This window comes from Dysidea avara, chromosome 3, assembly GCF_963678975.1.
Source record: "Dysidea avara chromosome 3, odDysAvar1.4, whole genome shotgun sequence".
Lineage (NCBI taxonomy): Eukaryota > Metazoa > Porifera > Demospongiae > Dictyoceratida > Dysideidae > Dysidea > Dysidea avara.
The window spans coordinates 4,004,694-4,065,641 of NC_089274.1; the positions used below are offsets into that span (position 1 = coordinate 4,004,694).

A 60,948-nucleotide genomic window follows, 5' to 3' on the forward strand; every position below is an offset into this window, starting at 1 on the left:
TATCTACGGGCAGAAAATATTATGAATTTTATGTGGAAATGTCTCCAAATTGCAGTATTTTAGCATCTATTTTTCAAAATTTTCCTGGGGGGCATGCCCCCAGACCCCCCTAGTTCCAGCATGCTTTGCATGCTGGGAAGTGTACTTCACACACCTCTATCCAAGAGATTAGTACCTTGAGTTAGCCCCCCCCTTTTATAATTCCTAGATCCGCCCCTGGAAGGAGCACACATTTCTATCATTGAAACATTAGGATTGATGCATACCATACTTACAGTAAACCTTTTCTGAAATATGCAGCAGTTGTATGGTATCCTCATACCAACAACAATACAAGCCCTAAGTAGAATCAGTTCAAAGAAGAGCAGCTTGGTATACTATAGCATATTCAGTAGTGTAAGTGCCTTATTAACAGATTTACAGTGGGACACCCTCTACATTTACAAAATCATTTAAACTATTACTTTTATGTCCACTATCTGATTATTACTTGTAACTAATTGTATTATGTTCATACTTATGAATCTTACAATAACTATACAACCAAGTAGATATATTAAAATGTGTTTAAGGTTACGGGATACTGTAAACCCCACATGTACACTATCAATCATTTTTCATGATTTGGGGTTTGATTTTTCTTAATGCATTGTTATCAAATATTTATGCATTCTTAACTTCTCATTAATCGACATGGAATTCAAATGTTGTTATGGAAACATGAGTTGTCCCCATGCCAATTAGTGAAAACTATGAACCAAAAATCAGACCAATGAAGAACCATGAGAACTTACTAACAATTCTAAGATTTGAAGAACATCACCTGTGAGGGACTGACAAGAGGATTTGTGAATAATGTGTTTAGTTGCTGAAATATGACTGTAATATGGCCTAAAGCAGGACACTGTGGTCACAAAATTAATTTTTAAATTGATATCACAAGCACCAGAAACATTATTTCTAACAAATGGCTCCGTCAGGACCTAGACAAGAAACCAAACTAGTAGTCTGTTTATACAAAATGTTAACAACTAGTTTGACAATCCTGATTTTTGGTTCAGGAAAATATCACCATTAAACAGAAAAACTACGCATGCGCTTACAGGTGCGCCAGTTGCTAAGTGTGTTGTTTCTATGTTATCTTGTACTGTTACGTGTGTTTTCTTGTACCTTGTAACTGTCCAGTCAGCACGCTATTATTCTCCCAACAATTTAAGCCTGTTACCAGCTGATACACAACACAACAACACCAAGCCCGCCTTAATTACGTAATAAAATTTATGTTTGACAGTTGCTCGCTATCCCGTAACCTTAAAGCATTAAAATACTGAAGTGTATGTTTTATTAGAAATTGATTTAACTGTTAAATACTCTGCTTCTTTTATCCCACATATCACAGTGGTTTGCGCTTTGCAGCTCCAGCCATGTCTTAATCCAGCACTCTGATCCAGTACCATTTCATTTAAACACCCAGTATCATGTGAGAAGGATCATGTAAATCAAACTGTGTGCAGATACATAAAATATCCCAATTTTGTCCAGATTGGCACCAATCCAATACTAGATCGGTATATTAGTACACCTCTAGTCAATGCCTTGGGTGTAATATTACATCTCAACTGTTCTTTTGATTACCCTGCCATTAAAGATATCAAAAGCCACATTATCCATGCCCTCTCAACTGTTATGTCTCCGGTGTAACCCTCATGATCAGAAATCTAATATAAGAAATCTCTCAGAATTCGTAGTGTTGTAATATAATTATCACTATATTCAATTATGCATCACCTATAATTGTGTTACTGTGTATGTGTATCTTTTCCACCCACACATACTGTGGTGGTGCGCTGCCCTATTGGTAGGTTGTCCCATAGGTGATTGTACTTGGTTGTATGTGCCCCAGACCTACAATAATAATATAGTGTGGTAGTACTGTAATAAGGGTCCCCTACATTGGTGTCCTTTTCAGTTCCTTGTAGATTTCCCACATTGCGACTCCCACATTGCTATGTTGTCATACGAATGTAGGGATTTTTCCACATAGCTGTGTTTTCACTACATTAAATCTCTGTTTCATTGTAAATACACTAGTGGTATAGGAATATATTATACAGAACTCTGTGTATAATTATGTGTTTTCTTAGAAAGCTGATCCTTTATCACGTTTTGATCTGAGTGATCCTAATGGCACCATCAGACTTGTGGCTGATCAGAATTATTGTCTCAAGTTTGATAGTACAGATCATCATGTTCTTGTAACTAAGACTGATGGCATTGACACCAACACTGCTGAGTTTTACTTTGCAATAGACCTTTATTAATATTAGTAACTGTGTTGATTTTGAATAGCCTATAACATATATGCAGACCTGATAATTATCTATTGTATGATTACTTATTATGAATGTAAAGTGTTGCCAAGAGAAGTCATGCAGGGCAGAAGAAAAAGGCTGAACCTTGCAATGTGCTCTACAGTTTTGTTTATACCACGAAACTCCATACTATGGACCTCCATCAGTGTTGGGAAAATTGGGATATTTACTTAAGGAAATTCTAGTGCTTGAGTCAAACCTCTTTAAATTTGGCCACAAAAAAATTGGCCACAAAAAAATAGTGCTTTCATGAAATCACATTCTAATCTACTCTGTGCAAAAGCAGGTTAACTAATTACCATGCATTGCTCAACAAGTCAATGTTTAAATGTAAATAGACAAGGAATGCATAATTTGCATGAAAATCAGTATGTACTACATATTTAACTTTACTAAAGCTGGTTAATAATTATTATCACCAACTCATGGCATCATTATTAATGTTTATTTTTGCACTTTTCAATAAGTAAATAATGAATTTGTGGCCATGTATCTCCTGTATAATGTAATTTCAATCAGGGGTGTCGAGAAGGGGGACTGTACCCCATGTCAAAAAGTTATGGAGGGGCTTAGCCCCCAAAAATTATCTGTAGCTGTCACTAAATGATTTTGCTGATTGTATTACACCAAATAGCTAACTATGCAAATGCTTAGCTACTGGCATGCAATTTCAGTGAATCAACTGGATCATATACCCTAATAGAACAGTCACCCTAATAATACAACAGCCAACAAATTTAATATTAATGGTGATTATAATCACTCTCAGATTCAAATTTGAGAGTCTAAATCTCAAAAAAATCCCGGAGGGAAGGCAGCATGCTCCCCTGGCCCCTTTATAGGTCAACTGGATACTAGGTCTACTGGATACTAATATAAATGCCTCAAGATCAAGATACCCTAATAGAGCAGCCATCCTAATACAACAGTCAAACTAATACTAACAGTATTCTGATAAACTGCTAAAATACTCCCAGATTCAATCTCAGAGGCTCTAAATTTTCAAAGTTTCCTGGAGTGGGGGTGGCATGTCTCCAGACCCCCCTAGATTGGCATGCCAAAGACATATCATCACCTAGATAAGTTGGTGGTAGTTTTCCATCCAAACAATAATTCTGCAGAGTCAAGAGAACACTTTAGAGGTGGGGTGGCTTGATAGCTGAGTATATAGTACCATTATGGATCTTGGGAATAGCATTTAACTTTTCTCATTGTTCTTTCTGCCAGTTATTGTTTGATCAGTTATTGTGAAAACTGACTGTATTTATGGGGGCAAATTGGTATGCAGAACAAAAATAATTGTTGCCAATGCAGATTGTTTTTCATATACTCATATGCATGTTATTTGATTTAGTATATGGAGTAACTGAAGAGAGCTTAGCTTAGTTATACTTTAGTTGGCTATAGGGTCTATATGGATGGCTCTATTTAGCAAACTACTAGATTAAGTTTTGTCCACGGCTACAGACTTATATTATGTTGCACACATCATTAAGAAACCCAAGTCATGTTGCAGACATATACTTGTTTGATGTTTATGAGGTTTCGAATCTAAACCATGACTCCAATTTTGAACATGATTTGTGTAAAGTCTATAGTCAACTACAACAAATCAATGTATATATTTATTCATGCAAAAATCAAATCATAATGAAGTTAATCCACAATTGATATCATCACAAGATGCATATGGACTTATTATTTGGAGGACTAAGGTACAGGTACCTATGGAGAATTTGTTTTGATCAATCATAGTTCAGCCAGGAAATGAGACATCAAGTTCTAGTTATGGTTATACAATAAACAAATTGTATCACATGCTGGGGAATCTTGCTTCATGACTGAAATATGATTGACCAAACATGCAGTTCTCTCCACAGATGCCTGTACAGTATAGTCCCCAGGATATTACTATAGTTGTGATGTAATTGTGGATAAGACCTAAATGCATGCTGTGTTCTAATTCTTTGTTAGTTGCACTCCTCATTTTTCTTCTGGTAATTGTGCATGCATGCACTGTACAATATAAAGTGTGCTTTGCACACAAAACGGTGTCACAATGCATGTTTCGGACCTAAAGGTATGCACCATGCATGACACCATTTTTGCACACTCCATTCTTTTACAGTGTGGGATCAATAAGTGTAAGAGTTTACACCATTTAATACTTGGTATGGCCTTACTTCAGCCATGCTAGTTTATTGTTATACTTGTCCATGCATGTCACCTCCCTTGTTTCAGCACCATGCATAATAGCCTAATTGTTCCTGGCACTTGTGATCATTGTAACTAAACTAAATATTATAGTACTTGTTGCTTAGCCCAGTTGGATGTGTACAGTACAGTCAGTACTATATCGACAGCCAATTGTTTATGTTTAAAAATACTGCATGTGATTACTTAACCTCAACTAATAGTCTGCCTGCAGTGTGTTTTAAATTATCATCCCATAGGAGACTAAAATTTACATAATTGCATGTACACACCACTTCTTGCTTAGTAGCTAAATCAAAAGTGTGTGGATGAGTGAGTTGAATATAATATTTTTGAAAGTTGATGCCCTTGAAGCATTATCATACAGCTAGTATATTAGGGATCATGAAGGCTTTCCAAAAATATCACCCAAAAACCAGCTTCACGATACTCGAGTTCCTGATGCCTTGGCAGTTATTGGTTATGTATAACTAAGGACAAAACTGCCTTCAGTACAACCCTAAATGCTTCCAATAGATATAGCTACAATTATAAAAAAAACAAAATCAATTTTTCATGAAATTTTCTAGCTAACTTCCCCCTCACAGATCACATCAAAGTCCAACATCTTTTACTGGTAAAACTTTCACATACAACTATTTTGTTGCATAGCTTAGTGTTTATGGACAAACTGTTGCCATAGCAGCATGGACTGGCATATATTGCTGTTACACTACTGAATGGAAGAAGCTGTACATCTTTTGTACATCAAGACAATGAAGACATGTTGTGGTGCATTGTGTGGTCATGGAAAACCAGTGCAAGTGTAAGGCTATATTGTTCGCTTGTTCAAATTACCAGTTCCTTTACTTGATAATGGCTCTTGAAACATTGCTCCCACATCGAATAATGTTGCAATGCTTCGAAACGTTTCACTTTTCATTGTGGATAGGCATCCATGGTGCCACTACATGCCTCCATGCAATTGATAACCCAAGCAAAATTGTGTTTGTTGCAATGTGTACATGTATATACACCCATGCAAAATATGCGCTTTTATGAAAATCTTTGCATGAAAATAAAGCAAATTATGGTACCTAACACTCTAAGGTTTAACTTTCAGTATAAGGGTAAGACTTTAGATAGTATGTTCACAAAATATATTATTATATAGCTTTACAATTTTAAGTAACCATCTTAATTCTGTGTATGCTTATATCAAATGTTATACTAATAGTGCATCTATTTATCCACCCACTTTAGCCCCACACAACAGCGATGATTATGTTAACTAACTACATATATAATATACAAATAAATTACATTAGAACAAGAAAGGAAAGAAAACTTTTTATAGTGAAACATTTTATTATCTGCAATTTAGGTTTTTATTGGTTTTCATACTTTTAAGATTCTTAAAAAACCTTTATTTTTGGATTTAAATTTTTACTTTTTAATTTAAAAACAATTTTGTGTGTGTTTTACTCTGATTTGTGACATTTATTTCATGCAAAAAATAAACTGGTCTATCATTAGTTTTCTTTTCTTTAAAAATTTAGTTTGTCAAAACAGCTGTTCTCTTCTGGTGACTTCATTGGCAGAGTCTTGTCCAGCTGCAGCAGTAAAACTTTATCAATTTCCTAAGTTTCTTTCTTGTTGGGACCATGGCAGCATTTTCTCTTCTCTGTTTGTGTATGTTTGACAAATAGATGGTCACAATTCTTTCATCATCAAATGATTTAGCCACTCGTGTGACGTAGGATCTTCCACTTTGTCTCTTTGTATACTGTGAACAAGCAAACCATATAAATAACATATATGTAACAAATTTGATGCTTGTGTTTATCATACAGTGTGGTAGTATTGTGTATTAGGGATCACAGAGATGTAGGTTTTCTGGCCAAAACTGTCACCCAAAAACCAGCTTCACCTTTATTGGTCAGGCATAACCAAGCCCAAAAGTGCCTTCAGTTCAATCCAGTATGCTTTCAATAGATTTAAAAAAATTTTATTCAATAGAATTTTCTACTGACTGACTGATACTTTTAGACAAGCACAACTCGACAACAGCTAAGGCTACAGGCTTGATTTTTCACTGTTCAACATTGCTTCAGCCTGACAGGTGCCTTTTGGCATATACCACAGTACCACAACATCCAAGAAGTTAACATGACTGCTCTATTAGAATATCCTTACTTGTAGTAATAATATGTAATATTAGACTCGTTACAGTAACTTTATTACTTAGATAACTGTTACATTTGTAAGTAAAGTAACTTGAGATATATTACCGGTTTTTACAGCATATTTTGTTACATTACTTTGTTACCACAAAAGTAATAATTATTACATAACGTGTTACCCCCAACACTGGGCATCAAATACTTCAGTCAATGCTTTAATATGCCCTTGTACAGATCCTCCTTCCCTTACATGAAGAGAGTAGAGCTTACGTCGCAGTTCAAGTTTATTAGGCCCAAGTCTTTTTCTGAAACTGGTCTGCTAATTTCTTCCAAACAGCAATTGGATCTTCTGGTTCTCCAATAAGATAAAGCAATGAAGGATCAATAGCCAACACAATCATTGCTAGTGTGCAATCTCTTTTTGCCATAAACTTTGCAAACCTTTCAGCGTCTTCCTGTGTATGAGCTGTTCCACTCACAATGCCCCATCTCTGCCATGATGCTTCAAACACCAATTGCAGAAACAGGGGAGTCTGGGCCCATAACCTGTTGGGATTTGATATCAGTTCAAACAAAACAAACAGCAAACAACTTGTACAAAGCACAATAGAACAATACAAAAAGTAACAGCTATATTAACACTTCACACCTGAAGCTGTACAAGGAAAAGAATTACCTATATAATGCATGAAGAAAACTTACAAGACTAGGTGTGCTAGCTAAAAAAACAACTGCACAGCTACTAAAAGTGTTCCCAAAATTAAATATACAATAGATATTTTAGTGTGTCACACAGTGTACAAAAACAATGTTTACTTAGAAGTGCAAAAAATGATAGTGGTCCTGCCTGGCTAGAGGATCGGGGTACCACAATGAAAACAAGTCAGTACTATCTAATTGCTCCCTTTCCAAGCCAAAAATTCAAATATATCAAATAAATCTAGAAAGACCGTACTATCTAATCGTTCCCTTTCCAAGCCACGTAGTTGTCTAACACTTGTTACTATGTAACTACCTGCCGATGATAGCTGCCTATGTGAGAATTCTTGTTTCAGATAGGTTGTCAACACTTCTGGGTTTAACAATATGATTATTGCTATCATAGATCTTGTTGTCATCAATAGCAGCATGAAGCATCAGTAGATTAGGAGAGTTCCTTACAAGTACGGTAACACCTTCACTGGTCACTGATCTCACACACAACACTACATGTACCAGTCCACCATGAGCTGATATTGTACTCATAAAATTATCAGGGATGCTCCATTGGGTTGAAATGATGAACAATCGTTACAAGTTGGTACAGGTCATCGATGACAGTGGTCTCCATGTTTTTTGATCATGACAATATACCAAACATTTTATTTTCTTACAACTGGTCAGTATGTCCTCTATATTAACGTTCTCCTTATTATAAACAATGGTATTAGTAGTATTAGTAATACCAACACAGACTTGCATTTTGTAGCAAGTTTATACCTTGCACTGCACTCACAATTACACTCCAATGCTTGGAGACTTGTACATTTCTGAAATGATGCAATCAGTTCCTGCATGTTTTCTATAGATGGCTGTACTATGCACAGACATATCGCTAGGTGGGTCAACTTCATATCACTTAATATTTTCCAAAATTGTGTCTGATCCTCCAATTCCTCAATTTGTAAATTAAACAGGTTTAGTCCTCGTAGGTTTCTACAGGAACTGGCAATGGCACGTAAACCTTGTAAGCTTTTCAAACATAGCCTGGCATACCGTAAGTTAAGTCATTGTAGATTAGGGCATGCAATAGCAAGTTGTTCTAGGTTTCAAACATCCATCAAAACTTACAACAAACTCAGTCACATACTTAAGACAGGTGCTGTCACAATTTAGTTGACCCTTATCTACAATATTTATATAATCAGTTTCTTGTTTGATTCTTGCCTTGTACACTACATTATCCCCATGAGTACAATCAATCAATAACAAGTCACTGCTTAATCCAAATGATTCATAATTGAACATGTTGCTGACTGTGATAAATGGGGAAACAGCTGGTTGACAAAAGGTTAACTGAAATTCTGGCGTAATAGGATACAAATTCAGTGGACTTCTTACCAGTGTGACCAACTGGTGATATTGAGTTATAGTTAACCCAACAATCCGACAATTCATGTATTACAGGATAAGGGAGATACCGGCTTGCATGAAAGATATTTATCATCTTTGGAACCATATAGTTCGACATCCAATAGTGTAGCATATAATAAAAGAAATAGGGTTGATTTAAAATGGTCCTGACTGTTAGTTCTGTTAGACCCGTTCTCACTGGTAGCAGAATTTCTATAATGGTACCATCCCAGTGTACATCTTGCTTCTGAAGATGTGTCATGTTCAATAAAATGTTTCCTAGTTGCTTATGGCTCAAGTCGGTTTTTGGCAGACGAAGTTCTATCACATTGCTGCAATATTCAAAACATCAAAGCGTCAACGTACTATTCCCGGCACTAAGATCTCCCGCGTGGGAGAGTATAGTATTTACAATTCAATTAATGACACATGATAAGATAAAACAGGACATAATCGAGGACATAATAAACAAAAAACAAGTTATCTTAAGTATGGGCCTCAGCGACTTGCTGGCACAGCAATCGGTGCCTCAGCAATGGGACAGTGCAAACTGGACCTGGCACCGCGAATGCACATAATTGCAGACCTCAACAAAGAGAAGCTTAATTTACATCTCAGCCATCCCATCACTATTCCATAAGAAAAACTGTGCTTTGCACTCAAAAGGTTGGCCAATCTCTTATAAAACTGAGTAGCAGCATCACCCATTCCACCAGTAGTAGTAAAAATTAAGGGAGTAAATGAGGCATTCTCTACTTCATGAACCCGTTGTTGGTATTCACGTCTCTTTTCCTTGTCATGACGTCGGTATGCAGAGTGTAGGGGTTGATTTGAGGGTGCACTAGGGTTAAAAATTCTGACATCAAAGTATGACCTCTCAAATCGTCCTCCCCAAAAACCATTAGCTGCAATGTCAAGCCTTGCATTATCATCACGATTAGCTGTTTTGTATTGAAGGGTCTCACCAGAAAGAGGCTGAAGGTGGGGTCTGTAGCAGTTGCACTGAAGCCATCTGACTGTGAACTCTAGTGCACAAACAAGTGATTTCATCATGCACACACTTTAATTATTATGTATCTATTTTTAGTAGTTAACCTTTACATTTTGTAATCCATTTAGCTTATTGTATTCATGTACTTGTAATTGCTTGTAACCATATTCTTTTTATTGGTCTTTTGTCCTTTTGTATTTTCTTGTGTATATGTGTATTGTACTTCCTTATTATAAACAGTGTTGTTATCAATCTACTTGTGAGTTGGAGCAAATTATCTTAGCTTTAATTTGGCGACCTTACAATTGGTGACCCTGACAGAACACTGCTGTAGCTATTTCCCGCTATCATGATGTCTCAACCACCTGACTCCGCCAATCCTGACGCTCAACTTCACGATCAAGTCCAACCTCCACCGGCTCAAGTCCTACCTCAATCGACCGCCTCGTCGACCACACAGGTATCAGCAATCCAAATCAAGTTACCTCCGTTTTGGCCGCAGGATCCACAGCTCTGGTTTGCCCAGATTGAAGCCCAGTTTACGACACGACATGTCACTGTCTCCAGAACCAAGTTCGATTATGTAGTTGCTTCGCTCGCTCCAGAATTTGCAGTAGAAGTCCGGGATTTGCTGCTTAACCCTCCCGACGAGACACCATATGAGGTATTGAAGCAAGAACTGACCAAGAGAACTTCAGCCTCTGAGCATAGACGTCTGCAACAACTTTTGACGGTAGAGGAGCTGGGTGACCACAAGCCTTCACAAGTACTTCGACGGATTCAACAACTCCTTGGTGACAAAGCCAATTCTATGGACGCTACAATTATGCGAGAGTTATTCCTTCAACGCCTCCCAGCCAATGTCCGTATGGTACTCACACCGTCTGCCGGAGAGCTCAATCTGGATCAGTTGGCGCAGCTCGCGGATCGCATTCTTGAAGCTTCACCCACACCAACTGTTGCAGCAACCGATAGCATTACAACTCAGCTCACAGCCCAAGTCAACGATCTCTCTAAACGCCTAGATGAGCTAACCTCTACATTGACAAGCAATATCAACAAATTCTCAAGACGCTCACGTTCACCCAGTCCATGGAGGGGACGCCGACGATCTTCTACTCCTTTCGATGACAACACCAATCTTTGCTGGTACCACTTGATGTTCGGTGATCAAGCCAAGAAATGCCAACCTCCTTGCAAGAAGTCGGCAAACTTTCAGGCCGGCCGCTAGCGGCGACGAGCGCCGCCGGCCAAACTCTTAGTCGCCTGCTATTCTTGACTGACTCTAACTCCGGACATCGTTTTCTCATTGACACAGGTGCCAAAGTCAGCGTCATCCCTCCTCTACCATTGGAGTGTAAGAACAAGCAGGACTGCTCAGGTCTTCGGGCAGTCAATGGATCCTCCATTGCGACTTTCGGCACCAGATCTTTGACTTTGGATTTAGGATTACGACGTGTGTTTCGCTGGATATTTGTGATCGCGGACATCCGCACTCCGATAATTGGAGCTGACTTCCTCAGAGAATATGGGTTACTAGTCAACATGACACAAGGAAGACTCGTCGACATGACGACAAACCTTCAAACAAAAGGTACCATGTATCATGTTGAATCTTTACGCCCCTCTTTTCACCTGCAGCAGGACAGTACAGAATATGACGCCTTACTGGCCGACTTTCCTTCTGTCACAAAGCCCTGTCTACCTCCCCAACCAGTGAAACACAATGTTACTCACCATATCAATACAACTGGTCCTCCAGTACATGCAAGAGCCAGACGTCTTCCACCTGACCGACTACGTATAGCTCGTCAGGAGTTTGAACATATGTTGGATCAAGAAATCATTCAACCTTCTAAGAGTCAATGGTCCTCTCCTCTTCATATGGTTCCTAAGAAACTCCTGGTGACTGGCAACCCTGTGGAGACTATAGAGCTCTCAACCGTGTGACTGTGCCAGACCGGTACCCCATTCCTCACATCCAGGACTTTACAACAACCCTTCATGGTAGCACCATATTTTCCAAGCTAGACCTGGTACGTGCTTACCATCAGATTCCAGTGGAGCCAGCAGACATACCAAAGACAGCTATAACAACACCATTTGGACTTTTTGAATTTACACGAATGCCTTTTGGACTGAGGAATGCTGCACAGACATTTCAACGTTTCATGGACCAAGTACTTCGTGGACTGGATTTTTGCTACACTTACATCGACGATGTGCTCATTGCATCTGAAACCCCAGCAGACCACAAGGTACACTTGCGTCTTGTTTTTGAACGTTTTGTGTCTTATGGCATATTAATCAATCCTGCTAAGTGTGTGTTAGGTGTCAATCAATTACGTTTCCTGGGCCATCATGTCAACAACAAGGGTGTAACCCCACTCCCTGAACAAGTGCAAGTCATCAGAGATTTTCCTCAACCTACTTCTCTGCGACAGCTGAGGGAGTTCTTAGGACTTATCAATTTCTATCACAGATTCATTCCTCGATGTGCTGATGTCCTGACTCCACTCAATGCTCTGTTGAAAGCTACACCTAGCAACAGCCGTACTCTTCAATGGACTACTGAAACTGCCACAGCATTTGAGGACATTAAGAAGGCACTAGCTAATGCCACACTTCTTGTGCACCCTAAGCCTGATGCCCCTATCAACATCATGACTGATGCATCTGACATTGCCATTGGGGCAGTCTTTCAACAACATCTTGATGGCAAGTGGTGCCCCCTCACTTACTTCTCTAGAAAACTAACACCAGCAGAACAACGGTACAGCACTTTTGACAGAGAACTCCTAGCAGTCTACTGTTCCATCCGCCATTTCAGACACTTCTTAGAAGGCCGTGAGTTTTATGTGTTAACAGATCATAAACCATTAACCCATAGTCTTAATGCAAAGCCAGACCGTCACTCACCACGCCAAGTACGCCAACTGGATTTCATTTCCCAATTTACCAGTGACATTCGTCACATTGCAGGAAAAGGGAACCCAGTTGCTGATGCTCTATCATGTCTTGGAGCAGATTCAGCCCAGATGAATGCTATCGCACCCACTATAGACTTTACTGCGATGGCCAAGGCCCAACCCAGTGAAACTGACCTGCAAGACTCACGCTTACCAGACACTACTATCAAGTTTGCAAGAGTTGTTTTGCCTGTGTGTACTGACACCCTGCTATATGATATTTCTACAGGAACACCAAGACCATATGTCCCTGAGCAATTCAGACATACAGTGTTTGATGCACTACACAGCTTGTCCCATCCAGGTATCAGAGCCACACAACGCCTGATAACAACTCGTTTCTTTTGGCCCAGAATGAATTCAGACATACGACATTGGGCCCGTTCCTGTATCCAGTGCCAAAAAGCCAAGATTCATCGCCACACTGTCACACCACTTGCTACCTTTAACACTCCAGATGTCCGCTTTGACCAAGTGCATATTGATTTAGTAGGACCACTACCAATATCGCAGGGATTCACTTATTTACTTACTTGTGTAGACCGATTTACCAGATGGCCAGAAGCAGTACCAATTACAGATATCTCAGCTGAAACAGTAGCACAAGCCTTTGTTAGTAGCTGGATTGCTCGATTTGGTGTACCTTCCACTATTACTACTGACAGAGGGTCTCAATTTGAATCATCCTTGTGGACACAGTTGATGAGACTCCTAGGCACAGAAAGAATACGGACTACATCATACCACCCAATAGCTAATGGTCTAGTTGAACAATTCCATCGCCAGTTGAAGGGGTGCACTGAAGTGTTTAACTGACACCACTCATTGGACTAAAGCACTACCACTTGTGCTGTTGGGCATTCGTACCACCCTTAAGCAAGACTTGAAGTGCACCCCTGCTGAATTAGTTTATGGAACTACTCTACGTCTTCCAGGTGAATTTTTCACACGTGATTCTTCCAAAGACATTTTAGATCCTACATCGTATGCTACACACCTCAAAACTTTTATGCAACAGATCCAACCAAGTCCTGTGCGACAACAACAACCGAGAAAGTCATATGTAAGTACAGATTTATCTACATGTCCATATGTTTTTGTGAGGTACGATGGAGTAAAAAGATCACTACAAGCTCCTTACGATGGACCTTTCCGGGTATTGAAGAGACATCACAAACACTACACCTTGGATATTTCTGGACAGTCTAAAGTTGTTTCACTTGACAGACTTAAACCAGCCTATATCGATAACAACAGTCCTGATGCAGCTATTGACTCTAACATGTCATCTTCACCAACCATCCGTATCACCCCACAGTCATCAAGACCTGCTACTCCTCTATCATCCCAGTCAACATCACAACAACCACTCAGAACTCACTCTGGTCGCCATGTCCATTGGCCTAAACGGCTGGCAGACTACAGACCGCTCACATAGCAGTACAGTTCACTGGGGGGGAGTATTGTAGCAGTTGCACTGAAGCCATCTGACTGTGAACTCTAGTGCACAAACAAGTGATTTCATCATGCACACACTTTAATTATTATGTATCTATTTTTAGTAGTTAACCTTTACATTTTGTAATCCATTTAGCTTATTGTATTCATGTACTTGTAATTGCTTGTAACCATATTCTTTTTATTGGTCTTTTGTCCTTTTGTATTTTCTTGTGTATATGTGTATTGTACTTCCTTATTATAAACAGTGTTGTTATCAATCTACTTGTGAGTTGGAGCAAATTATCTTAGCTTTAATTTGGCGACCTTTCAGGTCGGACAACATTGTTACAGACCTCGGAAAGTAATAGTGTTTGGTTTGTGCGTAGTTAGGTGGTTTCCATTTTTCTAGCTGTTCACTGCTAAATAGTCTTAAGCTAATGCAAAGCATGAGTTGGTAAGTTGTCTAAAACTTTTCCCTGAGCACTTCTATACTTTTCAAGGGGTTTCGTTATGTACAGAATCCTACGGATCACGTGATTACTATTTATGACGTTATACCGGAAACTTTACTTTATGCGTACTTGCGCCACGTGCACGAAACTATTCATGCTCCATGGAGTCAGTGGTGTTGCTAGGACTGCTGTAGTTTCTTAGCCTACCCAGCTCAGAGTAACCGACCCAATTTTGCACAGATTACGTGACACCTTAAAAATTGCTGTAAAAGATCGAGATACTCTAATAGAACAGTCAGTTAGTACAATTTTGATTTCAAATATAATGCTAGTTATCTGTAAATGTATAACCAGCGTGTTCCTCACCCCTGGCAAAGAAATTTATGATAACACCAGTGCAATGTTCATTGAACTAGCTATGTTTAGAGTAGGTGCTGGTAGTATGGGTCAGGGGATATTGTGAGTCACATAGCTTAAAATAAATTTTAATACATTGAATCATGTAGATTTAAGATGAAAGGGATGGTACTACTTTAGATCAACATAAAAAGTGATCATAAGCTAACCACAAATCCAATTAAGAGGTTACAGTGCTTTCAACTATGTCACTATAGAAATACCATTCCAGATTAGCTACCTGTACCCCTTAACATGCAGTAAGCCGGACAAAGACATGAAGTGTATGTACTAAGTTAACTAAGGTGTTTTGACAATCTTCAGAGTTGCTGCAAATGTTTCCATAACATTTACCATAATTTGACATGAAATGATGACCTAATGAACATAGTGACTCATAATACCCCCATATAACTCATAATACCCCCATATGACTCATAATACCCCCATATGACTCATAATACCCCCATATGACTCATAATACCCCCATATGACTCATAATACCCCCATATGACTCATAATACCCCCATATGACTCATAATACCCCCATATGACTCATAATACCCCCATATGACTCATAATACCCCCATATGACTCATAATACCCCCATATGACTCATAATACCCCCATATGACTCATAATACCCCCATATAACTCATAATACCCCCATATGACTCATAATACCAACACTTACATGGCTTCAGTGAAAAGATCATACCATAGATTATCAAGAGAGTCTATGGTCATACACCCAACACATGTAAGTGTTGGTATAGAAATTTTAGGATAATGTAACATATGGTTACACCTTTCCCTACCAGTAGTATGAATATTGGGGTCATTGTATCAGATGATAGCAGTGCTTTTTAACTTAAGTGACTCTTAATTACCACAGCCACTCTATCCGTTTTCCATTAGAAGAGATTTATTTGATAGGTCCACATACAGCTTTAATGTGACTTACTGATCTATTATATGGCTTGTAACCAGAAATCATAAGCATGTACATATCTAAAAATAAGAATATTATAGTTAACAACTTTTCAAATAGGTATGGCCTAAATGTTCTTAATTAGCTAAAACGGTCTGGTCATGTGTGTGTGCATTTAAATAAACAACAAACTTTTCTCTGCACTGCATCGCCTTTCAACTACTGCTCTTCAAAGCTACATGTCTTGTTCTATGCTGCAGGACGACACAAGCTGTGGCCATTTTAACTAAGATGTCGTTATGGTAACGATCACGTGTTCTGAACGCTACAACGCGAGTGTTATAGTGGTTGAACATGTTGAGAGTGATTTTATCTGCGAGATAATATCATGTTGCGACGGGTGCTTAGAAGATTGGCCAAGTGGCTACCACGCTTCCCCGGTATGATTTTACAATTAAACAAGTTGATGTTGTGCTACTTCTAAAAACCAGGCGCCATGCAGCTAGCTAACTCATCTGGAGTAACTATAGACAGTATATGAATTAACCAACTATGTATTACTACTTTACAATATGGTAGTTTGGGTTGTGCAATAATATAATTAGCTATTTCTCGTAATTCATGAAATATTTGTAATTCATTCAATTACGTTGCTATGCACTGCTAAGGAAGCGTTTGTTAAATAAACCGCTTTTACCAACATATTACGCACAAAACTATCTTCTAAACTGTTTTATAGTGTGACTAACGTGTTTTTTCCCACAAATTCTCTCGACAAAGCCTCAAAGCTGCTCTTCATTTTCGTTCGCGTACGTAAGGGATGCGCCCCCTTTCAACTCGAAGCGATAGGCTATTCCTGGCAGTGTACGAGGCCTGCACCGTTGTTTTTCAGTTGCTAAATGCCTGAAAACCTCAAGGGGAAGGTAGTCTGAGGAAAGTCACCGCACCCGTATTTCAGTCCGCCGAAAAGAAACCACCTCAGAGCAAAGTTCACCTGTGCAGAAGTTTAATACAGACTTCATTTCACTTTTACTTCTTACGTAAAAGCTGCTTTCACCGTTATTAAACGATTTTGCTCACGTGGGTGCGTACGGACAAACATAGGTAGATAGGTATCGCGGATTGCACATCCGTGGTCACCAGTGTCTATGGTGTCACGTGAAAATGGGCCAATGAGAACAAAATTTGAATGGAGGTCCTCACATTTGATTGGCTATTTGGTCAAATCCCCAAAAAATTTATGACAACGGATGCGCAATCCACGATACATAGGTAGATAGGTACACACACACACACTTTTACGGAAACAATTACAGTAAACCAGGCGCACGCCCACAGCCGGCCTTCGGCCGGCTGTGGGCGTGCGCCTGGTTTAAAAACGAGTGTTTAGCTGCTATAGCTAGCTTGATCACTGTTGCTATTAAACCGTACGCATCTCTCAGTATAACTACATGTAAACACTAGTTGTACTTAGGTAGTCAGTTTATATTGTGTTTAAGTGTTATACTTTCTTGTTTTAGTTAAGCGGAAGCGTTCCAACAAGGATGATTGGATAGTCGATGCTGATGACATCATTTTCATCGCATCATATGAAACCATTGAAGGTAGCTATAGCTACGTAGATATATAGAGTAGTTGTGAGTTAGGTCCACTGTAACTATCAGGGGCGGATCTAGGATTTATAAAAGGGAGGGGGGCTAACTCAATGTACTAATCTCTTGGGTATAGGGGTGTGAAGCAGCATGCTGGAACTAGGGGGGTCTGGGGGCATGCCCCCCCCAGGAAAATTTTGAAAAATAGATGCTAAAATACTGCAATTTGGAGACATTCCCATATAAAATTCATACCTGTAGATATTTTATATACTGCCTTTAGATTATAGGTGTGGCTCTCTGAAGCATTTTGCTAATGGAAAAGTTTAGGTAGGTACAGACAACCAAGTACATGATGTACCCCTCTCACAATTGCACAACACTGAATAGGTGCATGTTAGAATAAGAATGTTGAAAGTGGAAAATTTTGAAATTTGAACAATACAAGATTGAATCTGAGAGCAAATTAAGTATTGCCATACATATTAACTACACAAGTAGATGAATGAAGCCCTTTAAACAGATCAATGCACTTCATTGTATGTATAGGTGCAGGCAGATTTAGAAAAATTCCATAACAGAACCAACTACGCGTTTCTAGTGAATGTTCTATTAGAGTAGTTAGCTGACTGCTCTATTAGAGTATCTCGATCTTGTACACCTCCAATGCTGATGTGGGTCCTTGTTGCATAAACTTTAGCATAAATCCACTGATAATACCTTGGAAAGATGTTTATAAGGTGGTTTTATGAGTATTTGTATTATTAGTGATCATATAATTATGCTAAGACAAAATTTCATTATAATACTCAGTATATTGATCAAGTAAAGCCTAAATATGAAGGGGGGGCTTCAGCCCCCAAAGCCCCCCCCCCCCCCCCCCCCCCCTGGATCCGCCCCTGACTATGTGAAATGAGAGCTACTAGTGAACGTTGTATTAGAGTAATTTAAATAACTGTACTGGTCCATGGCACAGTACAACTTTACCTGTACAACTAGCTAACTAAACTCTATATATTTAGTACACCCTAAAGTAAAATAATAAATAAATAAATAAATATGGTTTATGGATCAATTTAGCTTGAGTACTCCATACACATTGCTTTAGCAAGTTAGTTGTAACATCAAAAATTTTGCTTTCATGTTTGATACTGCAACATTCCCTCTGTTATTGTTTCCTTGAGCAAAAAAATTGTTTGAATAATATTACATTCAGTTCTACAGTTTACTCAGCTGTATAATGGGTGTACTGGTGTGACCTGGTGTCAATTTCATTATAAGCATTCCGGATTACACTAAAGACACATTTAGGCCCCTAGTCAATATTGCCAAGGCACCACATCAAGCATTGTGATATTTGTTTCACAGTGGTGACTCCAGGGGGTTTCTGAGGTTTCCAGAATCTGGTAAAGTGTATTCAAGCATGCAGTTAAAATATATTTTGCATTGATTTGCAAAGGCACAAAACATTCAGATCAAGATACTCTAATAGAGCAGTCAATCACTCTAATAAAGCAGTCACAGTATTCGGAGTAGTGTAGGCAAGCTATGTAGCTATAAATAAGGATATATTAATACATAGTTAGTTGATGGCAGTTATTCTCAGCAGATAGTTACCTTTTTTATTTTGGTCTTCACCAGAAGTCTAGCTATGTTCCTGATCAGAAACCAGTCATCAAAAATTCTGGAGCTGCCTATGTTTCAGGTCAATGTTTTATGTGGGAAAGTGAAAAACTTATACAAGTATAATTAGAAGCAATACTAAGTACTATAGGTATAGTGGATCCTTGAACTTCAGTTATCCAAACACCTTGAATATTGTTCAGATACGTGAACTTGTTTGGATAAATGAAGCCCATTGATTCAAATATAGACCTCTGTTCAATTACTCTAATAGAACAGTCATTTATTCTAATAGAACACACACTAATAACAAAATACTCTAATCAAACAGTCAGTCTTAGTGTTTGGCTTTTGTCTAACTCTAGGAACAAAGGTGTTCGGATAACTGAGGATCCACTATACTACATTAAATGGTGTTTTACATCTCATGTGTTATTTGCAGTTGATGAGCCTGATGATCATTTAATGGTACAGACCAGGTTTACTGTTGGAGACTATGATGATGAACCAAAGACCAGATCTACAGTAGGCTCTACAGTAGGAGACAGTGTTGATGAACCAGAGGCCAGTTTTACTTTGGAATCTGTGGTGGTAGAGACTGCGTCTACTGTGGAAGATGAACCTGTGGTGGTAGTAAAGAGTCTAGAGACCACACCTATGCTGGGTGACAATGTTGATGAACCAGAGACCAGATCTACTTCAAAACCTGTGGCGGTAGAGACCGTGTCTACTGTGGAAGATGTGGTAGAGAGTCTAGAGACCACACCTATGTTGGGTGACAATGTTGATGAACCAGAAACCAGTTCTACTTCAAAACCTGTGGTGGTAGAGACCATGTCTACTGTGGAAGATGAACCTGTGGTGGTAGAGAGTATAGAGACCACACCTATGTTGGGTGACAATGTTGATGAACCAGAGACCAGTTCTACTTCAGAACCTGTGGTGGTAGAGACTGTGTCTACTGTGCCTGTGATGGTAAAGAGTCTAGAGACCACACTTATGTTGGGTGACAATGTTGATTCATGGTCAGTGGCTGCATACACATCATTTGGCCGTACTTATACTTAAAAGGTTATTGCTTGGGCCTTACCAACCTCTTTCAGTCAATTTGCAATACAATGGTTTTTCATTGTAATCCTCTTGATAAATTCATTAGCAAATGCAGTAAAATAATGGAACGTTTTATTGTGTCTTTCTTGCCATATTACCAACCTGCAGCTGAGTTTCAAATAGGTATCTATTGTCTAGCAGGACCCAAATATATCTTGTGCACATTGTACTGATATATACATACAATACAATACATCTGTAAGTACCTTTTGCGTACATACATAATACTTGCTAATAATGGCAATGTAAAAATACTTCATACATACATGTAGCAATGAAGAGCTCTCTACCACGTCACCACAAGAACTGGAGGTTAATGATGGACCTCTGGAGGAGGTATAGAAACACACACCACACATACTGTTAGTATACGATAATTACCATAATTTATAACAAGTTGTATTCAAGGTCAAAACTTAATTTCCCTATAATTATTTTGATATTGTGAATTGATATACCTAACCAGCTAATCTCCTGTTTAGTGTAAATTATTAAATTTGTGGATCATGTCACTAAAGTTATACTCTAGGAGATTAATCTGGGTGGGTTCTTTAGATATGCGGTGTGAGAGTATACAAAGCACACCTATTTGCATGCTGGAATCTGGGCATGCGCCCCCCAGGAAAGTAGTTGAATTTGGTGACATTTCAGTCGCTAAAATTTTTAGGCTGGACTTTTGCTACTAAAATGTTAGACTTTTGTACTAGTGAATTTGTGGACCTTTTCACTAAAATTGTGGGACCCCTTCCCTATGCCTATACAGGCCTGTAATGACTGGAAATAGTTGTAATTCATACAGCATTCCCCAGCACCATTGAAAGTATTGTGTATTAGTGTCACAATTAGTCAGCTGAGGCTATACAGCTGCTGTTAATTTGTGTCCATTCATCTGTGATGGGATCAGGTGGTATATGTTACTGTATAACATGTATGTACATGTTACTAGCTACATTTGTGAGCATTGCAAATATTTACAGAGTTGTACATCAACAGAAGAGAATGGTTTCAATGTTAATACAACCATTGTATCAATTTCAAACAACATATTCTCAATGAAAAGCAATTCTACTATCTCTGAGATAGACATTTCTCCACCTGCTACACCATCTACTACAACTATTAATAGTGAACACTTTGTGGACAACAGGGATAGTGGTATTGTAGAGGACAACATGGAGGATGATACAACAATGTTGAATTCAAGAGGAGAAAGTGTAGAGGTACATATTTTAGTGTATTATAGTTGTGAGGTATTATTGTATACAACACTTGTAGGAATGTCAATATGATTTGAAAGAATTCATGACAATGGTGAGGTTGCATTCTATACATTTTCAATCTGAAACAATTTCAACTATACAGTGCACAGTACACCCTCACTTTCAATGATCCAAATAGTTATAGTGACTGTTTGATAAGTGTATTCCACAAACATCTGTGTGTTAGGGGATGGTAGAACCCTCAATATTCAAAAGGTTCTGTTGTAACGGTTTCAACCTGACCACTTTTTGGATCAAGTAAAGCAGTCATGTTACCTTCTTTATTGGATTCATGCACTATACATGTACTGTGGTATGCCAAAAGGCACCTGCTAGGCAGAAGTGACATTGAACTGTGAAAAATTCAACTTTAGCCAATATTGATTTATGTTTGTCTGAAGGCATTATTAGCAAGTCAGTCAGTCAGGCAGTAGAAAATTCCATTGAATAATATTTTGTAGCAATCTATTGGAAGTCGTACTGTGGAATTTGTTGTACATAATCAATACTGCCATGACACCAGGAAGGTATTGTGAAGCTGGTTTTTGGTTGATATTTTTGGTCAGAAAAATCCACACCTTTGTGATCCCTAGTACAAGACTTATATGGTTTGATTGTTCACAGTATACGAGGAGACAAAGTGGAAGATCTTACGTCACACGAGTGGCTAAATCATTTGATGATGAAAGAATTGTGACCATCTACTTGTCAAACATATACAAACAAAGAAGAGAAAATGCTGCCATGGTCCCAACAAGAAAGAAACTTGGGAAAATTGATAAAGTTTTACTGCTGCAGATGGACAAGACTCTGCCAATGAAGTCACCAGAAGAGAACAACTGTTTTGACAAACTTAAAAAATGTTTAAAGGAAAGAAAACTAATGATAGACCAATTTATTTTTGGCATGGAATAAATATCACAAATCAGAGTAAAACAAAATAAATAAATAAATAAAAGTAAGAAAAAAAAACATATGACTATATAAAAAAAAGAGAAATAACAAAAAAAATCTTAAAAATATGAAAACCAATAAAAATCTAAAATGCAGGTAATACTATAATGTTAATTTCTTTCCTTTCTTGTTCTAATGTAATTTATTTGTATATTATATAATAGTTATAGTCCAGTCATTTTATGAAAAAAAAGGGGTCAACCTTTAACTAATTGCAACACAAATGGTTTCAACAGTTTCTAGCACAGAAAAATGTACTCTATAACATATCAAAAGTCCCGGAAAATCCCATAAGGGGAAAGTGACCTTTTGCATGACCTTTTTTGCCATTTTTAGGAAAAAATTAGGATTTGTGCTTCTATTTCAGCTATACATTATCCAAACTATTTATATTTGGTATCAAATGATTGCTCTCACTATAAGGAACAAGATGACACTTGTTTGGTATCCATAGCTTAATCTGTTCTAAAGGTATCATCATTTTACTGGACAAAACTAATATTATTTAGTCCCGCCCACGTACTTAATTAAATTTTGGTTTAAGTTATTTATTGCTTGTCTAATGATAGTTTTCCCATCGCAAGGGACTATTTTCATAACAGAGGGTCATAATGAAGACTAGAAGGTGCACGTGTTACCATGGAAACCGAGAAATAGCATAGCTTTATATACAATTCGGTTGTTTTCATTCTCCATTGTCATGAAGATGGATTTAATTCTTTACAACTCGAAACCTGACATTGTACAAGTTAAGTTAGGTACATACACAATGACACACGTTAACCATGGCCATGGTAAGGGATAATCTATTCCCTTGTGTATATAAATGGTAAGTTTCGCTTTCATTCAGTGGTATCTGTATCATCTTCTTCATGGATTGAGGTGTCTGAGTTTGTGCAGCCTGTTCCCTTGCAGTTGCCACAAACAGAAGAGCATTTCACCTTGTATTTCTTGCAAGTGCATCTCATGCTGCTGCAGTCAGTGTGGCAGTTACATCTAATCATTTTCAACAGCTTATCAGGAGCAGGTGATAGATCAGTTAGCACTTGCAGGCATCAGTTTTCCATCATAGTCTTTCTACCCCCATGCAGTTGGCTGCATTTCACTGGCATCACCTTTCCACTCTTGTGTTTGGAATTATACATGGAAACTGTGATATTTAGCAGCAGCTGAAGTAGGTGGCAAAGTTTGTGGAAGAACAACTGTAGTGTTTTTAGCTACCTATTCACAAAAACGCTTGTATTGGAGAGAGTTTAATCCTTCCTTTGGACTTCCACTGTATAAATCCACTAGTGCTTGCTCTCCTGCAGCCACGATGTCATTTGGTGTAGATGCTACTGCACTGAACACTTTGGCCTGCATTTGAAAGTAATTACTGGATTTTACCTTTCCCAATGTCATACAGCTGTGGTGTTGTGTCACATCCAACTATTCCAGTTGTTGGTACCCATCACAACTGGAATAGTAGCTTCTCTACCAAAGTCTAACTGAAATTCTGGTAGGACTGAAAACAAATTTAATGGAGCTTTCTGACTGCCATAAAGCCTAAAATGGCTGGTGTGACCAGCTGGTCATTTGGAGTTTGAATTAACCCAATATTCCCAGATCGCAATTGTGCCATAATATACATTATCATCATATGAAGTAACAAGGTTCAAATTCTGTAACATCCAAAAGTGCACCAAAGATTTAGTTAATCCTGTGTGTATCGTTGGTATGTCAATCCTGATTGTAAGTTCTTTCAAGTTAAGACCAACTTTTCCAAATAACTGTTTAACATCTTTGTACCACTGAATATCCAACTTCTGTAGATGTCCCATGTGTAGTAGAATCATCCCTAGCTTCTTGTGGCCCAACATGGTTGTTAGTTCTATCACATTGCTACAATGCTCTAACATTTTCACTATTTTGATGGTACCATGTGATGGGGAAAGCACAGTCGTTTCATGTGTTGTCCATACACCTTCAACACGCTATTCACACACCCTTCATCACCAGTGTGGTAATAAGGCCAAACAAACTCCCTCCACTATGCCTGAGCCCCTATATTATAGGCTCTGTATATTATAGCCCCTGTATTGATAGCTCAGCTGTTTTGCTTTTTGGACAAATTGGACCCAGCAACTAATCAGTGTACTGAGATGTAGCTAGGTGCTCACTGCTCAGTCATGCTGGGACTGCTCCCACAAGAATTTTGGGGACTACAGCTGTTTTCCAAACCGGACTTTTAGCTACATTTTTTTCTTCAAATATTTGGTTAGGGAAAACAACATCAGCCAATTGAAGGAAGGCTGTTTTCAGCTGTGCGTCATGGTAGCCAGACTTTTATCTGGGTAGCTAGGTTCTTTTAGAAGAAAAGTGGACCTTTTTATATGGAATGATGTAGATACACACGAAGCATGCTGAAACTAGGGGGGTCTGGGGGCATACCCCCCCAGGGAAATTTTTTGAAAATAGATACTAAAAGGCCGAATTTAGTGGTAATTTAGTCAATAAAAATAACAATTTTTTAAGTACGCTCAAGACTAGCTATATGGATAACATCTGGGAAAATATCTCTACATGCTACTGTAATTATACTGTCTGTATATGCATGTGTCTATACATAATGTATTGGAATGTCACAGTGAATAAGAATGGGAAAGATCGAATGCTCTGTCATGATCAATAGGGGTAGTGGAGCAGAACAAAATAGTTTTTAAACAATGAAATTTACACATTACATGGAGTTGAAGCATGCATGGATGCTATTCATGGGCTCTGCATATGGGGGTGGGGCTTGCCTACCAAAATTTTAATGATAGCTCTAATTTAGATAATCTCAATATATGTTGTGTAAATATATTAAGCAGTTATATACAGCTTTTAAAGGAAAATGCAATTGTGACTGTTCTATTAGAGTGATTGTTCTATTTGAGTGGTCGACTGCTCTATTAGAGTATCTCGGTCTTGCATTGCATTGCAAGCACTGAATGAGCTAGTTACTCGGAATACTTAATTTATAGCTTCTTATTAGTGGTATTTAGTAAACTGTAGCTAATGGACTTTTGCTACTGAAAATTTGGACTTGTACACTAAAACTATGGACCTTTTTCCAAGAGGGCGGTTCTTCAGAACCCCCCAATCTCCCCCTGGCTACGGGCCTGCTTGAGAACACAATAAAATACAAGATACAGTACACATATACACATAAAAGAAAAATTAGCTAAATTACACAATACAATTTTTTTAATTCATCGACAGTCTTAGCACCATAGTGCTTTAGGTAAACTGTTCCAAATGGCTGTGCCCCTAAATGTCAGTGACTGCTTACTATAATTGCTCCTCACACTGGGAACAAACAATCTACATACATAACATTATATTTACAATTTCGTAGAAAGGAAGGCACAGCTACACCTATACCTTATAACTAACAGCTAGGTGAAACATGCAATTTAGAGGGTTTGGGGACATGCTCCCTTAAGGTAAAGTTCTGAAGTTAGTGGCCCGATCGGTAACTACTTAGTAAATAACTCAACTCAGGAATTGAAACTTTAGTATGTGTAACTATTTACCATTAATTTCTTACTGCTGTGGTTCAAATGAGCATCTTTATGATTACAGCAGTTCCGAAGATTCTGCATGCCTCTATCATTCTATACCATTTCTTCTTGTATACCCATATTTTTGCCAGGAATTACACTGCATAAACTCAGGGCCACCCAGAGAAATTAAGGGTCCCAGGGCAAAGAGTTAAAGTGGGGCCCCAGGGGCAAGGAGGGTTCCACTCTCTGAATCACAACTTCACCCAAGCTGCAAGTCGAAGACCAAAAAAAACAACAAAAAAGGTCATTATGCCCCCTCCCCCCCGGGGGTGGCCCTGTATAAACTACTTGACCCCTCAGAGGTTTTAAATTCAAATTCAGTTTCAAGCTCCAAAAAATAAAAACAACAAAAGCATTGCATGTTTGGAAAAATTTCCAGCATACAAACAGAACAATTTTAGTAACTCACAACTGTAAACATATTATGATCATTTGCTTAAAACATGCACTACTGTTGTTACAGTGTGATACCGTAAGTAACACTGACAACACAGAACTTGAGATAATCAAAACAGTAAAATTTCTGACTAATGTGGAACCAATAATTATAAAATTAATTATAAAATAATTCTCTATCAGATATGCACCTATTACATATTCACCATAATTTATATAGTTAATCAGGTATACCATAATAAGATTGTGGTTGTATTATAGTTATTTGTAATAGGTAGAATTCTCATCATGCAATCAAGTGCTGGTTGCACAGGAAGTTGGTTTGTACTTGTCTCTCCAGTTCAGCTAGTTTCTTCACAGATGGTGCCAGTTGTTCCACATGATCCATGTAAGCTGCTCCTATATGGACAGACAATTAACACACACTCTGTAGCCATGTCCTGGAAGTTTGACAGAGGAAAACTTTGAATAATGAGCAGTATTTTGTGGCAGTACATTACAGCTATTGTTGATCTATAAAACTCATCCACCAAACTTATTTTCATAACTCAGGGAAGTGTCCACAGTGGTTGGGACCAGCCACCATTCAAATAAAACAGCCACCACTACCACTCACCAACCCACCTCTTATTTACACAAGTTAAGGTCCCACACATTTTATCATACAGCTCTTGACTCCAGGGCCGCCCACAGGGGGGGGCAACTGGGGCATTTTGCCCCGGGCCCCAGCCTGAAAGGGGCCCCAGGAGGCCCCATGAAGGCCCCCCTGAATACCTGTTTAAAAGATTGATATACTCTAATAGAGCAGTCAGATCTAAATACTCTAATAGAGCAGTCACAGTATTCTTCAGAGGAGCAGTGTAGCAAGCTTATAGATAAGGAGATATGGTTGGTGATGGGTAGTTATTGTCATTGCCAGCAGGTTGTGACCTTTTTTTTTTTTTTTTTTTTTTGGTCTTCACCTTACAACTTGGGTCAAGGGCCCCACTTTAACTCTTTGCCCTGGGCCCCTTAATTTCTCTGGGCGGCCCTGCTTGACTCAACCATGTTTCTTGTAGCCACCACTATTCTAAACCTGGACGCAGCCCTGATAACTGATTTGTCAATGTTTTCCTGCCAAACTTTATTGCAGAAAAAAGATGAGGCGTGTTTATATAACAGAAATTAAGGCCATCTTATGTTTCATGGATCTAGTAGCGACTTGGCAAGTCGAAAAAAAGGTCAGCTGTACCTGACTGTTTTGTTGAGTATATATGACTGCTCTATTAGAGCATTTCAACCTTTACATTGATGCTGGAGCTCATAAGTCATCTTTGCTTCTAAACCATGATTGATTGTATAATCTACATTCATTTTAACACTCTGACTAAATGATCACATGACTAAATGATCACATGATTTAAATCAATTTTTTGGGTTTGCCATAAAACTACCACATTCATGAAACAAAAGTCATGGCCTAAGATATCCAGTGAGTCATGGCCTAAGATATCCAGTGAGCTCACAATCATTACTGTGGTCCATGGATCACTATACTATTACTTCAGATGTGTGGCATACCTTTATTTGATCTCTTTTGGCCATACACAACTTTCCCATCAAAGTCATCAGTCTCCACCTTCAAACTGCGATCTGTTTCAGGAATAGATACTCCAAGGTGTTCCTCAATTTCTGCCAAATACTATAGAGAATAGCATACCAAATTATGTAATAATGCAGTGTGGGGTAGTTCAGCTATAACAAATATCAAGGTTTTCAAAAGACACATTAATAAGTTGATAGAGGTTTATCCAACAGTCATGATAAGACAGCTGCTGTACAGTAGGCAGTATAAAACTTTGGTGAATCTGCAAATAATCTGAATGGCGAAAAAAAGAAACTTCGGCAATTCACTGTGTTTTGTCACATGTCACTATTCATTGCATATATGTAACATATGGTGGCTGGAAATATACTTTAGTGCAAAGCAATTAAAGGCTAATTTGCCAAGTTTTATACTGCCAAAGGTTTCTACTCAGTTCATTCAGTACAGGCTAGTAAGGATGACGCATGTAGATTGACATTTTCCTGCTAAAATTCTCACTTGAAATTTACTTGGCTGCATTGGGTAGTATAATAGTAATTAAAACACCAATACAACTCATGATCATTTTGATAAAGTTAACAAATCTTGCTTTATGTTTAATGGGACAATGACATACATAAACAGTAGTAAGCTACCGTGATAAAATTGTCTTCATTATTGACACTTATTGGATGCAATTTTTCTACACATTATTGCTCTTTGTGTATACCAAAATGTATGGAAAACAACATCAATTAAAATTTTTACAACTGATCTGACCTGTTTTTCATCATACCAGATGGCACATCCTCCACGTTCTTTTAAGTTGGTGTTGTTGCAGCTCTTGCCTCGACTGGGGCAGGAGTGGTACCACACCTTCTCCTTCACTGTGGATACCAGTGAGATGGCTAGTCCCATACGATCTGCTCTCCCCACTCGACCAATACGATGAATGTAGTTTTGTTTATCATCAGGCATTGTGACATTGACAACTAAAAAGAGGTACTTCATGAGCATTGTTACACAAAGAGCATGCCCGAACAAATAAGGAAAGGACACACACACTTACTCACACACCACAAACACAACACACACACCACATGCACACACGCACGCACGCACAAACACAACACACACACACACACACCATAAGGAATTCCATGTACATCTATACCCCTGGCAGCTACATCTGTACATATCAAGAAACGGACTTCTCCATCCTTGAATGCCTGCAAGTTAGCTTTACGTTCTTGTGGTCTACGGTCTCCATGAAGGCACACACATGAGTACTTGTTCACCATAGAACTGTGACCTGCACCATATACACAACGTTAACCAGAAAATTCCATTACACTTATAGGTAGTAGGGGAAAACTTCTCACTACCATTCCTTCACACATCCCTAGCCATTAAAGAATAGCATTATTATTATTATTATGATTTTACTGCTGAAAACAGTTGTACAAACATGAATACAAAATTAAGTGAAGGTACAGCAGCTGGTATACTGATAAGAACCATCAGTACTCAGAATTACATAACAGGAGAACAACTGAATTACAAGCATAAAACTAATTACTTAATTAATTAAACAAAGGGGTAATTGGAGTGGAACTACACTTGTGACAGGGATGTACAACGTGATAAGTACAGTAATTATTATTGTCAAACTTTGAAGTGAACAGAAGGTGTTGTTTAACTGTCGCTTTAGTGTTTCTGTTGACAAATCAAGAATCATTGCTGGTGGTGAGAAGAATTATAGTATTTCGTGTGGTTAAACTAGTTAAGTGAGATGAGGATCTTGTAGTGCTGTTGCTGTTAAAGTGGATCCACTTGGTGAAGTCAAAGTGTGAGGATGGATTCTTGGTGAATTTAATAAAAACAGCAAGTCATTTAGTGCATAGATAAACATGAGGAGGAGCATGGACAGTTTCTGTAGTCTGGTTCTGTAAGATGAAGTGTAGCCATTAAGAATGTATTTTGTAGCTCTTTGCTGAACTTTTTCTAGAAGCTGATGCCTTGAATAAGGTTGGGTTGCCAAATTTGAGAACAATATATAAGTTGCGAGTGCACCAAGGAAATATATAACTGCTTCTTGCTGCAATGAATCAAACCTAACTGTTTGCCTTGGATGCAAGACCAAGAGAGGTCAGCAGTTATCAATAATAAACTAAGGTCTTTATTATTGAGAATCTTGGCTCAATTATAAATGACAAATTGCGTATCACGGACTAATTGCTGGCTAAATAAAGATCTACTTGTGTAATATTGAAGTTTTCAGTAGTCTTAGCTACAAGCATACGCTTCATGTCATCAGCAAATATAAAAGGCAGCATTTCTTATAAAAATGAAGGAAGATCATTGATATAGATGATAAAAAGAAGAGGGCCAAGGATGCTACCTTGGGATACTCCAGATAGCACAGGTAGTACCTCTGAAATGGAATTATTAATATGTACACATTTCTTTTTATCAAAGAAGATAAGCATTAAACCATTCCCGGGGACCATAACTTGGTTAGTAAATCATTATGGGGAACAGAATCACATCCTTTTCTTATTATCAAGATAAATAGCATCCATGGGAGTGGATGATTTAATTACAGTATTGATAAACATGAGAATGAAACCAAACTGTAATGGCAAGACAAGCTTGATTACTTTGTCAACTACCTTTCCATATATTATTAATCTTTCCAAGATTATGGAAAGAATACAAAGTAGAGAAATTGGACAATAGTTCTTGATATCTGTTTTTAATGCTTGGGGTCCTTTGTTGTCTCAATCAAACATTCATTGCTTACAACATTTACATAATTGGGGTATGCATATCAGTGCCTCGTTACAGAAATTTGACCCAGATATATTACCAACCAAAATGGGCAAGTTTATTGTTGCAATTAAACACTTAGTTGGTGGATATAGAACACTATATGTGGTTAATTCAATTGATCCACCGATGGATAATGAGTAAATGTTTTGCCAATAATTCTGGGACTATATATTACCTTGGTCCAGTAACCAATGCATCAGTTATTGATTGCAGATTATTGACAAACAGTAGTAAAGGTGGAAAATAATTCCAGCTAATAAGCCACAAGCATAGAAAATGTACAATACAGGCAAAACATTAAACATACTCTTTACCTTGTTACCTAGCACATCGACTGGTTGTTCATGAGCGCATTAGCTGGCTGTTCATACTGGGAGCACATATGTTGAATACAAAATTAACTGTTACACATTAAAACATACTTATAATCTTGTTGTTTACGTGTACAAAGGCCTCTAGCTTCACTCCACAGATGGTCACTGATCTTCTCTTTTGCTCGATACAGAAGTGTGATACCTGCTTTGCAATGGGAATTATTTAGAATTACACATTCGTTTCAAGTCACCAGCATGAACAGGCATAATTATTATATGTTTGTGCCTTCGTTCAAAGGCAAATCTATCCCGGTTAGTACATGTCTGTAGGCCTCGTCGTTTTAGAGAACATTATTTATTAATTATTTATTTATGACATAATTTTAACCGCATTTCTTATTATTCTTAGTACTTTGTTGTATAATTATTGTTTTCAGGCAATCATAAGTGTTCAAATGTTGAAGTCCATTCAAGTTCTCTGTTCAAATACTTTAATAGAAGACACACTCAACAAACAATCTAATTGAACAGTCACTATTTGCAAGGGCATGAATTTGAAAGACACTCTTAATAACATGTAAACCGTTTTGTACAACGAACAACATATGTACTCTTGCTAATCAAATGATGCTCTTGATTGTATTAAGCTATTTCATAGACTTCTGGATTATGAATTTACATAGATAACACCATAGACCGAAGTACAGCAAAGATACAAGCATATTCATGAAGCAGCATAAAGAAATGGGAGAGGAAATCGCTTTAATAAGCAGCATAATGAAGGATATGTTTTCCAGATGTGTCAATCCTTGGTAACACTTTGTAGTGAGTACTATGGTAGCAGTGAAATCATGGTAGTAGTGAAGTCTTGATAATGACTATGAAGTTATGGTAAGTTTATACAGAGGCATGTGTAAAAGCAGATATATTTTCAAATTGTTTCTAATTCAATTGGAAGGTATAATAACTCTTTTGTTATGATTTGTATAAACAGTTCTGACATTGAAAAAGCTTCAAGGCATCAACAAGTGTTTTGGGAGGTGGCCAGTAGTAGTAGGGTCATGTCTTACCCAATAATGAACCACAATCACTCACCTCCATGTGACATAAGGTACTGCTCCATGTTGTCACAATCAAGTTTAGTACGACAGAACAAGATGGCCTGGTCCATCTCATGTTCATCAATTGCTCTCAACAGATACTCAGCCTTGAGTAGCTTCACTGCTTCTGAGAGCGTCTCTGTGTGTGTACATTCACATCTACAAATGAAGTTGTGAGACTGGGAACAGTGTACCTGCTGATCGTCTGCCAGGTTTAGTATCATCATGATAGTGAATACTATCAGTCTGTGTAAAACAAAATAAATATACATATTGTACCCTTGGAATGACATAGTCAAGGCAGTCTTATTCCTTAGGTAATGAAGTACCACCTTAGCTGTGTCCATAAAAGTATCCCTCATTTTACATAATAAAGTACCTTGATTCTTTTTGGCAGTTTGTGCCAGCTGGTATCACCAACAGGATCGACATAACATACAACATGATGGACTGTGTCCGGTACAGAGTCCTGCCCCTTCAGGTCCACCCAGGTAGGGAAGTGCATCAACTTGTCCTAGTGACATATAACAGTTCACTCTAGGAAACTAACAATCATTTACTCTCGCTTACTGCCAGTTTCTTCACTTCAAATGAATGGAGAGTTGCAGAGCAAACTATCATCTGTAAATGTAGCTTAAAATATTTAACTGAATTCAAGACAGTATTCAGATAAAGATCAGGGGTTCAAATGAGCAACCACAGAGTCACACCTTACAACTTGTAAGGTCTTACCTGCAGCCTTCTTCCAATTGGCGACACTTTGGGTATCTGCTGGTATATCTTGTCAACCAGACTGCCATATCCTTGAGACAATAGTCCATCCTAAAAGAGATGTCCCATGTGAGACTATTATAATATGATCAAGCAGTACTCACAGCTTCATCCAGGACAAAAAACTGAATCTGTTAAAAATACAAAGAGATGAAACAATAACAACAGTGAGGCCGTATCAATAATGAGGTTCCCTTATAAAATGACCACAAATACATAGCTGAGTTCAGAACCTCACGGTAGTCTTACTGAGGTTTGCTGTACTGTTCAAATTGTGTAACAAACACGTGGGGCATGAGCATAATGCTATGTACGACACTGCAGTCATGCCCAAGTCAAAAAAATGCAAACGTTGGTATTAATTAATGAGGTCATGAAATAAACCTTGACTATGTTTGAACCTGATTGACTATATAACGAGGTGGTCTTGCTTATGAGGCACAGTGGAACCTCTCGGTAACAAACAGTGGGACGAAGGATTTGGTCCTTTGTAATGCAAAACAGAAGTTCTTTTAGAGGTAAAAATGTATGGAACCAAACCCACTCATTGGTTATTATCCACTGAGCCCTAAATTCTGAAAGGTTTCTTAGTTGTAAAGTGAGGGCTTACATTTGACAAATCCAATTTTCCAGTGCTGATCATGTCATCAAGTCTGCCAGGTGTACCACACACTATGTCAACCTGAGAGGGGAGGAGTTGTGGAGTAATTGTACCACTATCATATAGCATTAAGTATACACTAACTCCATTAGACAGTGCTCTGATTTGATCCTTTGCACTATCACCTCCAATCACCAAAAGCTCCCTAAATAATAAAAACACACAAAAAAAAGCAAAATTACAACATTGATACATTGTACCAGACAAATTCAGTTGTAAACTTTGTAATTTCGATTTCAATGCTTACAAGAATTTATCACCCATGCATAGTACTTCACTCAGGACACTTCCCTCATAAAGAAGCTATGAACCTCCTGAATAATTGACAGACTTACCTAACACTAGGTGACTTTAGATACTTCTTGAACAATGTTATCTGGTCGTGTGTTTGCTGTGCAAGTTCTCTGGAAGGCTACAAGAAATCTTTTTACAGTCAGTTCTCTACCAAAGATGGACATACCTCAATAATCAGAGCAAATGGTGCCTTCAGGTTGACATGGCCTGTCTTAATCTGGCTTGCTCCAGCAGCTACCAGGTCTTGAGCTTTAGCTAGTCCAACAAAACCACCCTGTAGCGTAAGACAACACTCTGTTTTCTCACATGCAAACTGTGCACTAATATTTCTGTATACACACACGCACGCACGCACGCACGCACACAACACACACCTTTGGAGGGTACTTAAAAGGGGAATCACCAAAGTTAAACTGTATCTCAGCATTCTAAAGAACACATATTATTGGTCATGAATAATAAAGCAGCAAATGGAATCACTGACTTTCAGTGTCACTGCAGCAAAAAATGTGCTACCCTGCAGTCGCTTAGGAATATTGAACGCTTCACCAAGGTCAGCACCTACACAACAAAACATTTACACAAAGCATCAAAGAACTGAGGATTGACACAGTGAAACCTTAATACAAGGATCACATATTGACTGAAAATTCCTTGTCTTTACAATGTTGTCGCTATAATGAGGTGGTCTTACTAATGAGGTCATGAAGTACATGATAGCTATGGTTGGGGCCTATTCAACATGGTCATGGTCTTATTAATGGAGTCACCACTAGGTGAGATTACATTGTCATTTCTTACCATTCTTTGAAAAGGAAATAGTGAATACTTCCAAGTCCAGGAAGCAGCCGATGGTGTCTGCTTTACCAAAAGACTATGTGTGAGCATAAAAACTACATGAATTATGAGTAAGATACTTACAATAACCACTTTACTAACAAAAACTACTATAACAGAACTGATGTAATCATTACTAAATACCATATACAGCAGAAAGACCATTGTTTTCCCACCAGCTAGCTACACCATAGATTATTTAACTAGATAAGAAACTCATCACGTGATGAACTGTAAAACGGATCAAATTGTCCAAATCTGAAGCCTAACAGTAAGGATGATGGTGTTTATTTTCAATTACAAATCAGGCTTGGGTCAGAAAATTCTTTGCCTAGAGCATGTTTTACAAGTGCTACAATGACTTCAGGAACATATGCACTTTATTGGGAATATGGTGACTTTTGTGAATCTTTCATCATACAGTCCATAAAACCATCTACAGTTTGTGTCACGTTTTGCTGCATCCCATAGTGAGCTGAAGAGTACTCCTTTGTATGGATTAGAGCATAGCATTCATTTATGGAACAGGAAAATGAGCTCTAAAACTCTTGCAAGTAACAAGTAAGACACACTGATACTTAACCTGCGTACAGGGTCAAATATCTCTGGTTTGGCAGGGTCAAATATCTCTGATCTAGCCAGACCTATCACTGATACAGTGAGCTGTCCAATCAGGCTACCTGTTTGTTGAGGTCACCTGTATAAACCAGCCATTGTAAAAGTCCTTAAGTATGTACTTAGTGTACACAATGCTGAATAAGAAATTTTGGCCTAAGGGCGACTGGAATAAATAGATTTCACTGTACAGCCAGTGCTAGTGTAGCTAGCAATACTCACACCCACCACTGCTACAGCTAGCCAAACCCTACACTGCTCACCTCTCCATAATCATCAAACTGGCTGGAGGATGATTTTTTACCAGTTCCACCATATCCAAACCCATGCTCATCTTTACCTGTAGTAGAGAGGGGTATTATATGTGCCATGAAGTATGAGAGGAATTACCTAGCTCATGAGTGGCCTTTCTTGTAGACCAACCAATCCTGCACAATCCTTCATCAGTGACAGTAGCTTCGTAGTATACCTTCCCTGAGTATGTAGTGGGCATATAATATAAAAATTATGTAGTGTTCATTTGTTCATTCCTCCGTGTGTGTTTGCGCGTGTGCATGTGTGTGTGTATGCGTGTGTGTGTGTGTGATGCATGCATAGCATTGTATACAACTGCATAAAAACAATGACTAATGTTAAATTCACCTGCGCCAACCCCATGAGAGGAACGACAGCCCTCCCAAGCTCGTTGTTCGCGACACTGACACAGCAAACCATCTGGACTAATGGCTAAAATCAAAAAACACACCACAAATGAAGGTTAAATTAATGTAGTCACAGCATACCAAAATTTTCTCCTCTGTCAAACGCACTTAGAGTACACTTCTTTGACCCAGCGGCTAATTAACAGAACACACCATAATATTGGTCACATGTCAACTACAAGCACTTACCTGTGGTAAGAGCCCTCGGTGTTCTCCCCTCTTGCCGATCACGTAAAGTCTCGTGAACAATTTGAATAATGGGAAGGCAAAATGCCTAAGAAACAGGATAACATACAACACTCCTACATCTAAAGATCCTCACCCCAGTTTTTCCACTGCCAGTCTCAGCAGCCTGAGAACAAAAGTTAAGGATAATGGAAAGTTCATTAGGCCATCATTATTAAATTCCTTGTTTCCCGTCACCGCCCACATCAATTCTTAGGTAGCCGCACCAAATTTTAATTATTTGATTATAGATCACGTGAATACACTATTTCATGATGGAAGGAGACACAGAGTGACCAAGCTTTAAGGTAAATGCATTAGCTTATAAACATATAGTAGAAGGATGGAAGTCCCTCCACTCTTGTTCCACAGGGTGCATGGGTATACAAACCTGGCAGCCTTCAAGATCAAGATACTCTAATAGAGCAGTCAGAGACTGAAATAATAAGAGTCAAGTGTATAATTAATAGTCAATAATCACCTCCCACCCACATCAATTTTTGTTCTATTGGGTGATGGGAAACAAGCAATATAATAATGATGGCCTTATTATGCAGACAGTAATAATATGATTTATTAATGCCTTTTGGTACCACCCTGTCTTTTTGACTTTATTTTTATCCAAATTGGAAAGGGTGGCATCAAGAGAGAGAGAGAGAGAGAGAGAGAAAGAGATAGATAGATAAACGTCATTAAATGTACAATATAATTACAAGGGGTCAGGAGTCTAGTCCCAGGGTTACCAAGTTACTAAAAGAAGTACCGTATTTTGCCGGTTAATAGCCATGGCTCGTATAATAGCTGCCTTTGCATAGTGGCCGCAGGGTTGTCCTTGCTGAAAGTTATAGTAGCCGCAGCTATCAACTGGTCAAATACAGTAATAATAACTGGAGCCCTGGCAAGACAAAAATAATAAATAGCTACCTATAATCATACCAATAATTCAACAGATTGACTATGAGCTGCCTGCTGAAGTATGCACTCTTCAGTAGATGGCATACATTGCTAAGTTTTGTAACGGTCACTGACATGAGATGGCCTAGAGAGCCAACTTCAACTGTCACAAGATCAACTGAAAATCCAGCATGTTAAAGGTCAAGCAGTATTGAACTATAGCAATCTTCTTTACGGCTCCTTGCAGTGATGCTGAGTATTAGTAGCCGCAGAGTTCTAATACGACAATGAAATTTGTGGAAACTAGCACAAGTTCAGGTCTAGATATGATATGAGGTGGAATAGTACTTGGGGGGCTAACACTACCCAGGAAGATCAGCATAAGGCTTATAACTAGGTGGTAAATACTTTTTAAAGTTGTGAACAAGAACCTGAGCCATGAAGCCAAGTGATTCTCCCTTGATCAAGTATGGAACAACCAGTTAAAATGTAGAGTACATGCTGGATTAATGATTATATTCCAGTGAGCCAGATTCAATGGTGTTGGAAAGGTGTCACAAATGGCTCATACATCAGTTTTTTTTCCACAGGGGACATTCTTGTTTAGTCTTGTGTGGTCAGGCCATTTTTTTTCTCTTTGTCATTGGGTAGGGAGAAAAAAGGGTCTGGTCTGGTTCAAATCCCACAATTGTTTTGACACATCATGCAGTTATGTCACAAGTATGCAGTGTTTATGGCACCATGCGCTTAAACTCCACTGTAATAAAACTACCGTAGTACAACAATAATGCTTACTGGTGAATCAATAAAACACTTATAACTGATTCAATCATTGGTAGACACCAAAGCAGCTTTAGACATTGCACTTGTAATTCATAGACGCAAGCGACCACTATTTGAAAACGCATCAAGTTTCTTTGGTTACCACGGGTTAACACTACCCAATTATTCAGGTAGTGTCAAGACAAGTGTGGGAATCGAACTGCACCAGACCCTTATTTCTCCCTACCCAATGACAATACCATGCGAGACTAATTTTTGTTCTAGAGTAAGGCCCCTATTTGGTGATTATTAGTTTCTCATCCAGTCTTTCTAAATATTATGATGCGGGCGGGAGGGCATTACCATTAGGCCATTACAATATTAATACACTGATGTTCAAATTTTCCTTCTTTCCTCCCACAAATTAATATTGGTTTTTAGCTGCAATCATGCTCTATCGACTTCATCATAGCGGGATTTCAGTTGAATGTTGAAAAATTGCCGAAAATAGAATCCACTGTAGTAATTTGTCAAGGAAACAACAATTCTCCTTGTGATGCATAGCCTTAATTAAAAAATGCCGTCATGTTTCAATGCAAACTATGACGGTTTGGTATCACGTGTTCTTCTGAGCATGCACCGAGTAAATAATGGCTTACCATGCGGTAGCCTAAGGACGCAGGCGGTGGATGAGAAACTAATAATCACCAAATAAGGGCCTAACTATTTCCAGAAATTGATTCTGTACGGTGATGGATGCTAGGCCTGCACATGAGTACTTCCCCAAAATTTCTCACAGGTCCCTAGTGGGATAGCATTCACTTAATAAAATGTTACATACCCACATACAAGACACAAAACTAACTACACTACCCATGCAGGCCCTGGGGGAATACTTACCATTAAAACATCTCCTCCACCTAAAATAAGAGGCATGGCTTCTGCTTGTATGTCAGTCGGCAGTCTTAAAAATACAAGAAGGTACGAATCAGAATTTATACATATAAATCACAGACTTACAGCCAGTCTATATCTTCAATGGCTTGCACTATCTCTGGCATGACGCCAAGTTCTGTCAGAGACGAGTGGTATGTGCATTACAATGTAACCATTTGCACTTACCAGCAAAAGCAGTCATCTTGACTCTAGCTTTGCCTGTAGTAAAAGTGTTGTGCGTTTGCGAATATTAAACCCACTATCGAAAGCTTTTAGCTGAAATCATGCGTGCCATACCGGAGCTATCCAGTGTTATCCGTAAACGTGAACATGCAGGGTATGCAGTAGTCTCGCGTGCCAGACGGTTTGTGTGGGGGCGGCAAATAAACCGTCTGGTCACTGTTGCACACTTTCCGTGAACTCACTGGAATGCAATTAGATTACATCACGGCATTGTTTTTGCGCCAAGGATGATGCAATAATCGTTCCAATCACCTCTTTGAGCAGACTAAGACAATAATTGTACTGGTAATGTCCTGGTGACGTATTCGAAACATTGCTGAACGTCTTCCTAGACAATTCTGTCGTTTCACAAATCCGTAGCGAACCACGATCGTTCTTATACGAACGCTTTTAAGAGCCCTGTACTAGGGAAACAAAGATCCTAAGCCCATGGCGTTGTTAAACTTTCGAAAAAGTGATCTGTAGCCGAGATTCAGTTCTTTATTACACTAAGAATTTGAATTATTAGTGGTTGTTTCGTCACAGAGTGCGCGAAGCGATCTGATTGGCTCTGCCAACATTCCGGCAGTGGTCCCGGAATGTGTGCAACAGTGACCAGACGGTTTATTTGCCGCCCCCACACAAACCGTCTGGCACGCGAGACTAGGTATGCAGGGGTATGCAGGGGTATGCAGGGTATGTATGGAGAGCAGAGATAGGACCAAACCACTCAAACCTACTCATCCGTGTGTTTTGACAAATTAGATGATCTGCCAACTGAGTTGTTAGTTTTTGTCTCGGTTTTTGTAATGTCATTTTTAGCAGCCTGAGCATGTGAGAACTCTAACTGCTACCCTGTTGACTGAAGTATGCTCTCAGGTAGCTGTTGAACCAGAGCTCCAGCCGGTTTCACAGCAGGACTACCCTGCTTCTGCCAATATCCAAGATGGTGCCCGTCTTGACATCGCCATGAATGGTTTTTGGGGTGGAAGAAGTGAAAGATGTTTTGTGGATGTGCGGGTGTTCAACCCTCTGGCTGCTTCTAATGCGTCCTCATCACTGGCCTCCTGTTATCGGAGGCACGAGAACATTAAGAAACGTGCGTATGCTCAGAGAATTCGTGAGGAGGAGCATGCCTCTTTTACCCCCCTGGTAATGTCTGCCTCTGGTGGTCTGGCTCATGAGGCTTCTGTTTTTTATCAACGCTTGGCTCATCAACTTTCAAACAAGTGGGGCGATGATTACTCTGTTGTCATGGGGTGGTTAAGGTGCTGTCTATCTTTTTCTCTCTTGCGGTCCTCCATACAATGCATCCGCGGAGCCCGCTCATCCATCGGTCACTATGTTAAGACTCCCCCAATTGTGGAGCTGATTCGGGCAGAGTCTCAGTTTGCCGTGGACTAAGAAAGTCCCGGTTTGTCCAGCACAGGCCATTTATGTGCTGGGGGTGGTAGGCAAGGGCAGTCCATCAAGCCCGGGTAAAAAAAAAAAAAAAATTAAAAAAAAATTAAAAAAAAAAAAAAAAAAAAAAAAAAAGCATGTGAGAACTTAAAGTGAAGTTGCGATACGTTTCACGAAGATTGCGAAGTGTAGATGAAACACCGTCACTTTGGAGAGAGTTAGTGTGGCCTTGGCACCACACTGGTGATGTGAACAACGTGTTGAAGGTGTGTGGACAACATGTGAAACGACTATTCTTTCCTAATCATATGACATTCTCAAAACTAATGAAGATATTAGAGTATTGTAGTAATGTGATGGAACTTAGTCTACCAACAACCATGTTAGACCCTGTCCAACTAAAAAAGATTTTACTACACATGAAACATCTACAGAAACTAGACATTCAGTGGGGTGATGATACTGAGTTACGAGAGCTATTTGGAATGGACTTAAAGGAGCTCACCATCAGAACAGACGAGAAATCACCATCAGGGTCCTATCAACAAACTGGACCCTGGGAACCAATTGAAGATTGGATGATTAAAAAGTTTGTCCCACAAAAGTTAAACGTTATTACTTTACACTGTGATATGTATTCATCAGAATTCTGAGATTTTGGGTTGCATCAAACTCCAAGTCACCAGCTGGTCACTTTGGCCATGTAAAGATTTGTAGACACTGGAACACTCCATTAAATTTATTTCCTGTTCTACTGGAATTTCAGTTAGACTTTGGTCAAGGAGTGAATTCTCCATTTGTAATGGGCACCAGTGTTGGAACACATCAGGATAGTTTATTAATGATAACTGATTGTGATAATGGTGGTAGGATAGCATGTAGGGCAAAAGTGAGATGTACAGTTGCTCCTGTAGGAATAGATAAGGATCAATTAAATCATACCATTACCAACCTTGAATGTGTGGCCGAATTTGTTATTAGCGCTTTATAGTGACCAGCACTGAAGGTCTAACAGCAATATGCGCTGCAGCCTTAGGATTACCTAACCTAATTGCAAGGACTTAGACTTAGTGACTTATAGCTGATGAAAAGGTGTAATAGAAAAGGGGCCAAAGTAAGGAAGAAAAAAAAATCCCTCCAACCCCAGGATTCAAACTGCAGGTCACCCAATGTCTAGTCGGGGCCACACTCAGTCTCCTCCAGGAGGGATGGATTTTCTTCCTTAAACCTAAAGTATTTATTGTAATTTGTTATGAGATCTGATGGGTTTGATTCCAAACACTTGGAACAATTAGCTGTTACATGTCCTAACCTTCAGCGACTTGATGTGCGTAATAACAAATCTTGTTTGAACAATTTACAAGGTTTACAAACCATTACCAGTTCCTGTCACAACCTACAAGGACTAAACTTGTTGGGTATACCAGTTAGTGAGGTGGAGGATCAGACACAATTGTGGGAAATATTAAGTGATATGAAGTTGACCCACTAGCAGTGGAGCTGTGTCTTTTTCACACATTTTACATGCCAGCAAACAAACCATTAATTATAACAATAGACTGTAACCAAATACTGTAACTCACTTACTCGTGGAAATTTCAGACAGTTATTAAAAAGTTTAAAAAATGGGTCAACTTTTTGTGTGTGAAGAGTTAACTTTTCACAAATCCAGTCTTATAATGTTAGCTGAAAATCTGAACATTTGCATTGCACTATATATATATATAATAGCTATATGTCCTCTAGCTATATATGTTTAAGTTGTGGTTGTCTATTTATATTATTGCTAAGTGCAGTGAAACCTCATGCAGTGGTTATCCAAACACCTAGTCCTCAGATAACTGAAAAGTCCATTAACACTACACACTTGTAACTTTTACTACTCTCACTGCTCTAATAGAATGCTCACTACTCTAATAGAATAATCATTTTTGGAGTTCTATGTTATGGCGTGTTATGCTTTCTTTGATGACATGGACCAGACTGTTACGGTTTTGTCTTGCCAGGGATCCAGCTACCTGCTGTGTTTCAGGTAGTTGTGTACCTCTGAGTCTAGGCCCCCCTTACCTTACCTTGTAGCTATTCCTGTATGTTGTCATTATCATGACGTTCACTATACTACTATATAGATTGAAGCAAATTTTTTGGACAAACAATTGTTTGTACATGTAGCTAGTGAGACATCAGTATCATTCACTGACATTCTGGCTGACTTGCTACAGAATAGAGGGTCTGTTTTAGCATCATTGTATTGCTAAATAACATGCAGTATAAGTGTATGCCTAGAACTTAAAGAAGAGAGTTTCCTTAAACCCGTCATGCTGATTTCAACTGAACACAAAAAAATTGTGAGGGAAGGCCTGAGGCAGTCCTTCTTCAATATAATACAGATTGTGAAACTGATGTGCTATATAAAGAAGTCATCACTGCATGAGTTGTGTTTCATCAGTTAGGTATATACCCACCATTGGCCCAGGCTTGGGGTCAAATACTTTGAAAAGTATTTAAATACAAATACTCTGAAAGTATGAAATGCAAATACTTATACCTAGGATGTATTTCAAATACAAATACTTTTAAAAGCATTTAAATACTTCTAAACTATACTTCTGTACTTTGATCTGAACTACATGTTACACAACAACCCAATAGTACACATCTGTTTTAACATTGTTCTAATAAAATTTTGCAAGTGTATGGTAAAAGCAGCTGACCACTCATAATAGCTTAGTAACTAGCTAGCTACTTAACTTTTTAAATACATATCTTATAAACATATATTCCTCAAATTGTTTGTCAGTTAAATGGCATCAATCAGGGTGAAAGACTTTACCTGCTATGCTAAACAGTCTTTCTACGGGTACTGAGGATGCAGGTATGCAGAGAAATCTACAAGCCATTTTGGCTAAAGGTAGAAATTTTGTTTGATTTACTTTCCGAAACACAAGTGGGTCTTCTTGTGGTATGCAGGGTGAAAGTAAGTACTCTGTTTAAATCCTTGGAAGTATCAGCAGTTGCAGAGTCAGACTCATTAAATCACTGAAAAAGGTTTTATTTTCGTGGGTGGAGGTTCAGATTCTTCCTCTATTTGTTCAGAAATTTCAAAAGCAAAGTATTTGAAGTATTTGCAGAAAGTATTAAGTTTTTACACAAAGTATTTAAGTACAAATACATGTTGTTTCAAAACTTCAAAATACAAATACTCATGTATTTGACCCCAAGCCTGCATTGGCCACCAAGTTATTAATTAATTAATTATAGTTATGCCACTGCCATGCAGTAATGCATTTTCCTGCCTCCACAGCCAATACAGATTTCCTAATTTTAAGATGTAAGTTGAGGTTTGCTGCATGGCCATTGGGTAAAAATGGGCAGCTGCGGTCACTGTAACTCTAAGCTAAGATGTCATGATGATCTATTTTAAAGGGTTTTGCCACTATATACTACAGAGATTTTAGTAGAAGTGAAAGGGGACTTATAAACAGCCCCAAGACATCGCAAGGTTGACTGCATGAAGCTGGTATACATGATAGGATGACCACAGGAGATTTCCCAAGGGGGGGCGGTGAGGATTAAGTTAGGGGCACCACATCTATTAGTGCAAATGTTTGGATTTTCAACTAACATTATGTGACCAGATTTGTGAAAAGTTATTCTTCACACACACAAAAAAATTGACCCATTCAACGTTAATCATAGCATATAACTGTCTGAAATTTCATGCATGAGTGAGAGCGAGTTACAGCATTTAGTTACACTTAACCAGTAGCTAACAATTGAAATACTCTAACAAAACAGTCAACTACTGTAATATAACAACCATCATTAAGGAAATAAGACCAGTGTGTATGCTGGAAATCGAACCTCTTCTTGACCTGTGCTCTACTGTCTCATGCATGCACTGTTGTGCCAAACATCATGTGATATGACTAACTGCCAGAGTGCTATACTGTACAAAAGGAAATTTGACAAATCCACACTTGCAGTAGTATTGACAAATTAAAATATTGACAATAATCAAGAAATCAATTAGAGATGTTTGACGAAGCTAACTGATTCACTCTTTTATCAAAATCTATGCTATCATACGGTACCTTTTTTATTGCTGATACTGTGAATGAGTGGACATCAATTCTTCTTGAAAGGCTATTTTGAGAATAACCTCCTTCGGTTAAAGGCTCTATAAATGACAAAGTACACCATGATCACCATCGCCTTAAATTTTTCAAAGGAGAAATTCAGAAACTCCAAACCATAATACCTTCATGTTCTTTGGGCATGTGATTGAAAACTCTTTGAAGGTAGTTGTACTGCATAGTTGTGGTTTTATGTTGTATAGTGTTATGGCTATTTCAATTAGGCCGCTATAGAATCCGAGGGATAGCTAACGTCTTGGGACTCTCGTACACTATCTGAGAAATCCAATTATAAATACATGAAATATTTATTAAAATAATACAGAAATACATTTTGAAATACTTAAATATTGGGACTCTCGTACACCGTGTTGGGTTTTTGCGTGGGCGCTGGCTACCCCCCCGATAGAATCTTACTTCAAATTTGAACCATGCTGCAGCATTTATGCTGTGCCCTTTAGGCATAATGACAGCTACTTAATACTGAAATACTATTCGGATTATGCTCTCTGTTTCAGCCCTATTTTGTTTAAGCAATTTCAGTGATACAATATCATTATACCACTGCATTATGATGTACCACAATCCCACAACAACCCCTGATGCACCATGCCACATGATGGCATACTGCACAGTGTTTACACCCAAGAGGAATCATCACCGGTACCTGAATATTTGGTTGGGCTAATTGCATTTCAAGCATTGGCGGAACCCGTCCTACGCAAATGCGAATGTGCGGGCGCCGTCAGACTTATCATCCTGGTTAGGAGCCGGCGCTACCTACCAAAATAGGGAGCTAGGTTACAAGGCGCTATCTCTCAATGCGATATAGACACCAGTCCGAGCACCAGTCGCAGTCCCAAGGATATTACAGTGCCTGAACCTGTGAGAGAGCGCGATCGGCTCAGTATCAAATCTTATGGGGTTGTCACATTGTAGCAGACGTGACGCATCTCCCCTCAAGGCCACCGTACGGTTCAACGAAGAACCTCCAAACACCTTTTTGTCCCTTCCGATGGATTTGTTGGTTTCTATCATATCGCTTTTACCAGCACATGACAAAGTGAAGTTACGATACGTTTCACGGAGGTTACGAAGTGTGAGCGAAACACCATCACTGTGGAGGGAGTTGGTGTGGCGCTATTCCCACACTGGTGATGAAGGGTGTGTGAATAACGTGTTGAAGGTGTATGGACAACACGTGAAGCGACTGTCCTTTCACGTGACACCATCAAAGCTAAAGATGTTAGAGTATTGTAGCAATGTAGTGAAACTTAGCCTACCAACAACCAAGTTGGACCCTGAAAAACTAGGAAAGATTTTATTGAACATGAGGCATCTACACCAACTGGATGTACAGTGGGATATTGAAATCAGACATTTGCTCGAGCTACCTACCTTGAATTTAAAGGAACTAACTGTCAGGATACATAAAGTAACGTTTACAAAGATATTTAGTTCAACACGAGCATGGGTGCATTATTGGATTTCAAAGAGCGGGTGTATCCCAGAGAAATTAAACATTGTTACAGAATCATATTCTGATTACTTTATAATTGCTGTGTGGAAATCTTGGATCCAATTAAATTGTAATTCATTAGCTGGCCACACTGGATGTTTTAGCCTTTATAGTAGCTTAAAAGTTCCGCTGAATTTCTCTCCTATTCTGCCAAAATTTCAGTTATACTTTGGACAAGCAGTTGCTTCTCCATTTGTAAAGTGCGGTGGCGTTGGATTGCTGGGGCTAGAGAGTAGATTGTTGCTGTTAACTGACTGCATTAGTGGTGGTAAGGAATTTCACAAGGCCAAGCTGATACAAGAAGACTCTTTAACTGGTGCCTTAGCTAAGGATCATCTAAACCCTGGTGTTACCAACCTTAAATTTGTGACAGAATTTTGTGTTTCATTTGTTGGATTATATTTTGAACACTTGGAACAATTAGCTTCTGTGTGTCGTAACCTTCAAAGGCTCAACTTGTATAAAAGCACAAACTGTTTGAAATGTTTACAAGGCCTCCGTACCATTGCCAACTCCTGTCACAACCTACGAGGACTAAACTTGTTGGGTATACCAGTTAGTGAGGTGGAGGATCATACACAATTATGGGAAATATTAAGTGATATGAAGTTAACTCACCTAGCAGTGGAGCTGTGTGTCTTGTTACCATCGGTAGAAGGTGGAGCTGAAAGGTTGACTGATCTGTTCCAGACATGTACAAATCTGCAAGCTTTAGAATCTAGATTTTCTCATTGTGATTCATGTGTGGTAAAGTTTGTTGATAGGAGTCTGTCAGTTTTGTCAAATTTCTCATCACTTATTCACTATATTGCTGATTTTAGTGTCCGTCTTCGTAGCAGTAATAATACTTCTCTGCAGGACATACTAACCAATTGTAAGCAGATAAAGTATTTATATTACTCTTTCGGTAAAAATATGCAACAAACATTTGTTTTAATGCCCTATCATAACCTACAGCAGTTGTGTATAAAGTTTGAATCCTCTGATTTTCCTGATACTTTTATGAGTACAATATCAGCTCATGGTGGACTCGTACATGTAGTGTTGTGTGTGAGATCTGTGACCAGTGAAAGTGTTACTGTACTTGTAAGGAACTCCCCGAATCTATTTACCCTATATGTTGTTGTATATGGTTGGATTTATGATACCAGTGGTGCTTACGTTCAACCAAAAGTATTGCAAACTAAACTAAAACAAGAATTTTCTCACCGACAATTGTTTGTGACAGGTAGGTATATAGTAAAGGTTGTTTATGCAGATTATGAACATGAGAAGTGTGCGGAGTACTTAGATCAAGAATGCCAATGTAACACTGATTTGTTTTCGTTGTGGTAGTGTGTGTATACATATTATACTGTTGTCACTGTTTGTTTATGCATGTGTAAATGCATAGCTGTACAAGTGTCATGCCTTAACAGGCCAATATTATATACAATTATTGACAATTAAAATGTAATTTACCTATTTATTGTCATTGGTTCTAAAAAAACAATGCGCACGATATAATTATACTGTACATTGGGATACTGTGGTGGTATAGAACAGTTTGGTGAAATCCCATTGGCGAAAACAAACTTTGGTGATTTGCTGTACTTCATCACAGCTCACTACACATTGCATATAGCTGAAAATTTACTTCAGCAGAAAGGTTTAGCAAATGAAAGTGCAATTCGCCTAATAATGTATTATACTACCAACATTAGCCACCAGAAGACTCCTGTCTCCTGTTCTACCAGAATTTCAGTTAGACTTTAGCCAAGGAGTTAATTTTCCATTTGTGAGATAACTGAGTGTTGGAACATGTTGGGAAAATTTGTTACTAATAACTGACTGCACTTAAAAAGGTAAAGTGGTATGTATAAGGGAAACATGAGATCAACTAAATCACTTAAATGAATATCATAAACCTGGAATGTGTGACCAAATTTGTTATTGAACTTGATGGAATTGATTCTGAATATATTTGCTAAGCTATATATTGTGTGTCTTCAACTTGACATACATAATAACAAAATTTGTTGAATAATGCACAAGATTTACATGCCAGTTAACAGACACAATTGTGAGAAATATAGAGTGATATGAAGTGACCCACTTATAGCAATGGAGCTGTGTGGTGTCTTGTTACTATCTGTGAAAGGTTTGATCGCATTATTTCATAATAATGTAAGGCATTTGAGTCTCATATTGCATCGATGACTGTTGCTTGGCAATGCTTGCATATCTAAATTTGTTGACAAGAGTGTATTAGTGTTATCACACTTCCCATCACTTATTCATTGCATTGATAAGTTTGGACTCTCGAATATAGAGCTTTGTTCTTCAGGGAATCCTTACCAACTGTGAAAAAATTATGATCATGGTGGAGGTTCACTAGAACATTTAATGGTTTTAAAAATGTTCTAAACTAGAACAGTTATCTATACTGATTTGGTTTCCACCAACCTTTCCAAAATGTATGAGTACAATATCAGCTCATGGTGGACTGGTACATGTAGTGTTGTGTGTGAGATCAGTAACCAGTGAAGGTGTTACTGTACTGGTAAGGAACTCCCCAAATCTATTGACATTTTGTGCTCGGGTGTGTAATGCTGCTTTTGACATAGTGAGCAAGAAATACTTAAGACTAGATAAAGACAAAAAAAATTTGACAGACATTTGTTTGTGATGGAACGTAAATAGTAAGAGTATAGGGTAAACGGACACTCTGCCTACAGATTACAAAATACACACTGTAAAAAATTTGTAGTCAATTTCACTACTAATTTCTGCCACAATACTCGCTGTTTTTGTGTAGTGACGTTCACTACTTTTGTAGCGACTTTCACTACCTTTTTGTAGTGACCCTCACTACATTATAGTGAACGTCACTACACAAAAATAGTGAGTATTGTGGTAGACATTAGTAGTGACGTTCACTAGTTAGTTTTTACTGTGCAGATCTACCACCTGTTGAGTTACAAAATATAGATCATGCAGTTTTCATTGTGTGCATGACTACAAGAATAACCTGTATACAGTACGTACTATACATGCTATAGTACTGGGAAGACAAATGCATGCAGCTAGCACAGCTGATATACTCCCAGGGAAAAAAAGAACAATTAAAGTTAACTATAAGGTTTCCACCCTGGTCAACTATTCTTCCTCCTGTGTGCAGCATCTGATACTCTGCCTACAGCTGTTAATTTACAGTGCAAGTGGTGGTCAAATGTGATGCGAAGTGCTTGCTTTATGACTCAAACTGTCCTACGACTGCCCATGTTTTAAGCAGCTGCCCTACTGCTTAAACCCAGCAATGGTATATACTTACAGGCACAATCAGGTTCTTTCCATTCTGACCTCTACACTTGCTGAAGTCTTTGCTAATACTCCATTTGTCAAAGTGTATTTGCTGATTTACCCAATTTTTATGCTGATAATGCCTCCCAAACAACCATTCCAACTGATTTAATAACTTCTTACCATCCAGACATTGTGATATACAATTCCTGAAGCCCATCTATCTCCCTGCTAGAGTTAACTTGTCCTATTGACTCTGCTCAGCATATTCAGGCTGGAAACAGAATACATGCAGTTGAATATCTTTAGTTGCTGGCTGAATTTTGACCACCTTAACATCCCTAATTGTTGAGATAACATAACATCCCTAATTGTTGAGATAACAGTGCTGAGCCACTACCAGCTTTCTACAATCAAGAATCTGCTTAATTTATTAAATTTTGTTCGTCCTGAGTTGAGTACATCAAAGTCTTCCATCAACACTGGACGATGCTGCCTCTGCCAGTATATTGGCATCTAGGAAAAATTTTCTAGCAAGGCATTGTAGGAGTGGAACACTAAGTACTTATATTGTATTTTTAACTATCTTGTGGTTTATTATTTTCCTTGCCCACATTGACCATTCATGTGGTTGCATGTTGCTTGAGGACTCACATGCTTACACTTTTTGTTAATGTTTTCATTTAGTTGTACATAATTTTGGTTCTCTCTCTCTCTCATAATATTAATTAATTTAAATCTTTGCTTGAATTGTGTAGTTAATGATAAGGATATGACAACACTTGGTGGTAATGTGTGTGGGTAAAAGCTATTCATATATGAAGATGCATGTTCTTAATCAGTGAAGTCCGTTTGATTAGAATGTACATGGTTGAAAATGTGATGGAATTCAGAGGCTGTTCTTAGCTTTGTATTGTAGAGCAGGAATAGTTTAGCCTTCTTACATCTCTCTCCTAAAGTAGACCATTTTAATTGGTGAAGCACTGCTGTATCTGACTGTATTTATTTAGTATCCAGCAAGCAGCATATGGTCAGGAGGTGACTACAACCTACCTGAAATTGACTGGATAAACCTCAAAACTTGAGGAAGCCCTCATATGGCCCTTTAAATGATCACCTAGTAGACATGCTTGCTATCTCAAATAGCTACTTTCCCTACAAGAGAAAACTCTGTCCTTGACCTTTTTATCACTAACTGACTCACCTTCTTTATTATCAATAACATAAACCCAATTCCCGGAATATCTGACCATGAGATAGTGTACACCGAATCTACCTTATAAATTGAAAACTCCAAACATCATTGCAGGATAGTTCAGCGCCGTGCTCACCAATGCATATATTCTAGTGTCACCACAACAATGTCTCGGCTCCAGTGGGAAAACTTAGAGGAAAGAATATCTAAGACTTGTGTCATCTTCGAGGTCACCCTTGTTTACAAAATCATTAAAAAATTAGGTATTCACAGTCATGGGTTTGAATAAGCATGCCTGTTAGTCGAAACCACACATTCCACAGGCAGTTAGTGAGAAACCACAAGATTTGCACATGTAACAGTAAATGATGGCCGTACAGCCTGAGCCATACTTTATCATTCAACCACCAGATAACCTTAATCTACAGCGCACCTGACCTCCTAACTATATCCCAACATGCTTTGCTAGAACGGACTGTTCATTACCCAAAGATACTTTTGACAGAGACCCAGATCTAGATGACCTAAGTACAATACTGCAATCAGTTAACATTAATTAGAACACAATCATACACTCACTGTAATATTATTAGTCTAAATTATTACAGAATCGTTATTGTATGACGGAGCAATTACAAATAAATAATATCAATATATGCCGCCACACTGCAAGTATAATAATGTGTGCATGTAGTTTAGTTAAAACAACAGAGCTTTAGCTAAGTTAAGACAACTGCAGTATTGTGCATATCTAACTATATCTTTTCCACACAGGTGCAAACCATAGATATGAGGCGTACCTGTCATGCACAGGTGATCCATTTCAAATTATACATGACATTATATAACAAAAGCAATGAATTTGTATATAATGTAGCACTGGTACCCATATATATAATATATATATACAGGCAGTAGAAAGAGAGGGGGGATGATATCTCACTGAAATTATCCTTCTTGGCAGAGTGGGGCTGAAAACTTGGAAAATGATTGATATACTCTAATAGAATGCTCTGATAGAACAATCAAAATGCTTCATAAATGAAACGTGTTCCTAAAAGTGGTCTAAAAATCATCTACTGAGAGTTGGTGTATTACTGCTTCACCAAGTATTTCCAGAAGGCTATTTTGTATTGCTTATAAATGCTGTATGTTTATTAACCTAGGTGTAGTCAACATTGCCAAAAGAGCTATTATTAAATGCAAATGACCTGTTTTAACTTGTACCTATAAATTAATTGTGATGAACTTTGAGACATGTATCATAAAAGATAAAATGGTTACAGCTGTGCCCCCCTCCCCCCTGCTGCCACAGATTCAATACTCTGGTCAGCCCTCCCCCCGTCACATCAACTACTTCCTCTGCCACTGCTGGTACCTGCACCACAGTAGAACTTGCCCTGTAGTATGTGTGTGTTACACAAATAATTCTTGTGCAACATTATATATATTTTAATAGGTACCATGGCTACGAGGGATTTCCTGATATATATGCCCAAGCCCGAGGGCTGCAGGCCTGAAGGTGCAGGCCTGAGGGTGCAGGCCCGAGGGTGCAGGTATTTATATCAGACAAGTCCTGGGTATGAGTAATATATACCACTGCACTCAGGTCTGTTCACCTAATAGGTGAAGGAAGGTGTCAAAGTAGTATATATACTGTATAGAGGGAAACTTTGGCGGGGGTAAACTTTAACGAATAGCAAGCTAAATTGTATTTGGCGAAGTAAACTTTGGCGAATTCAAACTCAGTGTTTAGTAATAAAGATGCTTATCCGAATAATTGGTGGATTAAAACTATGGCGAATTGAATTCATAGCAAACTGCCAAATTTGCCAGTTTCCACCCACCAAAGTTTTCCTCTATATGGTATATATTAATGCTTTCTGCAATATTATTTAAATAAATAACTTTTATGTTATGTAGTACTATATCTACTCAAAAACAGCCAAGCTGTAAAAAAAGAGTGCAGCCTTCAAAAGCTTTAATGGTGACTCTGTAAATTTATTATCATTAACATCATTGCAGCCATTTCGTGGCTGCCACCTTTGATTTCAAGGCGACACTTTCAAGGCCGCACTCTTTTTTTTTACAGCTTGGATGTTTTTGAGTGGATTTCACTTCATTTTTGTATTTTCAAAATCAAGGCTTTGAGGTTTACTACTTCTTATCTACAGATCATAACTGCTATAACAACAATGATGATCATACAAGTTATAGAGAATATTACCTACTCATCATGGACAGCTACCAACAAAGAGAGAAAACCATCAGTATCATTGATGATGAAAAAACAAACAATTTAGATAAGGGTGTCCTCGGACATGTGCTAGCTACCACAAACATTATTTGCTTGTTCATGTATGCATGATGGCCATAATATAAAGTTGTATTATATGTAGAGTAACTCACCAAATATCAGACAGGCTCCAAAATTGGATGCAATTACTTGAGCTACAACAGGAATTTTTGAACAATTTATATGGTCTTTAGATAGTTCAAGGGTGTGGGACTTTGCACACCAAGTATCAGCTTTTCGGCTTCTTTGTCTGGTGGCAGCAGCCCTGCAGAGTCATTTCTGATTAATATGTATAATCTGGGAAAGAAATTGATTCACGGACACCCACAGTTCACAAATCACACTTACATTCAATCAACAGTTTTATATCTTCTTTGTAGAACAACTCATCTACTTTCTCTAAATATCCCCAGTTTATTTAATCAAATCCTTTAAATCATGAATTACAAATCAAATATAATGAGACGTCACTGGAGTAATAATCGCACCATGAATTTAAGTGTATGGAAGTATATGGTGTTTGTAAAAGTATTCGGTACACATTTTCCCATAAACCTATCTCAAACAACATATACTTAATCCAGTTTTCGTATACTTAAATTTATGGTGCGATTATTACTCCAGTGACGTCTCATTTTATTTGATTTGTAATTTGTGATTAAAAGAATTTGATGAAATAACTGGGGATATATAGAAAGTAAATGAGTTGCTCTACAAAGTGAAGATATAAAACTGTTGATTGAATGTAAGTGTGATTTGTAAACTGTGGGTTTCCGTGAATCGACTTTTTTTCCAGGTTATACATATTAATCGGAAATGACTTTGCAGGGCTGCTGCCACCAGACAAAGAAGCCAAGGAAGCTGATACTTGGTGTGCAAAGTCCCACAGCCTTGAACTATCTAAAGACATACAAGTTGTTCAAAAATTTCTGTTGTAGCTCAAGTAGTCGTGTCCAATTTTGAAGCCTGTCCAATATTAGGTGAGTTACTCTATTTATTTCCACTATAGTGAAAGTGAAGGTATGCATGATTGTAGAATATTTTATTTTGCAGTGACTGTTCTAGCTATTAGAATATCTCGATTTTTCATGTGAATGTGAAAAGGTGCATCTGCTCAACTTTAAACAAAGCAAATCCTGCACCGTTTTTACTGGAATATGATTTCCAGCCTGTTGTATCACAAGTTTTGCTAGCATAGCACTTATTATGATGATTATGATTGGCACGAGTCAGTCATACTAGTCTGCTCGCAGACCACCTGGGGGCGAGACTGTGAGTTAATACTACCAATAAATATACTACTGATCGATACGAAAATGGTTCCAATTTGATAAAATAGCTACTAGACTGAGCCTCAAAGTGTTACAACGATAGAATGGTGCTAATGCTCTAATAGAGCGCACATTTTTCCTTTCGTTGAAATTGTCTAATAGAACACATCTCACTTTAATTAAGGATGGTATATCCTATGCAATCCTTAAGAGGAAGGTTACTGAAGCAGTTAAAGTGAAATAAAAGAAATTGCACATACCGCTCACAGGTGTGGCATGCATGTTGCCAGTACACACATGCTATATATGGTGATGCTTACAGTTTTGCATGTAAGTGCATACGTATATATGTAAGCTCAAAGCATAATATATAAGTGCATGCAGATATTTTGGATAGCGTAAGTATGCATACATAGCAAAGAAGTATAACACAAAGTACAAACAAATTTATGAAGAATTTTTCACCTACTCTATTAGCTACAATGCACAGAACAAACAAATATCTGCACATACTGAGCATGCCCTACTCACAAATGTGGTCTAAGAGTGCTGTAAAAAAATGAAGTGTGTCCGGCACACCAAAATTTCAATACACACCAATATTATGCCAATTGGTATGCATATTGTGACATAAAATTGGTGTGCAGCTATATAAGGCAGTGCTGAAAATCTTTGACCATAAGACAGTGTGGGATAAAAATTATATAGAAACAAACGAGGTACACTGAAAATTATTTTCAAGTGTGCAGCTATAATATAAAAGGATATAAACTTGAACTAATAACTGGATTTGAACAGATTGAACCTACCTCCTGCACGAATGCACACAAGTTTGGCATTCTACTGAACTGCCACTATAAACAGTTTGTGTAGTGGTTTTTAAAGGAATGTTATCTGTATTATCTATAACCTTCCTAGAGTACAACAGTGCTCACCAGATAGTGTTCACCAGTTTTTTGATCGGAGTTTTGACGGTGGTTAGCTACTGTGACATGCGGGGGGTAGCCAACGCCCACGCAAGAGTCCCAATATTTAAGTATTTCAAAACGTATTTCTGTTAATAAATATTTCATGTATTTATATGTATTTATTATAATTGCATCTCCTTATCTATAAGCTTGCTACACTGCTCCTCTGAAGAATACTGTGACTGCTCTATTAGAATATTTAGATCTGACTGCTCTATTAGAGTATATCGATCTTTTAAACAGGTATTCGGGGTGCCCTCCATGGGGCCTCCTGGGGCCCCTTTCAGGCTGGGGCCCTGGGCAAAATGCCCCAGTTGCCCCCCCTGTGGGCGGCCCTGCACAGAGGCTACGAAGTGTTAGCGAAACACTCACTGTGGAGGGAATTTGTGTGGCCTTATTACCACACTGGTGATGAAAGTTGCATGAATAACGCGTTGAAGGTGTGTGGACAACATGCGAGTCGACTGTGCTTTCCCCATCACGTGACCCCACCCAAACTAGTGAAGATATTAGATTATTGTAGCAATGTGATAGAACTTAGTCTACCAACAACCAAGTTAGACCCTGACCAACTAGCAAAAGTTGTACAAAATGTGGAACATCTATGGCTGCTGGATATTCAGTGGAACAGTAATATTAAACAATTGCTAGAGCTAGTTGGAATGAGCTTGGAGGAACTTTCCATCAGAATGGACAGAATACTTGTGCACTCAGAATATTTTAACTCGACTGAATCTTGGCTGCACTACTGGATGTCAAGAGAATTCATTCCACGAAAATTAAACATTGTTACTGCGTATTTTGCTTCATTCACAATACAGGCAATATGGAAGTATTGGAATACTTTAAACTCAGATGGCCACACTGGTCATGTTAAAATTTATAGTGGTCAGAAAACTCCATTAAATTTCCTTCCTATTCTACCAGAGTTTCAGTTAGACTTTGGTCAAGGAGTTAAATCTCCGCTTGTGATGGGAAGTAGTGTTGGAACACATTGGAACAACTGGTTTCTACTAACTGACTGTATTTACAAAGGTAAAGTGATGTGTAGAGCAAAAATGAAACAAATATTTGCTCATATCAGAGTAGAATCAGTAGATCAATTAAATCATAACATCACTGACCTTGGATGTGTGACTGAATTTGTTCCAGAAGTATATGGATTTGATTCCGAATATTTGCAACAACTGTCTATTGTGTGTCCTAACCTTCAACGCCTTAACTTACATAAGAACACAAATTGTTTAAGAAGTTTACAGGGTCTGCATGCCATTGCCAATTCCTGTCACAACCTACAAGGACTAAACCTTGGTGTTACTGCTGTGGAAGATCATGCTCTATTGTGGGAAATACTATAGTAGTTCCCACAATAGAGCATGATATTTCCCACAATAGAGCATGATCTTCCACAGCAGTAACACCCTGCAACCAACTTTCCCTTATCTTCTGCAGATGGTAGCAAGACACACAACTCTATAGCTAAGTGGGTCAACTTAATATCACTTATATTGGTGTTACTGCTGTGGAAGATCATGCTCTATATGGGTGAACCAGAATTGTTGGAGACTAAATTGAAGAAACAATTTTTCAACAGACAACTGTTCATGATAGGTACTTATGCAGTCAAAGTAGAGTCTAGAGACATTCTGGCTGTTGAACTACAGCATACAGATCTGTTTTCATTGTGGGAGTATGTGTAACGCATTTTCTATTGGTACTGTCTTTAGCTTGAATTTGCTGTCTCTCTATGTGATGAAAATTTGCAGCGAATATATAGTATATGTTGCATGTGATCACTTGACTTGGCTGCATAGCTATCTATATATGTAAGTATCAATTAAGAAGCTGTATAATGTACCGGTGGTGCAGGTAGATAGCTGCATGGCCAGCTGCAAGAAACAGCTTTTAAGACTATGCAGATAACAATCAGCAGCAGCCAGCTTCTTACAGCTGGCTGCTGCTTCCTGTACTACTGCTTGTTGTTACTTGCAGTTGGCTGCTTCTATTGTTTAAATTTGTGCTGCTTGCAGCTTTAGTTGCTTGTACAGTAGGACCTCGATTATCCGAACAATATAAGTGACTGCTCTATTAGAGTATTTCTCCATTAGGTGAACGTTCTATTAGAGTAAGTGTATGTTCTATTAGAGTATTTGAACATAACTCTATATAAAAAATGGGCTTCATTTATCCGAACAAATTCAGTTATCTGAACACTTTTATGATTAAACTGGCACACAGGTGTTCGGATAATGAAGGTCCTACTGTTGTTAGATGTTGCTGCTGCTGCTGCTGCTTGCTGCTGCTGCTGCTGCTTGCTGCTGCTTGCTGCTGCTGCTGCTTGCTGCTGCTGCTGCTTGCTGCTGCTGCTTGCTGCTGCTGCTGCTGCTGCTGCTTGCTGCTGCTGCTTGCTGCTGCTGCTTGCTGCTGCTTGCTGCTGCTGCTTGCTGCTTGCTGCTGCTGCTGCTGCTGCTGCATTGAACAGTTTTATGTTTTCATTGCAGATTACAAAGTACATTTTTTTACCTGGGGAGGGATACCTACAGCCACGCCCAGTGTAGCTATTCTATATAAAGCGCATTATCAATGGATGGACTCGATGGCAACGGAAGGGCCTTCAACACCTTACTGGCTCTTCCGACAGAATTGTTAGTTCATATAGCATTATTCTTGACTGAAGCGCGCGACAAGGCTAATTTACGATACGTTTCACGGAGGCTACGAAGTGTAAGCGAAACACCGTCTTTGTGGAATGAATTTGTGTGGCCCTATTACCACACTGCTGATGAAGGGTGTGTGAACAACGTGTTGAAGATGTGTGGAAGTCATCTGAAACGACTATCTTTCCCACATCATATGACATCGTCCAAGCTAACGAATATGTTAGTGTAGCAATGTGATTGAACTTAGTCTACCAACAACTAATTTATACCCTGAGCAACTAGGAAAGACTTTACCAGCTATGAAACATCTACAGAATTTGACCATTCAATGGAACACTGATATCAAACACTTATTTGAAGTAGTTGTTGGTACAAACATGCAAGAACTCATGATTGTAGTGGCAACTAAAACAGAGCCAATTGTTCACTCAACAAAATCATGGATACATTATTGGATGGTAAAACAGTTTGTGCCACAAAAGCTAAACATTTATACTGCTTTTCAAAGTTTTTGCCGTGACTACAAAACAGCAATGTGGAATTGTTGGATATCCACAAATTCTAAATCACCAGCTCACAGCATTGGTCACCTTAAACTTTATAACAGTATGAAAGTTCCATTGAATTTTTCCCCTGTTCTACCAGCATTTCAGTTAGAGTTTGGTCAAGATGTAGATTCCCCATTTGTAAATGCCAGCAGCATTGGAATCTTGGGATTAAACAATGACTTGTTAGAATTAACTGACTGCACTTGCAATGGTAAGATGGCATGTAAGGCCAAAGTTGAATACAGTTGTGATGTCAAGGTAGCTAGAAATCAAGTAAACCATAGAATAAGCAATCTTGAATTTGTGACTGACTTTGACGTAATGATTGGTTGGCCATTTTGTTCTGAGCAGTTAGAACAACTAGCTGTCACATGTCTTAACCTTCAACGGCTTAACTTGTATAAAAGTATGTACTGTTTGAAAAGTTTACAAGGTTTACGTGCCATTGCCACTTTCTGCAACAATCTTCAAGGACGAAACTTGTCGGGTATACCAGTTAGTGAGGTGGAGGATCAGACACAATTGTGGGAAATATTAAGTGATATGAAGTTGACCCACCTAGCTATAGATTTCTGTGTATTACTGCCTTCCGCAGAGAACAAACAAAAGTTGATTGTACTATTTCAGAAGTGTACCCAACTACAAGCATTACAGTGTGATAACTCACATTGTCTCATCTGTGATTCTAAATTTGTTGATATTAGTATTTCAGTGCTTTCTCAGTTCAAAGCTCTGATGCACTATATAATTTTTGTTGGTTTCTATCATAGTCCCATTACTCTACAGGGCGTACTGACCTGCAAAGAGCTGAAGTATTTGAATTATACTACAGACAATTATAATACTGAGAAATTGTCTTCATTAACCCACAATAATTTGCAACAGATTCGACTAAAGTCAATTTCTACCGTTATTCCCAACAGTTTTATGAGTACAATATCATCTCATGGTGGACTGGTACATGTAGTGTTGTGTGTGAGATCAGTGACCAGTGAAGGTGTTACTGTAGTTGTAAGTAACTCCCCAAATCTACTAACATTTCATGCTATCGTTCATGTGTTTTATGACAAAAATGGTTCCAAACTGCAGCCAATGGAACTAGAAGCTAGTCTAAAACAAGAATTCTTCCATAGACAATTGTTTATATTTGGTAGCTTCATAATAAAGTTAGGACATGTGGATCATGAATTTGAGGGATATTTTCAGGTTCAGTATAACACGGACCTGTTTTCAGTGTGGAATTTCAGTATAACGTAGAACAGAGTGTATATTAGCTTGTTATATACTGTGTATATACCCTAATAATAACAATGTTATTAGGTCACATGTAAACACTGGATTTTTATTTTTTAAATATAATATTTTAACATTAATTTTCTATACAAGTTTTATAACTCTTCATTTGTATGTTTTTATCAAAAAAATAAGTTGTTAAATATCTGATTACTACTACAGATTAAAATGCTTCCATTTACAGCTACCTAAAACATTAATACTAGTGAAAATTTTTAAGAAATGTAATTTTATAGTATAGTGCATGGATGGGCTGTGTCTCGGCATTCTATGCTCCTCTTTTCCATATTTAGCAGGTGAGCTAATATATATCGTTACTTGTATCTTGCTGTTGAATAGATATATTTCATCTGCATGGCACAAAAAAGTAATTGTAAGGGAATGTCAACTGGCTTAAATGCTGACAAGATAAACTCTGTCAAGACTTTAAATCCTTTCTTAGGTTTGCATTCTCTTAAATTAGCAGCTGTAAATTCAGACCTGTAGCTATACTCCTCACCTTGTTAGCCATCAATGACAACATGCACATGATCACATTGTGTCACACATGATCACATTGTGTCACACATACATGTACAGTAATAATAACACTACAATACATGTAAATGATAAAGGTCCAAGTATTGTAAATTAAAATTTACTAACATTCAGTTTCTTGGCCACTCCAGATATCAATTCTTTTAGTGGTCAATTACACTTTCTCTCATCGATGTGTCCTTTTTTGTAGCCTAGCTGTTTTTGCATGGATATGTGAACTTAAGAGGGAAAATTTCATATACTGGTAGTACATAGCTAAATATTAAGTTGGGAAAATTTCTGAAAGCAGCAACCACATTTTTGGATCGCACACTTTTAATCAAGCAGTATACACTGCAAAAGAGAATTTTAAGTAGTTATTATGGGAACTGATCATAATTTTAATTATATATGTAATTACATAACTGTGATTTAAATCCAGAATAACATTTTTGTAGATTTAGATTAGAAACCAAGCAAGAACACAGTTGTTAACAAACAATATGGCTGATGTAAAAGATGAACCCATGATCACATTTAGTCTACCATGCGGATTCTTGTAATTAGGTTTAAAG

At 38.2% G+C, this 60,948-nt stretch overlaps 3 protein-coding genes across 3 annotated transcripts in view; 2 read left to right on the forward strand and 1 right to left on the reverse strand.

Annotated features, from left to right (window-relative positions):
• LOC136248979 (uncharacterized) overlaps positions 1–2,411 on the forward strand; it is a 19,163-nt gene extending 16,752 nt beyond the window's left edge. The window contains exon 4 of the mRNA XM_066040854.1: positions 2,145–2,411. Within this exon, the coding sequence (XP_065896926.1) occupies positions 2,145–2,321 (177 nt within the window). The 3' untranslated portion in view covers positions 2,322–2,411. The remainder of the gene's footprint in view (positions 1–2,144) is intronic.
• Positions 2,412–26,692: 24,281 nt separating this feature from the next.
• On the reverse strand, positions 26,693–39,374 carry LOC136248962 (ATP-dependent RNA helicase DDX1-like). The gene is made up of 26 exons (XM_066040837.1): positions 39,253–39,374; positions 39,151–39,202; positions 39,031–39,094; positions 36,572–36,601; positions 36,439–36,523; positions 36,331–36,384; positions 36,191–36,274; positions 35,939–36,022; positions 35,812–35,888; positions 34,898–34,970; positions 34,581–34,657; positions 34,471–34,524; positions 34,263–34,370; positions 34,138–34,214; positions 33,887–33,947; positions 33,752–33,823; positions 33,246–33,272; positions 33,103–33,192; positions 32,941–32,991; positions 32,750–32,884; positions 32,565–32,616; positions 32,366–32,509; positions 29,272–29,436; positions 28,905–29,116; positions 28,121–28,241; positions 26,693–26,959 (listed from the first exon to the last, which is right to left on the reverse strand). Exons 1-26 carry the CDS (start codon positions 39,266–39,268, stop codon positions 26,847–26,849), a joined length of 2,178 nt encoding a protein of 725 aa, XP_065896909.1. The 5' UTR covers positions 39,269–39,374; the 3' UTR covers positions 26,693–26,846.
• Positions 39,375–40,834: 1,460 nt separating this feature from the next.
• Positions 40,835–42,287, forward strand: LOC136251666 (uncharacterized). Its single transcript, XM_066044115.1, has 2 exons — positions 40,835–41,278; positions 41,335–42,287. Exons 1-2 carry the CDS (start codon positions 40,998–41,000, stop codon positions 41,678–41,680), a joined length of 627 nt encoding a protein of 208 aa, XP_065900187.1. The 5' UTR covers positions 40,835–40,997; the 3' UTR covers positions 41,681–42,287.
• The last annotated feature ends 18,661 nt before the right edge of the window (positions 42,288–60,948 follow it).

Bases quoted from the DNA above. Each gene is read 5' to 3' on its own strand.
- LOC136248962 (XM_066040837.1), bottom strand. The intron at 36,524-36,571 runs GTGAGGATCTTT...CCTGTTTCTTAG, and splicing joins CTGGCAGTGGAAAAACTGGG to GCATTTTGCCTTCCCATTAT. The intron at 32,885-32,940 runs GTAAGCGAGAGT...ATATGTCACTAG, and splicing joins TTGAAGTGAAGAAACTGGCA to GACAAGTTGATGCACTTCCC.
- LOC136251666 (XM_066044115.1), top strand. From the start codon at position 40,998: ATGACATTCTCAAAACTAATGAAGATATTAGAGTATTGTAGTAATGTG. The intron at 41,279-41,334 runs GTTTGTCCCACA...TGTATTCATCAG, and splicing joins GAAGATTGGATGATTAAAAA to AATTCTGAGATTTTGGGTTG.